This window comes from Cavia porcellus, unplaced genomic scaffold (genome assembly GCF_034190915.1).
Source record: "Cavia porcellus strain 051 isolate PalLab524CR breed Dunkin Hartley unplaced genomic scaffold, mCavPor4.1 scaffold_1, whole genome shotgun sequence".
Taxonomy (NCBI): Eukaryota; Metazoa; Chordata; class Mammalia; order Rodentia; family Caviidae; genus Cavia; species Cavia porcellus.
The window spans coordinates 105,275,420-105,347,508 of NW_026947484.1; the positions used below are offsets into that span (position 1 = coordinate 105,275,420).

Genomic DNA, 72,089 nt, shown 5'->3' on the forward strand with positions numbered 1-72,089 from the left:
AGTTATTTGTTTGAAAATCAGAGAAATAATAGGGTTTTGTTATTAAAGAGAATAGATTTTGCAAATCTGCCAAGCTAAAGTAAAGTATGCTGAACATTTCAAATAATTTCCTATGCTGGATGGGTTATTGATAAATAGCCTTAAAGAAAACAAGAAAAATAATGTGTTTTGTAAATTACCTACGCTATTTATTAGCACCACTGAAAGGAAAAGGAACCATGAAAATGTTCTAAGTTGGGCAAGGAACTATCCTTTTTGACTCAATATAAACATGTTTTCTTTGATTCCCTAATTCTCTTAGAGAAATGTCAGGTGGTAAAGTAGTCCAGTGTAGATGGAATATGGCATTTCTAACTGCAGTTAGAGGTTGCAAATGATGATTTTATTTAACCATCATCAATTGCTGTTTTAGCCCCTTCTTGATCCTTGATCAGTTAGGACAATTGGATTTTAATTTTTTTTTAAATTTTTACAATCTACATATTTTAGGACACAAAAAAATGCTATATTTTGCTATGGATATCTTTTATAATGTTATGCTAATAATATTTTCAAATAATTAATTAATTCCTATTTCCTCTTTATACATATCTGTATTAACAGATTTTTCTTAAATTTTGCTTTCTATAATATTAGTTAGATGACAATAAAATTTTATATTGTTACAAGAAAATAAAACACTACAATTCATATGTAATCATAATAATACTTCTTTAAACATATTTACTTCCAGTGGAAAATAATGTGATTTTCATAGAACTACTTTCTTGATTATGTAAAAGTAATTATGAGGTTCTATAAATAAAATATTTTTTAGATTTTTTCTCAAGTATTTATCACAAAACATACTGTTTCTTTTTTTAATTTTAAAGAGGTTAAGACAAAAGAGGACATAACAAATCAGATCAAAATAGACCAATGTCAGCAACAAAGTATTTCACCACAAGAAAACACGTAATTAACAGTAACTACCATAATATCTCTTTTTTGAAATAATTGAGCATAACTTGATACACAACAGTATCAAACATAACAAAATAGTATACAACCATTCAAGAGAATGAAAGTATTACAGGGCGTGCAAAATCAAATAACAGAGAATAAAAATGGATACTATATCATCTCATTTTCCATAGAAAATTTGTTTATACTATGACAGATAATAAAATCAATTAAGATACAATATGAAAGAACCAATGGAAACAGAAGAACAAAAGCGTGGAAGGACTTCAGAGTAAGATGATATTAAATCAGCACTGGCTATTATAATGTCTTGTTTTCTTCAAAATAGCTGTTCATATTATCAAGATAATAAAGTCAAACAAACCAGGATAAAATCATTCCAACTAATGAATGCAAACATTATAAGGCTTCAAAGCAATGTAATGGGGAATCATGATTATCATAAACTCTTATGTACTCTTACCATTTCTTACAATAAAGAGACTATAATGTATTTATACATGTGAGTTTTATTTATTTCACTTATGAGCATGGTCTCAAGTTGTGCCCATTTATTTATAAATATCTCAATGTGATCATTATTTACAATGGAGAAGTATTCCATGTATCAAAATACCACATCTTTTCATCCGTTCCTCAGTGGATGGACACTTAGGTTGTTTCCAAGATCTGGCTATTACCAATTGTGCTGCTATAAACATGGGTACACATATAGCAGTATGGTATAATGTTTTCAGTTCTTCTGGGAATATGCCAAGAAGTGGATATCTGAATCAAATGGAACTTCCAATCTCAGCTTTTTGAGAAATCACAAAAATGATCTCCACAGTGCTTGCATGAGTCTACACTCCCGCCAAAAGTGCAGGAGAGTTCCTTTTTCCCCACAGCCTCTCCAGCATTTGTTTTTGGTAGTTTCCTTGATCCTGGACATTCTTTCTGGAGTGAGATGGAATCGCAGTGTTGTGATAATTTGCATTTCCCTAATGAGCAATGATGATGAAATTTTTTTCATGTATTTATTTGCCATTTGTATTTCTTCATCTGAGAACTGTGTATTCATCTCAGATGCCCATGTTTGGATTGGGTCTCTGAACTTTGGGTGTCTGATTTTTAAAAATTCTTTATATTATAAATACTTCATATTTAAATTCTTTAGTCCTTAGTCTGAGCAACAGTTCAATAAGATTTTTCCCAGGTTTTGGGTTTTCTTCTCATTATGCTGGATATTTCCTTTGTCATGTAGAAACTTTTTAATAAGATGTGATGCCAGTTATTGACTCTGGGAAGTATTTCCCATGCAGCTTGATTCCTGTTCATGAATTCTCCACCTACCCCTATGTCTTCCAGATTTTTACCTAATTTGTCTTCCAACTCAGGATATGTAGAGCCATCATTTATTAAAGAGACTGTCATTCTTCCAGTGAAAATGTTTGGTCCCTCTATCAAATATAAGCTAGTTGAGTGTATTGGTAGTTGTGGTTGTATCTTCTAATCTATTCCATTAATTTTCAGATCTGTTTTTATGCCAGTACCCTGTTGATTTTATTATAGTAGCTTTGAGTAAAACTTCCAGGCAGGGATTGTGATGCTTCTTGCCTCGCTTGTCTTTGCTGCTTAGAATTGCCTTTGCTATTTTAGGCCTCTTCTGGTTCCAGATGAATTTCAGGAGTGATTTCATTAGATTTATGAGGTATGTTGATGGTATTTTCATTGGGATTGCACTGAATCTGTATAACAGTTTTGGGAGAATGGCCATTTTCACAATATTTATTCTTCCTATCCATGAACAAGGGATTTCTTGCATTTTCTGAGGTCTTCTTCAATTCTTTTTCAGGGTATTAAAATATTCCCTATATAGATCTTTTAGATTTTCTGGGAGATTATCTCTGAAATATTTTATTTCTTGAATGCTAGTATGAAGGGTGTGGCTTATCTTAATTTTCTCTCAGTGATTTTGTTGTTAGTGTTCAGAAATGCTATTAATTTTTGAGTATTGATTTTGTATACAGCTACATTGCTTAATTTATTTATTATATCTAGGAGTCTTTCAAAGGAGTTTTGGGGGTCTTCTATGCAAAGTATTTTGTCATCTGCAAATAATGATAATTTAGCTTCCTCTTTTCCTATCTTTACCAGTTTTATTTATCTCTCTTGAGAAATTATCTAATTGCTCTGGCTGGTATTTCCAGTACTATGTTGAATAGGAGTGGTGATAAGGGACATCCTTAATTGTGCCTGATTTTAAAGTAAAGACATTCAGTTTTTGGCCATTTAAAATGATGCTGGCTGTTGGTTTGTCATAAATAGCCCTTATCATATTGAGGTAAAGACCATATAATCCAATTTCTGTAGGTTATATCATGAATGAATGTTGTACCTTACCAAAAGCTTTTTCTGCATCTATAGTAATAAACATGTGATTCTTACTTTTGACTTTATTGATATGGTAGATTAAATTTTTTGATTTATGAATGTTGAAACATCCCTGCATTCCTGGGATGAATTCCACTTGGTCGTGGTGTATAATCTTTTTATTGATTCACTGCATCCCATTTGCCAATATTTTGTTGATGATTTTTGCATCTGTGTTCATTAGAGAGATTGGTCTGTAGTTCTCTTTTTTAGTTGGGTGTTTTTCAGGTTTTGGTACTAGAGTAATATTTGCTTCCAGGAATGACTTAGGAAGAATTGCTTCCCTTTAGATTTCATTAAAGAGTTTGAGGAGTGTGGGCATTAAGTCTTCTTTGTATTTCTTGTAGAATTCTGCAGTGAATTCTTCTGGGCCTTGGTTCTTCTTTGTAGGTAAGGACTTTTAATTACATTTTCTATTTTTATTAATAGAAATTGGGTTATTCAGCAATTTTACATCTTCTGGACCTAGCCTTAGTACTTCATATGTTTCTAGGATTCTGTCCATATCTTCTATGTTATTGAACCTAAGAGAATAGAGGTTTTTGAAATAGGTGTTGATGATCTTCTGTATTTCCACAGAGTCTCTAGTGATTTCACCTTTTTCATTCCTTATTCCCTGAATTTTAGCTTTTTTTTTTTTTTTTTTACATTTTTAAAATTAGGCTGCCTACGGGCTTATCAATTTTATTTATTTTTTCAAAGAACCAACTCTTTGATTCATTGATTCTTTGAATTGTTTTCTTAGTCTCTATTGCTTTAGTTTCTGCTCGATTTTTATAATTTCCTCCCTTCTTTTGGCTTTGGGCTTGACTTGCTCTTCTTTTTCTAGATGTTCGAAGTGTAGCATCAGGTTGTTTATTTTCATTTGTTCTGTTTTCCTGATGTGGGAACTCAGTTCAATAAATTTTTCTCTGAGGATGCTTTCATTGTATCCCACAGATTTGGTAAGTTGTATTTGTATTTTGTTTACTTTTTAAAAATTTCTTGTTTAATTTTCCCCATGACCCACTGATTGCTCAAGAGTGTAGTATTTAATTTCCATATGTTTGTGGGGTTTTTGCAGTTTCTTTTACCATTAACTTCTAGTTTCATGGCACTACATTCTGATAACATGCATGGGATAATTTCAATTCTTTTGTATTTGTTTTGATATGTTCTTGGGCTAGTATATAATCTATTTTAGAGAATGTCTCATGTACTGCTGAGAACAATGTATATTGAATGGAACACTCTGTATATGTATATCCATTCCATTCGTTCACAGGTGTAATTGAGTTCTGTTATTTCTTTGCTGATTTTCTGTCTGGTTGATCTGCTCCTTGGTGTCACTGGTGTGTTAAAGTCTTCTGTTATAATTGTGTTATTGATAATTTGATTTTTAATTTCTATTAATACTTGCTTTGTATAACTGGGTGCTCTGGAATTTGCTGCATATATATTTAAGATAGTTATTTCTTCCTCTTGAAGTTTTCCCCTAACCAGTATTGTGATCTTCTTTATCTCTTAGGATCATTCTTGACTTGAAGTTCACATTGTCTGTAAGCAGAATAGCTACCCCCCCCCTTTTTGTTAAGTTCCAGTTGCATGATGTATTGTTTTCCATCCTTTGACTTTCAGTCTGTGAGTTTCTTTTGGGTTAAATGGGTTTCTTGCAGACAGCATATGGTTGGAATTTGTTTCTTGTTCCATTATGCCAGTCTGTTCATTTAACCGTTGAATTGAGACCATTTACATGAATAGTTAATATTGTTATATGTTAGTTTATTGTTGACATGTTATCTTTCTGCTGTTGCATCTTTATCTTTCCATTCTGTTTAATTGTCTGCTTTGCTTACTGGTTTTTTCCTGTGTGTATCTAGACTGTCTTTTAGTATTCTTTGAAGTGTTGGCTTGGTGATCATGAAGTTCTTCAGCTGTTCTTTCTCATGGAAGTATCTTATTTCTCCATTCATTTTGAAGGACAATTTTGCAAGGTACATCAGTCTAGTTTGACAATCATTTTCCTTTAGGGATCAGAAATACATCACTCTGTGCTCTTCTTGACTTCATTGTTTGTGTTGAGAAGGCACAACACAAACTGTTCTGTGATTCTGATAGGTTTTCCTTCATAGGTGATCTGTCTTTAGTCTCCAGCAGCTTTTTTTTTTTTTTTTTTTGATGGTACCAGGGATTGAACTTGCTATCATGCACTTGCCAGGTAGGTGCTTATGCCTCTGAGCTAAATTCCCAGCCTCTCTAACAGCTTTTAATACTCTATACTTATTTTGGATTTCTGATATAGTGATCATTATATATCTGAGTGTAGTTTTATTTTCTTTATGGCTATTTGGAGCTCTATATGCTTCACTAATCCTAATGTCATTTTCCTTTCTCATGTTTTGGTAATTTCCAACTATCACTTCTTTAAATAGCCTCTTTATATTACTTGTGTTGTCTCCTTCCTTTTCATTTATCCCTGTCAATCTTACATTGTTTTTCTTTGCATCATCTTGCAGCTATTGCTTTGTTATTTCCTGATTTGTTGTGATTTTTAAAAGATTCATTTCCTATTCATTAGCTGCAATCTTGTCTTCAATGTCTGAAATTCTATCTTCACTTTTGTTGAGGCAGTTTTAGCAACTTTTAATGGAGTTTTTGATTTCCTGTATATCTCTTTGAATCTGCTTCATGTATTCTATTTTTTTCTTATATTGTTCATCCAGGGATTCTATCTTTTTTGTTTTTTTCCTCTAATTTTTTAACCAAGTCTTCTTTAGATGAGTTCAGTATCTCTTTCATTACTTTTATCATTTCTTCTTTTACCAGGGAGATTATTTCTAGGAATTCTATTTGAATTGCTTTAAAGCTTCCCAGAGTTGCTTCTTTATTTTAGTTGCTATTGTTTCAGATATTTCTGGAATATGGCATATATTTTCTTCTATGTATATGGCTCCTAAGTTTTCTTAGGATGGGCTGGATGTTTGAGATTGTATTTTGGTCTTTCATTTTGCATTTTCCTATATTTCCATATTTCAAGTGTTGTTCCAAGGCTTCCTGTGGGCATGTTGCAAATCATCTCCTATTCCCTGGGCTCCTGGGACTGAATGGAGGTTGCTGAGCATGGGCCAGTGGGGCCCTCCCATGCCACTTCCAGAGTTCTAAGAAGCTGGGCAGATACCTAACTACTGGGGATGATGGTTCAAATGTTTCCCCTGGCAAGGACCAATGCACTATAACTCATTTCAAGTGCCGTCAACTCCCCTGATTGAAGACGGTTGTTGGGTATAATCTAGTTGGGCTGCAAAACTTCACAAGCCTAGTATATTGTGACTGTAAGCTTCGCGGGTCCTTAACCACTGGGAGTGATGATCTTGAACTCTCCTGGGGCTTGGAAAGTTGACCAGGAACCCACCACAGCCTGTAGCTGAGTTCCCTGGATTGAAAGAAGGTCACTGGAAGTGGCCCAGGCAGTCCTGAAACCTGTCAAGCCATGTCTAGTGTGGCTGGAAGCTGAGCAGGTCCTTGACCACTGCGAGGGATGAGCTTAAACTCTCCCAGGGCTCAGGATGGTATGCAGGATCTCCAAAACATACTGTTTCTTAATAAGCTGTGCCAAGTAGCATAGTTAATTTTTCACATTATTATTGAAATAACAGAATATTTTCTATAAAATTCTCATATACATGTTGTTTCTGTCAATTATTTAATTAGTTTTGTTGAAATTCTTGAGGTAGTCTTTCTCTGTTTATGCTGATTTTTTTGTCTTTTATTTTATTAGTTCCTACTTTGTAACCTTAATATTTGTTAGAAATTATGTCTCACTGTCCTCAGGATGTGTTGTGATTTCTAGATTATTGTTTTATCATCTTTTTTTTTTTTTTTTAGAAATTAATGCTTTATTTTCCATCACTCTTATTGCTGCTTTGTTGAAGAGTCTGCAGAACACCTCAAGACCTCTCGGCAGTGGTTCCTCTCCACTCAGTTACCTGTAGTGCAGCCTGCAAGCCAGTCTTCTGTGGCCACCTGAGCACTTCGATCTCAGTAGAGACCCACTGGATGGGCACAGAGGGCACTGCATGCCCTCAGACCAGTCTGCAGCCTCAGACAGAGCAGCAGCAAACTCGGGATTGGTGCTGTCCATTCTCCCTGAAATTCCTCCTTGGTCACCATCTTTTCAGCAGCAGCTCATTCTTTTTCAATCTCTTCAGGATACCTGTGGAGGCAGAGATCAGGCGTGACTTCCCACAGGTGTTTGCGTGAGATGTTGCCACTCATGCACAGCACTCCCATGAGGGCATCCAGCACACCAAACTCACTGGTGAGCTCCTTTATTGTTGCACGGGATGGCGGTGTCCACTTCACCAACATGAAGGATAATCTGTGTTAACCTGAGCAGTGGTCGGCAGGTTGACGTAAGATATGAGGGACTGTGGGTCTCCCTGGGATCAGTAATGACCAAATGACAGCAGAGGGCTGCCTGGATCTGGTTAGCGAATGTTCAGCTATAGGAGTAGATCCAGTGAACTTTGGCACAGGCCCCTGCTGGGGCTCCTAGGGGAAATGACTCCTAGGTCAGCAGGATTTTCTGTGGCCACTGTGGCTCAGGCTGCCAGCAGAAGCTGCTCTCACTGCTACTTCTCATTTATGGTGTAGATCGAATTACTTGGCCTTTTGGCTCCATCTGGAAATCCAGATTGGTGCGGCCTAAATGGGTTCCTGCAGCAAGGAGTTTGCAGGCTACCAAGAGCTCCAAGCACTGAGGAAATTTCTTTTAAGTTATGATAGTAGCCAAAAACAGTGCCATGTGGACCCCTCCTTGAGCAGCACCAAAACGCTGTGTTCGTCTCTTTGATATCACAGTCAATCCTTGTCATTTATTTGATTATGTCACTCAAGAAGGATATATTGGAGTTTCAAACCTTTTAGTTGTAAATGTGCATATATTAAGTCATAAAGTGTTTAGAGTCTCTTAATCAGTTTGACTGATATGCACCCAAATCCCCTGAATCAGGTTACATTTACACAGAAACATTCATTTCTTACAGTTTTGGAGGCCAGGAACCCTAAGATGAAAGCTGTGGTGTTGTCTAATAGGGGCTTGCTTCATCAGAGACAGTGCCTTCTTTATCTTCATGTGGTGGAAGGTGCTAGCTATGTGGGAGGTCAACTTTATAAAGATGCTAAGTCCAGTAATGAACTCTGTCTCACGTCATCATCACCTTCAAAAGTTCACCTTCTGATAGCACCCCTTTGGTGAGTAGAGCTCAACACAGAAATGAGGCTCAGTATAAAATCACTTTGCCTTAGTACATAGGTAGTCTGGTTAAAATAAGCTCTTTAAGTGGGCTCTAATACAGTAAGACTGATGTTATGAAAAGGGAAAGTTTTTACATAGAAACAAACATAATCAGAGGGAAGGTGATTTAAACGTCAGCATGTAATGATGATATTAAAGATTGGACTGATTCAACTACAACACAGTGATCTCCAGTGACTGAAATTTACCACTGGGAGGTACAGGCAAAGAACCTACCATGACTCTCAGAGGGACCATGACCTTGCTTGACAAGTTGTTTTTGTATTTCTACACTACAAAATGGTGAGATAATGAATTTTTGTTGTTTTATGTTAAGAATTTTGCCGCCCATTGCTATTTAAGGGGATTTCTTATCAGCTATTTTAATCTTATAATGCAAATTCTGTAGTTTTCTTAATTTATGAATTATTGGCTTCAGAAAGGACAAATTTCAGAGAAGCAGAATATAATGAATTCCTATTTAATTGTTTTAAAGTCATTAATAAGGGATATAAATATGAAAACAGAAAAACTTATCTAGATATCAATCTTATGCTTTTCAAAATAATGTTGCTTATCCATTATATAAAACAACAAACATAAAATTAAATAAAGATTTAACAATTAAGATTGATATTTAAAATATATTCCTTGACCAATATTGTCAAACACAGAAAATACAAAAGTTTTATGTCACATTTTAAAAGAAAAAGCAAGTACTACTACTGGTAATATGTTAGAATTCTAAGGCTTAAAAAATGCAAATTATTATATCACCCAAAATTAAAAGAAAATTGAAATTATCGGCTACATTTCTGGAACAAAACAAAAAGTTATTGTATAAAATGTCAATACTTTAAAAATTAGGGAGTTTTTTACTTTTTACTTTGATATAAAAGTAAGCATTGACTAAGTCATTGAAAAACATTCTAGCTATAGGATTTACTCTAGCAGTTCCACATATGTAATATAAAATTATATTACATATATAATTATAATTATATTACATATATATATACACACACACACAGTGGATATGCATTCAGTTTTTTAAAAAATTCATATATTTATTAATTTTTCTATTATGTTAAATGTCCTGGAAAATTCAAACTATACTTTTGAAAACAGATTAAAAGAAGTTGTATATTATTTTTTTGTCTTTTTTTTTTTTTTTTTTTTTTTTTTTTTTTTGAGATGGGGTCTCACTATGCAGTTCAGCTGGCCTTGAGCTCACTTTGTAGCCCAAGCTGGTCTTGAACTCCAATGATGCTCACAGCTCAGCCTCCCAAATGCTGGGATTACAGGCCTGAGCCACAAGAAGTTGTATATTAAAGTGACATGAGAAGAATGCAAAATTTCTTCAATCAAAAAAAACTAGAAAATATAGTTTTCACCAGCAATTGGAAATTGTTTTGTATTTTAACATTATATTGTAACATTAAAAGTATATTTTTATACTATAAAATCAGAGACTGTATTTTTCAAGGTCTTTGGACCTGGAATTCCTAAACTCAACTTAGAGAAGATTCATGTTAAATATTCCCCCCTTCTTTAACCACTATGATCTGTGAATTTCTGAAGCACTCACTGTTGTAAAGCATGAATGATTGCTAACCCCACTTTAAAGGGATGCCATTTAAACAACAATGACTTGGATATTGGATACTCATAAATTGTCCTCTCCATTGAAATAATCTCAATTTCATTTAAGCACACTGGTTATTAAAATTCAAATAATAATGAAAACAAATCCAATAAAACAAAAATTGTCATTGCAATTGAAAACACAGATACATTTTAAAACAGTAGTTGATAAATTTATGATACATTTTTAGGTGAAAATTTGGGGAAAATCTTTCATAAAAAGCCAAATTTCTGAAATATAGCATACTATATCAAGGTCTTATTGTCACAAACATAGTATATTTCAATAAAAGGAGTGCCATTTTGATAAGGATAGGTCCAAGAAGTAGCCTAGGGTTTTCCTCTGTTATGGACACCTGGTAAGTTGCACTAATCATCATCTATTTTGTATTAGGATAACAGATTGTGACCTTTCAATGGAAAAGAGCTCCGCTGCATCACAGCATGCCTAGTTTGTTGTCACATATTTGACACTGGAAATATTAGCTTCTAGTCTGACTGTTGTCTAGTCTGATTCTTGGTCACAGTAATTGCTTAAAAACATATACCAGCATGCTTAAAGCCAAAATCAGAGAAAGATTTTGTGAGTTTATTATGACAACTCATTTCTGAAAATTATTCATGGTAAAGGTGGTAGAATTGTGACCATACCGTGGGTATTGTGTTGTGTGAAGTAATGCCGATCAAAGGAAAACAACTGCTAGCGATGAAACTGAATCCTGTGTAAGAGTGCACGGCCTGGGGGTTTTTTAATTCATCTTGTTTACAGTAATAAATATTTACTATAAATTGGCTGTGTGCATTGCTCTCATCATGCTTTTAAGAACAGAAATCAATCAGGCTTGAAAGTTGACTGTGTGGCTTGTTTGCATATATATATATGAAACACCAGAAATTGCTGGTTTTGTTTCTTATTATTTGTCCTTGAATATTTTGAGGATTCTTTACTGGGAAGAATCCAGGCTCCATTTTTGAGGCATACTGTAATTCCTGCCAGCCTACTTTAATGTTTAACTATAAACTATTCTGAAAAGTATTGTGATATCCAATACACACGATAAAAGTGAAGCAGGATTTCCAGAATAGATGGCAGAAGTCTATGGGAACTAAATTGTAAGGAGAGGTTTTCAAAGTGATTCTTCAAACCATCAAAATGTATCATTATTGGGGTATTCTTTTTTATGAAGTTCCAGGGCAGTTTCCTGGCTTTTATATAGATGATAATTCATACATAGTAATCATATTATTTTATAATATAATTTATCAGCATTCTGGCCATATTGTTTCCAGCTCCCTGGAGAGAATCACGAGTTGCTAAAACCAGATTTTTTTTACAAGAAAATTTCAATAGGTAAAATCTAAACAAGTATAATTTCATTAATATTGTTTTAAAATTCTAAGACATATTTCACTTTTTATATTGTCTTCTGTGCATATTACATATTTAAACAGGCTCCAAGAGGTCTGCAAGCAATTTTTTTTAAAGTTTAAATGTTTTCAAAGATTAAATAAATTGGAAAACACTTTGTTTTCAAAATATCTTTAAGAGGGACTTTGTTGTAACTATTAACTATCCATAACTCTTCCAGTCATTCAACAATTATAATGATCCATTCTATATGTGATTTGCTAACTCTCCCTTTCAGAATTGTAGAAAAAATCATGTCATTTTAAGTTTAACTGCACTATGTAGTGCCATTTATATTTATCCTGACAGGCCAACTGCGGTGACACACGCCTGTAATCTCAGCATTCGGGAGGCTGAGGCAGAAAGATAGCTATCATTTTGAGACCGGCTTAGCATATGTAGTGAGTTCAAGACAGCAAGAATTAAATACTGAGAACCTGTCTGAAAAACTAAAAAAAAAAAAAAAAAAAAAAAAAAAAAAAATTACATCGACATATTAAATCATTTAACATTTTTAAAATCATGTTTGCTGGGGATATAGCACAATGGCACAAGTACCCACCTGGCAAGGGCTAGGCCCTGAGTTTGGTTCCTGGTATTCAAAAACCCACATTTAACCCCTGAAAACGCAGTGATATTCTGAAGCCCAGGAGACACTCAAAAATATATATGAGAAGAAAAATTTAAAACTTGTATTATTTATTTTAGTCCCTTTTTTATGTTTACTAGTATTACTAAGATATTAATACATTAGTATATGCACAATAAAATGTTAAATTTACGGTAAGATTTTGTGGGCTTATTTATTTATTACTAATTGCATTGATGATATAAAGTTTGTATAGCACACCCAAAGGAAAGAAAGTATTTTCCCTTTAACCAGACTGATGTTTCCTTTTTCATTTGATTGCTCAAACATTTGATAAATATTTGTTTAATACTTACTAGGTACCAAGAAGAGGTCATGTAGAATAATTACTTAAGATTAGACAAAAGCAACAAAAAATTCAAACATTGCAAATCTAAATTCACGAAGATTATTGTCTCAGCCTTTACTTGGCAAAAAGTTTTTTTTTTTTTTTTTCTTTTTCTTTATTTGGCAAACTCTTAAAAAGAGATGATGCCAATATGTCTTTCTTTCTCACTTTAATAGTGGCTTCCGAAGGGTAGGTATTGTAAATGTCTTATGACTATCTCATACGTCATGTTTCCTGTAGCATTTGTCATTTGACAATTTAGTAAGTTTCTGAGTTCTAGCAAATCAAGCTTTCTGTTCTACCATGGAAAATTTTGAAACTTTTCCATTCTGTTGCCCTTGCTGAATACTTAGGTAGTCATCTGATACAAGGGAGGTAATTCACTGTTCAAATTACCATGCTCACTGCTATTCTTTTTTGATAGTCACCCCAGTTCAATCATTTCTTAAATATTATCCAGTCATACCAGAAACTTTTTTCTCACTAACTACCACTTCTTAACTTTCCTATTTATGGCAATGTATACTTTTATATTAATGATAATTGCTATCTGGACTATTGTTAACCTGTTTAGAGACTGGGTTTAGTTTTCATAGCAAAATCCATAGACTCCATTTCTGTCTCCACTATGCAAAATTACTTTGCACAATGAAAATTCTGTCACATAATTCCTTGTAATTACTTATGGTGGATTTAACATTTGTAGTTATACAGTTCTGAATTAAACAGGAGAAAGGCAGCAAATTACTGTAGAGTCCTTAACAATAATTTGTTCTCAATTTCCAGGGAGGAAACTTGAACTAAAAAAGGGAAGAGAAGAAAACTGCCTTCATTTAGCACAAGTGTCAGATCTTGTAGGCAGTTTTGTCTTTTTAAGCTAACTAAAAACAAGACTTACAATCCCTTCATCTTCACCAAAGAAGCTCATCTCAATTCTTTCAGTTCTGTAATGACTCTGAAGACCTCATCACCTCGTCTATTACTCTGTCCTGCAACATCATACCAATCAAATTTGCAGTTAATAGATTGAATTTGACACAAGTGGCCATGCTTTTCAGCTGCTGTATTTCACTATAAAACATTCTCTCTTTATTCATCTTGAACTGCCTCACACAACAGATTTCCTTCCATCTCCTTAATTGAAACGTTAAGTCTGAACAATTGCTTATTTTCCATGTCCTTTGGGAACAAAGTGCTCACTGGTGATTGCAAGACTGCCTTCTCATTAAATCTATGCCTTAAGAATTTAACAACATTTGGTTATTTCTGTAATCTCACTAGTAATGGCAGGGACTGGTCAGATGGCTGCCTAATTTTAGGAGACTGAATCAATTTTAGGTGACTCCTTCTAAATTTCCCTTTACATCAATTGTGCCTCCTTTACATTTGGGTTAGAGTAGCCACAGTGCTTGCTCTTTGTAAGTGGAGCTCGGAGCTGGGCACTGCTGTTCCTGAATATGTCTGACTAAATGCACAAGCAAAATAATGGAAGCACTTCACTGCTGTAAAGTAAATATGTAGTTCCTTGATTTATTCATACAACTGCTCTGCATTAAAACACTAATTTGTTTGTGTGTTTTAAGACAAAAAAAAACCCTCAATAATGTAATGGACACAATTTAAACTGCGATGGAAGCAAAAGTATGAAATTTAATGGTTATTTATTATACTGCTATGCAAATGCATAAAAATATTTTAAAGGTGGAGACCAAGTAAACTGTATGTTCATTTAACGAAATTGTATTTCTTTGATTGAATCATAAAATAAATTTCACTATATATGTATGTTATATAAATCACATAGTAGTTGCAAATCAGAAATTAATGTAAAATGAGATTATATTTGGATTAAGAGATATCAGCATAATCATCCAACTATGTTAGCAGTATGCTTTGAAAGATTGGCAATTCGCCAAATACAATTATAAATTAAATATTATTTATTTGAAAAAAGTGCACTACCAAAAGATCATGTTATGTGTATTATATGATGTAGTATATGCTTTAATTAATGTTCCCTTATTAACATACATGCTAAACATAATGATAAATTTATTTCAGTTTTGAACATTAACTTGCATAGTATCACCTCCAGGAAACCACCCTTAATACCTAAAAATAATATAATTAGTATTGTTTTCTTTAAGTAATTGTATCATTACCTGAATTAATGAATGTTGAGCTCATGCTTTTTGTTCAAGGGTATCCTTTCTCCCGCTGGAACAAGAAATTTTTAAGTGCAAAGACTGGGTGTCATGCAGGAAAGACATAATCCTGCAGTCAATAAAAAATTCAAATATTTTTACTGTGTGCACAAAGAGATAGATATATACACACATGAAACTAGCACATTCTTGATAATACAAATTTTAGGGGGTCTTGATAACTTTCATAATATGTGACCTATCATACTGACATTTCTAATAAGTGTTTTCAACTTCTCAGAATATTCTTATGTGTATTCAGTTCCTTTTTCCAATTCTTAGTCCTCTTTTACACATTTCATCAATAATCAAAAAGCACAAAAGTGTATTAATTGTTTCTTAATCCCATATCCAAAAACACCAATGAACCAAGACAGCAGTATGAGAGCCTCCTCAGAGGTTCAGTTCAGTTTCATCACTTAGACATACACATTACTCCACTGAAATCAGTTTTACTACATTTTCACCACTCAAGAATCTTATTACATTTCTACCGGTGAAAGTAAAAATGTGAGTTTTCTTTGAAAAAGCAAAGAATCTACATAAAGTCATGAGTTATGTATTTTGTTCTCTGTGTTCCCAATTGTTAATAGCTGAGGTTTCCTGTTCCAACATGCATCATGATGTGTATTACATCGGGGAGTTCTTGCTTTTTCTTTAACATAAATGGTTTCTGCAATATTGGTATACGACCCAAGTTTTTATTATAACCTGCATGATACTATTTCACTAAATCTGTAATGAACTGTGTCAGATTCATTTTCCTCTATCGCACACAATGAGACCTTAATGCTATTCAAATTAACTGGTCCAGGAATGTTTTCTCTTTTCATCCTCTTTCTGTTTCCTTGGAGTCATTTCTCAAAAGAATAAAAATAAATAGGTCTTGCACTCAAGTTGTTTGCTCTTCACAAAGCATTAGTGTCAAGATTTTGAATATATAATGTAGCTAGCTCATGCATTTATGACTTCAGACAATTCAGGCTTATATTTAAAGGATTATTAGTTGGTTGTTTAATTTGGCTCAGTTTCTATATTGTCTTCATACCTTCTAGACACCTGTTATGTAGGGTAGCTTGCATTTTACTTGAAGTGAAATTAAAGACTAATGTAAAATTTAAAGAAGTAGATGTGTTGGAGAGTGTTGAACATGTGCTGGGCTGTGGGGTGGCCCAGAAATGAATGAACTGAGACATCTCAGGGCACAAGATAGGCCATAGGTGAGGCTACATGGAGACTTTCTGCACAGTTTTCCTTAATTAGCATCATCTGTTGCTCTGAGGTGTCCTTGAACTCCTCCCCAGATCATGCTCAGATTTCCTCCATCGTCCACTCAACTCCTTGCTTGTTCTGATTAAATACTAGCTGCTTAGCATGAATTGGTTTGCCAGCTAGCAGGGTTAGGAGCACTGCCAAGGATTTCACTCCTCCTGAAGCCCTAAAGACTGTGTCCCATTCCTTTGAGCCTTCACTGTGCACCCATTTGAAGGATTAGGTATCTAGGCCCAAACCCGAGCAGAGACTGACATTGATCTCTTCTAAACTGAGCACTGTAGATTCTAGCAAAAAATGGGTTTGAGGACAGGATTAATGGGGGGAAAAAAGCCTCTGAAGATACCCACGCAGATGAGTGCAATGTGAACCAGGGTCAAAGGGAGAGGAGTGATGGCTTAAAGACATATTTTGAAGAAAGAAAAAAATATTTCAGATAGGCAAAGACCTTTGAGGATAAACTGTCCTTCCATCATTTTTTCTTATGAAATAATTCTCTTTTTTCCCCCCTAGACATCCATTCTCAGCAACACCTCTCTTCCTTGTTCTTTCTATGTGATAGTTTTTTTGATAATTCCTTAAAACCAGGCCTTCATCTTAGAGAAATAGATATTTCTGATCATTTCTTTACCGGTTTCTCATTGCCGTGAGACTCTATAAAGTGCTGAGAATAAAACCTAACACTTTTCATGTTTATACCCTGACAAACAAAAATTTTTGATATACACTGTGCTGATTGCTCAAGAATATGTTTGACTACATAAAACAGAATAAAACAGAGTATGAACTTCCAGTGGCTTAAATAAGTGCTCTTTCTTTCTTTTTTTTTTTACTTTCTTTCTTTCTTTCTTTCTTTCTTTCTTTCTTTCTTTTTTTCTTTCTTTCTTTCTTTCTTTCTTTCTTTCTTTCTTTCTTTCTTTCTCTGTGTGTTTGTGCATGTGTGTGTTTATGTGTATCAAGGGTGCATCAGAGTTCATTCAGTTGCTAAAGGTGGTAGTTCTTTCATATCAGTCATTTACATTCGTTCTTCTCTGTTGTGTCAAGAAAGCCACAAGCATCAACCATTGTATTTGCATTAAAAAGAAAATGAATTGGAAGATCTGGGAAAATGTCACTCCCTGTTATCAGGAAAAGGTAAAGACTTTCCAGAAGCTCCCCAAAGACTGAAGGAGTCATAAATTAACCAAAGTGTTTCACAGAGACTCAGAGGAGTCTAGGAAAGCATGTATATAGTTTTCTGTCTTGGAGCAGATGAGGGTGGGGGACATTTGAAATGCTTACTAGGTATAGGAACAAGCATAGTTGTTATATCAGATGCTAAAGACCTCTCAATGAATTGCATAAATTTTAATATGTAAGTTTCAAGTACTGCATGCTAAATACAAAAAATCAAATGATTACTTTCTAAAATTTTATATAAAGTCTATTATTGAATGAAATAAATTTTAAACTGTTTTTTGTGCTTGTGAATATCAAGTAAGATTTTACAATCACCCTAAAATTTGTAAGTCCACTTTATAAATGTACACACATATGCACACATACTGTCATAGTCTGATTGTGCCATCGTAACAAAATGCCAGCCTTGATTGTTTAAATAGCAAATGTTTATTTTCTCATAGATTTGGAGGCTGGAATTCCTGAATCAGTACACCAATAACATCAGATGCCAGAGAGGGCTTTGCTCCTGGACTCAGAGCCCAGCCTCCCCACAGTATCCTCAACCTAGGGGTGCAGAGCACAAAGTCTCTTCCTGTTGCAAGGACACTGTTTGATGTTATTAACATTGAATCCTGTGGCTTCACAGTTCAGTTTCCTTCTAAGGCCTCCATTTATGCATACAGTGACACAGAGGGTTAAAATTCTCATCATGTTGATATAGGGGAATGAAACTCTTCAGCCCGCTAGATGTCCAAAATGTCAAATTTGTGATCTCTAAAACTGAGGAATTGATTATAGGAACAATGAAGATCATGAATAGTAAGAATTTACTGAGAGGAAGAAAGCTTCTGTCTGTGAGGGACAGAGGGGATCCTGGATAGTGGGTTGTTTACCAATGCTGCTTCTCAAGGGTGTTTTATTGAGCAAATCCAATAGTTAAGGCAGGTTGAAGGTAGGACAGAGCTATAACCAATCAGCAAAATTACAAGTTACAGTTACTTAGGTAATGTTGGTCCAATGGCAAATCATAGGATGAGTGTGAGTTAAGACAAACTATGATCAATTAATAAATTTACAAGTATAATCTCTTGCATAATATTGATTCACTAGGTATCAAGTGTCACTAAATGTGATATTTGCAAGTAATTAATCCACTGATAACTCGTTTCACGTGGCAGTAATTATTGTTAGACATTATTTTTAAAACGCAGTTATTGATACAAATTTTTCAGCTGTTCAGGCAATTTTAATTCTATGGCCCTGAACATCAACTTATTTGGCAATTCTGGACAACTCAGCTGTGAGTGAATGGATCTAGTCTTACTATTTCCTAAACTATACAACAAGAATAAAGTTTTACTGCTAAATGAATTATAAAATTATGTGTGCAATTAATGCTACTAAAACCAGTAAAATACAAGTTTTTCTTATGCCCTGTTTTAATGTGTAAAATTTTATCTTTCTACTATGAAATGTGGGATTGAGGCAACTTTGTTCTATTAAGAGTTGAAAAATGACAGGAAATTGGACAAAACAGTAGAGAACAAGACCAATAAAACTTAGGCATTGTAAACATTACAGGACTTCCAAAGGAGACACTAGTCAAACAAGAATGGGCATCTTAATGAATCTTATTGCCTTCAAAGTAGTTGCCTATACCCTCAAACTTGATACTATCATACAGAATGGAACAGAGTCTAATCAGTCAAAACAAGATCGTGGGAGTATTACAGGACTTCAAAACAAGTTAATAGGAAATCAAAAAGAGTCTACTGTTTTGTCCAACTTTATAATATCTAATGAGATAGACAATTCTTTTTAAGGAAACAAGAGACAATGTTGATAACCATTGTTGATAACCTTGTACTCTGTTCTACATCATGTGCTATGTCTATCCTTGGTTTTGACTGACAGCTTTGCTTTGCCATATTTGACTTTATTCTCTCCCCCCCCCAAAAAAAATTAATAAGAACTAAGGAGTAATAAAATCCAAAATGTGTAAATTTTGTTGTAAAAAAGAGAGGGGAAAAAAAAGAGCTCTAACTGATATAACAGCAAGTGTGTTTAGGGGTGTTAAATAGCTGATTATATTAATGTTTTTGGATCATTGAACACAGCTGTTTGCAGTCTCTCTGTTTGAATGTCCACTTTGTATTCTTTGATACTGTGATTTGAGCAACTTTTTCTAAGATGATAATATGTAATCTATTAACAGGTGATTTCTTACTTTTTTTTTTTTTTTGTATTTCTGTATTACGTGTACCCTTATACCGCTTTGTTTTGTTTTGTGTTTTTCTCTTTTTCCTCTTAAATAAAACTAAAAAAAAAAAAAAAAAAAAAAAAAAAAAAAAAAGAAAAATGACAGGAAAACTCTGCCTCCTTTCCCTAAGGGATGATGTCTCCAACAAGGAGATAAGAGGGCTGATGACAGCAACTCACTGCACCACCACTTGTTTAATTCACTCTTCAATCCCCCCGGTATTCTTCCTTTCTAAATGTTTTCATTCCACCCCAAAGATAATGAAGCAGGTATATCAGAAAGGGTAAGTCAATTGTGATGTGATTGATTCATACACAGATTTAAACTTAAGTCTGTATAACATTCAAACTAGTATCTAGATAGCACAGTAGGTGATAAACATGTTTTTCTGTAAAATATAACCTTGTAGAAAAATTAATGATTTGTAGGCACCGAGGAGGAAGAAAAACTGAATTGTCCAGTTATCACTGTTTGTATAATAGTGGTGTCAGTGAACATTTTACAAGAATCATCCCAGGAGATTTGCTAGAAACCAGCTCAAGAAGATAAATATGAAATCTGTAAAGCTCAGTTTTTCTCTGTCACAAAATTTCTTTCATTTCAAATATTTCAAGAGTGCATTTGGTTAGAATGTCTTTTATAATCCAAGTAACAAAATTGAGATATCTTCTTCATTAAACCTCAATTCCCTTCAAGTGTTTCCAGGTTTTTTTTTTTTTTTTTTTTGATTATCAAACCATTCCACTTTTTTTCCTGAAATACTCATCTTCACGTATATGTTTTCAGGTGTCCACTCTTTTTAAAAATGTCCAACAATAGATGAATCGATAACTAAAATTATATGCCATTGAATTATGAGGGAAACATATAAACATATTCACAATCAGTTACAATGCCAAAAGAGGTATCAGAAACATCCAATTATGTTACGCAGATATAGACACCCCCCCACACACACACACACATACAGACTTACACTACAGAGTTCAGTTTTCATATTAGAAGTAGCCATGGTCTTATTGCCAACACACACCACTGTAACACGTAGGTACTAAACCTGAACACATTTCACTTCCTGGACTTCAACTTGCATTCTAATGTGCTGAGTTCTCTCTTAGGAAATTCCAACATTTTCTTTACTTGGACTTCAATAGTCTTTACCCACAGTGCTCAAATATCTTTGTCCAGGAAAAAAAATTTTATTATTTTTAACATTTTCAAATCTTAGATAGCTATGGGTTTAAGGCTAGCTATATATTTAAGATTAAATTAGAATTGAATGTATACAGAGGGAAAAGTTGAAAAGTGTAAATATTAGCCTTAAGAAAATCCTTGATTTAAACTGATTAATTGTGAGAATGATAATACCAAGACTCAACACCTCAACAAAATAAAAATACAGTATCATTTTTATAAAATAATTTTTACATAATAATTCTTTCTGAAATGAAAAGAAACAGAACAATAAAATTGTTTAAATGATAAATTGAGGGCCAAATTCTGATAAAATGATGCTCAGGAGAGTGATCAAATACCAACTGGAGTGAAATTAATATATTAAAATATCAAAATTTTATTTTAATTCAGTGAATTTTTACTATAGATCATGGTAAGTATGTTGAAAAAGGTTCATATAGTACTGAACGGAGTGAAAAAGTGGTGAGTTTCTGCAGTACAGCTACACTGAAGGCGATATCAATCTGAATTTAAAAGGTCACCAAGCAGGAATTCTTATCATAAGTATTTGGTAGTTTACTTTTTAGTAATTTTTTATGGTTTTACTGAGAACAAAAACTATACCATTCATGTACTTTCATCTTTGGTAAACATAGACACCTCCAAAATCTTAGTAAGCACAAAATTTTATAAAAAGTCATCTTTTATCAAAAATAACTAGCATAGCAAAGCACATTGTATAGTATAATTAATGACATACCTGCCTTTTTTTCATATTGCTGATCCTGATATTCTCAGTGTTGTGACAAGAAAAATTTTAAAAAGGATGTTTGTCTGGTTAGAAGCACAAGCTTTCTCTCCCCTGTATAAGAAAAATGGAAAATATGAAGAAATACTAAAATAATAGCTATTACTGGATAGAAGTGAATGAAGGGATTTAGTCTGTAAAATCTTGCATGACCTCACTAGTTCAATCTTTGTTTCAGTATCTGTTGAGTAGCCCTGTGGAAAGTGATTTTTTTTTTTTTTTTTTTTTTTTTTTTTGTATTTTTACCAGTACCAGGGATTGAACTCAGGACTGAGTGCTTGCAAGGCAGGCACTTATGCCGCTGAGCTAAATTCCCAGCCCCAGAAAGTGAATATTTAACTAGGGGACAAAAATTAGAGAACCTCTGATGAAGTTTTCAGATATTTAAGTGCTTATTCTGTCAATCAAAACTTCTGCATGGTAAGGCTGGGCTATGTAATTGTTCTGGTTGATACACTGTGTCAATTTGAGAAATTCAGAAGTTTAACTGACTCAGCAGGAATCCAGGATTCTTACTTTTGTCCATATCCTCCACCTGTATAAGAGGAGGGCACAAAGATTTTGTGAGTGCTACCCCTGCCCTGGGTGGGGAGAGGGGATGGTCTGTGTACAATACAAGAGAGGAAAACAAGCTTGTTTTCTCCTCCCTCCCCCTCTGGCTACTGCCTTTAAATGTTGCTCCAGTGCCATGCCACCCTGCCTTGCAGCCAGCTGATTATGGACTGAAACTTCTACAAATGGTGAGCTAAATAAACCTTTTCTTTCTTCATTTTGAGTGTTGGGTATTTTGTCCCAGAAATGGGAGAAAAGTAACCAAAACAGTAATGCATGAATTTATCACATTATCTAGATTACAGATCATAAAAACTAACTTTTAAAATGACATTTTATTATAATGTATTCTAACATCTTCATAACTTAGTAATAAAAACTATGTAGCCTGTTTTGTGAACCGTGGAATTTGCATGAACTTTTTATCCATATTTTCTTGAATTCACAGATATTTGGGTTTGGACATTTAAAAGAACTACTCTAAGTACTTAAGCTATCCATGATTATGTTCCTTCCTTCTTCTGTAAAAGTGTGTTTCAGGGGATTTTATTACAGTTAATGAGATAACAATAGCAAAGACCTAGCACTTGCGATATATTAAACACAGTGTATATGCTATGTCATTAAATCCTTAAATAGCACTATAATGTAGGTTTTACTATATCTGCAGGTACAGATGATGAATTTATGGCACAAAAAACAAACAAAAAAAAAAACGTTCTTTAACTCCTATAGTACATTATATCATTTGAATATGAATGATAATTTACTTCTGGACTATGCATCTTTAACCTCTATGTATGATGTTTCTGTCACATAGGGAATAAAGTGCTTAGCAAAATACATCTTAAAAGCAAGCTTTCAAATGATATGCATGATAGATATTAAAGTGTAAGACACTGTAACTTATGAGTTAGTATAAAATTTTGGAAAGGAAAAGAGAAATAAGATTTCTGGCTTCAACTCTGATATGTAAGGATTGTAAGATGACCATGTGTCCTCACTAGAAGAGGACAGAGTGAATATCAATAAGTTTCTTCTGTTTAACAGACAACTTGAGGCCTCAGGGAAAAAAAAAACTGCCCTAAAATGTGGGTAGATAAGCAAATCTAGAGAAGTTTGTCTGGATACCAAGACATATGAACCTGGAGCCACAAATCTGTAAACATAATTAAATGTCAACTTTAATGAACTGCTAGAAAATTATTATGAACTGACTTGAGAGTGGTTATGAGCACATTTTCTTTTACAATCACAAAACATTAGGACAGGGAACTAATGAGAATGCAAGGTTTATTTTGAGTTATGATTCTGGAAGCCCAATTGCATAGCAGGAGCATCTGCTCAACTTCTGATGAGGATCTCATATGAAGTTAAGCCATGGCAGAGAGCTGAAGGGCAAGTGGACAAATGCAGAGATCGTAGGTTGTGAGTGAGAGCACAGGGGCAGTACCAAGTTTATTTAGTAATGATGTGCTCCTGAGAAAACTAATCCTTCCAGTGAGAATTTAACCCAGTCTTTCAAGAAAAGCCTGAATCCATTCACAGGAGCAATATTTCCATGAAACAGTTAGTTTTAGTAGTCCCAGTGTTGTTAACAGTTGACAGAGATTGTGATCATAAATCTTCATGGGAATAAATTATACCCAAACCAAATCAGGGATTCCTGTACTTTGCAAGCATTTATCCCCAATATACCTGCCAGATTCTCAGTCTAAAGCCAAAAAAAAAACATACTGACAGGGAGCAGGGAAAAGTAACAATTATAGTATATCCATAATGTTACATACAACAAAGGTCTACTTTCCATGTGAAAAGACTTACCTTACCAGGAGGAAAGAAATTTATCCAATTCAGGCCCTTCTAGTCTCCCTGTTTCATCCCAGAGTAGAGAAGCTAAGAAAATCTGAAGAAAATAAAGAAGATTCACTAGCCAACCCACTGAAGAGCCGATATTGGATCATTCATTGAAGGACTTTTCCCAAGCTAAACAGCTTACCACCGTAATAATGGACTTTAATTGATAATAGTACATTGCAACTGAAATGCTACAGGTGCAGACTCTATCTAAATACCAATGATAGGGAAGGTACAAAAAAACTACAGAAAAAATGCAAACATTAGGAGTATTTGAAGTCTGTGGAATATAAATATATTGCTAGCTATAATGTATATAGCACATATTAAACACAATCCAACTCCCAACCAACCAGTATTATGAAATCTTAAACTAAAGACCTGTTACCTGTTTCTATTATCCAATATTCAAGGATCTGATTATCTGTGATATTAGTTCTTGTTACGAGGTAAATTTTCACATACACACACACACACACACACACACACACACACACACACACACACATTTTCAAAACCATAAGACAAAGCCCTAACTAACACTGTAACTACACTTCAAGATTCTTGATTCAAGAACATTGTCTTGGTCACATTCTTCCTTACTAAGGCATATGACCCAACACCTATAATTTAGAAAAGGAGAGGTGTACTTTAACGCATTTTCAGAAGTATCAATCCAATTTTCTTTGGATCCAAAGGACAAATGTCATGTTAGAAGGGCCTTTGCAAGAGAAAACTGCTCTCATTATGGTGGCCAGGAAACAGAGAAAAGGAAGAGAGATTTACTCTTTCAATTCACACCACTGAGTGACCCACCTGTTCCAAGCATGAGCCACCTCCCAGAAGCACACTCAACAGCTCCACTCACAGTGAATAAATTCATCTGGCATAACAAATTTCCTATGCCCATATGAGAGCATAAGAATTTGATGAGACATTCTAGACCTAAATCTTGAAATGGATTCAGGTTAAATAATGCGCTAAGGGTCAGACCATGTTCTATTAGGATTGATGTTCTCTGGAAAAAAGAAGATAACAAAGATACCTCTGTATTCAGAGGTAACCACCATACGAAGAAACAGAAGGTGGGTATCTACAAAGTAAGAAGAGTGAATTCAGTATAAACTAACTCCGCTGGCAATGAAATATATTACTCCTCTTTTATTTTAGACCTATACTTTTGAGAACGGTGAGTAAATTGTTACTGTTCTTTAAACCACTCAATGTATGGTATTTTCTCTGAAAGCCTGGGAAGACTATACTGCACAGTACTCTAAAAGTCACCAATCTATAATGCAATAACTGCAAGAATGTATATTCTTGTCTGTTTGACTAATCTCAAGTCTACACATATATTAAGTATTTCAACATATATGTGATAATTAAGAGATAAAAAGTAAGTTAATTTATCACTGAAATGTAAATGACAGGAAAAACAATCTAAGAAACTGATAAAAATTTTAGAGAACCTCTTCAACTACACTCAAAACCATTATCCAGTACAGCTAGTCCATAAAAAATGAAAATATAATACATTCTCAAGAGAACATTTTCATTATTAAAGGATTATTATAGAATAATAATAATTTAGTATTCCCCCAAAGTTTTATAAAATCACTTTCTTTATTTCATAACAAGTGGCAAAGGGGTTATTTTTTCCCGTGAGTTTCTAAAAAGAACATGCCAAGAAAAATAGGAAAGTAATTAATTTTATCAAGACGTTTGTGTACTGTAAAATTTTATGTATTTCAATTAATAGTCAAATTAGTATTTGTAATGAGTTATTTATAGAGGTTGATAATTCAATAGTGTTAATCTGTAACTTCAAAAATATTAACTAAAAATTTCGGTAGATTCCTGCTTGATAATCAGGAGTGAGAAGAGTAATACTATGATGATTTTATAATTTGGCGAATGTTTACAGTTAAGACATTTTCACTGCAGTTACTTAAGACCATACTTCTTTTTAAGAAATCTTCAACTTTCTCATAATTAAGTTTATGTCAAGAAGCATTGAAAGGGGCAAGGCAACTTTTATTTCTGTTTAGCAGAAATTAAGTTAGGGATGCACAGATTTTGAATTTGAATGATGTAATTAATTTCTTGCTATGGCTCTGTGAATGTGCTCTGCAGTGACAGATAGTCCAAAGGGTCACCAGGCTATGTGTTCCATCCTCAGTACCCAAAGCCAAAAATCACATTCATAAGTGTATCAAAGACACTCAACAAAAGCATGCAAATGCTACAGGCAATGAACCACAGACATATTGGAAACTTCATTGTTTTGAAAAACAGGTCCCATGTATAAAGCTCTTCAATTTGTTGTACACCAAGTCTAGATACAAATGAACTTTAACACATTTTCTTTTGTAAATGTATTTATAGAAGTTCCAACATTAAGTGCAAGTGAAAGTTCAACTTGTAATAGCTAAATCTCAGAAGCAGCCTATGCGCCCTCAACAGAGGAATGCACAAGGAAAATGTGCTAATTATAAACAATGAAGTACTACTGTGTCATAAAGAGAGACAAACTTGAATCATTCATTGGCAAAGGATGAAATTTGATACCATAATTCTAAGTGAAATGAATCAAACATGAAAATTTAGATGTTGCATGGTTTTTCTAATGTGAAAACCCCAAAATGTAAGTAAAACCTAGAGTAAAATGAACATCTATTTTTAAAAAGGAAGAGGACAAAGAGATGTAAGGAAAGGGTAGGATGGGGAAAGGAAGGAAACAAAAAAAGACCTAAGATATATTACAAGCACATGCCAACCTCTCACAATGAATATAATCATGATGTGTACTGATCATAGAGTAGCCAAGACATCACCCTCATCATGAGTTTGTATTGACCCCTCCTATTTAGAACTGCAGAATGTGATACTAGGAAGGCATTATGTTGGCTATCATGAAGTAACTCTGTGAGGCATTTAAACAATATAATTTTTAGTTTAACACCTTGCGCTACTGCAATGCAGTATCATTAGTACTGCAAACATGTATTAAGAAAAATAAGACAGCAAGTGAAACTGTAATTTAAAGAGTTATACTATCCTTTGCGTTTTTTATACAGAGAGTATTTTGAATGATTTATTGTGTCAGAGCCTGTGATATAGTCTGCTCACACCTCTTAAGGAAAAAATTATGCCGTGATCTGCCACAATCCTAATTGTTTTAATTAAGCAGTCAGCGATATACTAATGTTGCATACAGAAAGGTAGACATTTTCCACCTGTAAACTCATTAGTTGTCAAAGCAAATATAAAGGGTTTAATTTTCTGCCTAAAATTTCTAGGGACGTTCTTAAATAAAATTAATATTCAAATTGAAAATTTTGGCTAAATGGCTTGGTATAGATTTTAAAAGTCTATTGTGTCTTAAACACAGTCTGTAATGTTTCACATTTTTTATTGTTATTAGTTAATCAGTAGGATTCCTGCTGACTTTCTGACCGACAACATGTCTGTGGCAGAAGAAAAACACTAGGCACAAAACCAAAAAATCATATTTGTTTAAATGCTTCTTAGCATTTAATGATAGAGAACATATAACCTTCCTAAATGTCCCATTCATCAGTTTTGAACAGGAAGACTCAGTTCAAACCTGATGATGATAATGTCTTTACTATGCTAAAATTTTTATAATTTAATAAAATTTTTATAATATAATACAAGTGAAAACATAAGGTAAGGCCGTTTTTGAGACCTTCTTGGGTCATTTTCGTTCAGAAGAAAACAATATAATTTCTGTGTGCATGCCAAACATCAGGGTAAACACCAGAAAAATTATATTCCTGATGAATTTTTGAGAGCTATACATGAAAGAACAGACACACAGCTGTAATATCAGTTCCCTTAAGACTGAGATAGCAGAATCTCAAACTAGATCCCAGTCTGGGCAACATGTGACCTACCAAGATGACATTTCAAAAATAAAATAAATAAACAAGATCTGAGCAGGTAGATCAAGGAAAAAGCCTTTGTTTTAATATTTGAATGAGTGAAAGAAAGAAAGAAGCAAAGAAAGAAAAAAGACAAAGAAAGAGAGAGAGAGAAAGAGGAAGAAAGCTGACTAATGATCTTGCATCTTTCACTGAGGAATAAATCAGAAAAATTATGTTCATTTAAGTAAAAGAATTATGAGATATACATGCAGTCTGGAATATAATATTTTATAAAAATATTTGATATTTTAAAATCTTTATACTAATTTTCTTTTGCTAACTTGTACCATTTGATAATTATTTTAGATCTCAGTAAAATACAAAGTTAAGAGAAATTCTGTCTTATAAAAGAAGTATTCTTACAAAAAAGTATCCCAAATTTTTACTTTTAGATAAAAGTATGAATTCCATAATTACTTGTATTCTTCCAAGTCTCACATGTTATTTTTGCAAACATGGCAAATAACAGTGGTTACCTATACTATCACTTGTTACATGTCTGTTAATGTGTAAGTAGTAGAAACTGAGAGTGTGGTTATAACATGAAAACAAATAAAATAGCTGGTGTTCTCATGCTGCCTGACACTTAACAGAGGATGAATAAACGTTAACTTTTTCTTTGTTGGAATTCTTTCCCTTTTCTCTAATATATTGCAAGGTTTTTTAGGTATACATCTTGTCTCTCACTACTTGACCTACTGAAATAATTGTCAATCTAGGGTTACTGCCCCTCAAATGTGGTATTTATTAAAGGAATTTGATATTCAGCTTTTCTCTTTCTGAGATAAATGTCTGATACCCTCAATTAAAAATATGAAAGTTTTAATTAGCCTCACAGTGTCAGGTTTCAGTCTAGAGCTGACTGAATCCAGGGCAAAAGTTTATGATGGAGCAACAGAAGAAAGCTGCTAAATTCACAGCATCAAGAAAAGTAGAGGTAAATGGGAAAGAGTGCTGAAGAAGAAAGGGCTGGTCACTTGGTTAGGCTCCGAGGTCACATCTCCATAATCCAACTAGGCACACTCAGAAATGTCCTTCATTAATCTCAAATGAATCAGGGTGACAATTATGATTAACCCTCAAAGCTTGCAGTTAATTATATATGGCTCCTGTCAAAAATTATGCCAATAGTGTGACAAAAATAAGTAAAAGGTTTGGCAGTTTCTTCGCAGAGAGAGATATCTGTGTACTAGATGTGGAGACAACATCCTCTATGCTTAATTTGAATGAACTGATCTGTCTTGTAAATCTGGATGGAGGGAACAGCAGCAAAATAGAAGAATAAGTCTCTAGAAACTCTGCAGAAACACTGGGAAATTTTTAAGCATGGAAACTGTATTATACTTTATTGACCATCTATGAATTATATTTTATATCAAAAAAGTTGTCCTGGAACACATCTTTTAGTGTTTTAAATATAATTTGGAAGTGTATTTTACATTTGCGTAAAGATAGGGCATACAGAATACTGTAGGCATTATTGGAAATGTAATCACTATTGCAATGGAAACAAGAAATTGAAAAGAGAGAATCTTAGACATGTAAATATAAGCCCTGAGTAGGCATTTTACATCATGAGTTATATTTCTCTCAGGATATGGATAGGAGTTCAATTTTATTTAAATTGAATATGTAAAAGTGACACTATGACACTAATAGCATATTAATTTATGAAATGTTACACTCTCTAGAGTTATTACATTTTATGTCCTCACCTTTGCTATTAATTTATTATTTTTTATAACTCTTCCTGTTGATAGATACTATTGTTGTAATAAATATTTTGTGTACATGTCTAGGAATGCATAAGAATATTGCACTGATGCTTGTTTATATTTCCCCTCCTGGGATATGCATTTGACATCTTCTTGGTAACATTTATATTTACATAGCTTGAAAGATTTTGTTCTCATATGCAATATAATTTGGAAAGTAGAATAAGTGGATGATGTCATATACACCGCTTCTATGTAAATCTTTCATAAGTTCAGTTGTAGTTTTCTATTAATGACCATCTAGGAGCAAACAGCTTGCACCCGCCCTTCAGTTACATGTATGGAACAGACCCTGTAAGAAATTCAGCTGACTCACAGAGAGGTGAGCTACCATGTGTTGGTATTTAGTAAAAATGGCCAATACGAGCAGTTAGGACTTAGTCATAAGCAGTGAAGTGGAGGAAAGAGGCTCAACCTAGAGAACGCACCTGTTCCCAATTGTTCCACTTTCTCCACAGAACAGTGCCGAAAGAAAGTCAGGTGAATCAGCACAGATGTGGGTACCTTCTTATTGCAGAGGGGGCTTTAAGTAAAAGGCTTCTGGTATTTTATGGACCCAGAGACTGGGAATAGAGTAACAAAAACAGGTAGGACTGAAAAAAATAAAAATACGCAGTAATCTGTCAGAGTAGAGAAAAATGTCTTTAACTTTTCCCATAATTAAGCCTTCCAGTGAAGACACTTACTTTAGAAGTACAAGGGTTCACAGATGCATAACCTGCCAGGTTCTTGACACAAAATCCTTTCAGAGTCTACATTACCTTAAGAATGCAGCAAGCATGGTTTGGGTCCACTTTTCTTTCCATGAGCAACCACCAGGTAAAAGCTTTGTGCTTACCTATGCTGAGACGTAAGCAGTTACACGTAAACTAGGAGTGAGATTCCTTAATATATAACAGCCTGAGCCTGTTATTTACACTTAGCTGTACCCTGGATATTGATCAATAGTTGATGGGTTCATAGAAAGATACTCGATTTCAGGAGAAGATAGATTCTATTGAGTCTCAAGGTTCACAGTAAGACATCTGATCTCATGAGAAAATACATTTTATTTAGTATCAAACGGTAAGCAAAATGCTTAGACATGAAGCTTTAAAAAATTATACCAATTCTCCAAATCTATGAACTAAATATGAAATATTTGGTCCATGAGATAAAGCTGCATGGAGTTGAAAAAGATATTTCCATTCTCACATGAAAGGCTGTGTCTAGTTAATTCTTAACATCCAGACAAATTTCTTCAAATTCAGGAATATTTTTGTTTTGGTAACATAGAATGGTGCACTTTGCTTAAAACAGTGAAAGAGCTTTGGTTACTGTAAAATAAAGTTCTTAAGAAACAAAAATGGATACATGAAGAGAGATTCAAAATGGCTACAAAAAGAAAGATTATACTCTTTCAATATTTTTTCAAAACATACATAAACACTAGTCAAATATATTCTCTAAAAGAGAATTCTTTACTTAGAACATAAATTTACTTACATACAAACTGAATATATTTTTTTGGAAAAACTTAATTTTGCCTCTTGAAATTTGTGTCTAATATGTTTTTATTCAGTTCTCCATATTTAGGTGAAATCAGTTCATAAGCTTTCTCTGTCATTACTATCAAATAATCTCAAAGGAACTAGATACTGTATAAGAAATGTACCAATTCATTCAGGACCCTGATATAGAAACACACCAAATTAGTAACAGACATTTTGTTTTTGATATTCTCTTTACCCTTTCAAGTCCCTGAAATATCTGATAAATTGTCATTAGAATTTGGTGAGCATCTCCTCAAAAGTATAATCAAAATAATATTCATTGTAATTTTTCTTTGAAATTAGGTGCCCTTCTTGTAAATGAAGCTGTAGATTGCTTCCAGCCAGTGGAAAATTTCTTTATATGAAGAGTTAAAAAACAATCAAAGAGGTGTAGTAGTAAGACATTCTGTGTAGAATTTATTTGAAGACTAAGAAGAGAGATCTTGAATTTGTTTTGGTAAGTTAATAACTCTGGGTCCATGAAAGGGAAAATGCTAAATTTCTCAGCCTTTGGTAATTGTATATTGCCAGACACTTTCAGAATTATATAAGTAAATTAACTCAACATAATTTGGCTGTCAAGAAGGGATGACTTAGCTAAGTCTATTAGTATTGATGGGTTATTTCAAACAATTGAGGGGGCCAGGGATACAGCTCAGCAGGATAAACACTGCCTGGCAATGACATGGCCCTGAGATTGATTCCCAGTACTTAAAATAAAATAAAATATCCTACTATCAAAGAAAAAAAAAGAAATGTTCTTTGAATCTATGTAAGAATAATATTGAATAAGATATACATAGTTCAAAGCATCATTATACACTGAAGTAAGAAACAAAGAAATATTTAATTTTAGAAGTAAATTATTTCACCATTCTCTCATTAGGCAGAAAAGGCTGCCAAGTCCATTAGAATGTACTGTCATCTTCAAAGAAACAATTGTCAGAAATCCTACATATTACTTGATGTGCTCTTAATAAAAAATCACATATCAGAGAAAAGTACAGGTAACTTCTGTCTGAAAGGATATAAATGTAGTATAAATTCAAATTTTAAATGCATAGACTCTATCATGAAAAAGTGGAGAAAACATTTGTTTTTCATAAACCACAATATCAGAAGAACAAGAAAGCTTCCTGACTAATGAAAATTTTTGACCAATGAGAATATAGGAGATTTCTAAATGCTTTCTTTAGTCTATATGTGATCTTAGTTTGTTTTAATAAAAAATGGCCTGTAATGTGTTAATGCTGTCCTATGTTGCATGATAGGGTATCCTGTCTCAAATATTAATCTCATTAGTAGATATTTGAAAATGGGAAGAAAATGTTCTAGTGAGAAAGAGAACAAGAAAGAGACAGGAATAAAGGAAAGAAGGGATAAGGAAAACTTAAAAAAAAAAAAAAAAAAAAAAAAAAAAAACAACGGAACATAACTTGTAAATGAGAAGTGGAGGTGAGTAGAAGGAAGATGCGGGGAATAGAGAAAAGAGAAGCAGCCAGATACAGCACACTCAGTTACAGACTCCCTGTGATGAATGCTATCTTTATGTATATCTAAAATGTACCAAAAAGTAAAAATTAATCAAATGTTAACTTTATTTAAAGTTCTAAATAGCCACACTTAAATGTGGTACTACATGATGTGGTAAAAGAACATCACTAACAATCCTTAATCCCTGTAAAAGTAATCACCAAATAATTCAGAAAATAATGTTTCCATAAATTATATTTTATTTTCTTCTCCTTTATTTGACAACTGGAACATAATGAAGGTTTTAATAAATATCTTGTATAAAAAAGATAAAAGTTAATCTTCAAATTGATATGCTATGGTGATAACAAATGACAGACAGCAGTATACCAACTATTTACACCTAACTTACTTTTTCTGTATTGTGGGTGGAATTTATATAGATGCTCATTTTGAAATGTGGAGGTCCAAGTATCCTGGTCAAATCAGAGCATGATCAAACTCCATGAAGTAAATAGTGAATTTCTTTGTGTTGTTTTTCTTTATGTTTAAAAATATTTTGACATGGAAATATATATATATGCATATAATTCATAGAAAGCCCTAAATATATTCAGAATATCTTACTTAGCATTCTTTTCTTTTTTCTACTGTGAATTGAACTCAGGAACTTGTGCTTTGAGTCTTACTTTGTTTTCTTATTTTTTAAATTGTTTACCATTTTACAGGGCTTTTTGTGTGTGTGATTGTATATATAGCATTTCTTGCAATTCTGTTACTCATTTTTCTCCTTGTCCAGCTACTATAATATAACAAACTACAAAATAATAAATTTTTTTCATTGCTACAAAAGACTCCCTTGCACTGTCTTTTATATTCTGGTCACAAGCCCAAGCCTGTCCTACCTGCTGACAGTCACTCATTGTTCTCTTTCACCATAGTGTTGAGACTACAATACAGGTAAAAGCATATAAATAAAACTGTATAATATGGAAATTTAGAAGTAGACCTTTTATTCAACCAACAATAATTCCATATGAGTCTATCCAGGTTGGTGACTTCTTGCTGTTGGGTAAAAATCATGGCATGGGTGCTCCAGTGTATTTAAACATTTATCCACTGAAGGACATTTGCTTATTTCTAGTCTAGGGTGATTACATTTTTAAAAATCCTTATGTGGTCATTTACTTACAAGTTTAATGGAATGTTGTTTTCATTTCTGAGTGAAGTTGCAGTTTATGTGTTTGACAAATGTAAAGCATTTAGTTTTTTGCTAGTTATCATAAATTGTTAACTTATCCGGGTTATAAGACTGCTAGAGAGATGATTGGATCATCCTGAGAACCATTTGTAGGAGGGACCCTGGTGCATAGCTTTAAGGAGTTTATCTCTCCCTGATGATCTCTACAACTTACTTTGCTTCTGGGTGCCCTGGAGTGAACAGCATTCCATTGCCATCCTCTTTCACAGTGGTGATTGTGTATTTGAGCCAATTCACTACAGACTGAAACTCCTTAGTCTATAAGGTAATTCAAATTTTTCATCTTTAAATTGTGGGTTTTGGGCATCATTCCTAGCAGCTGAAAACTGCTAGGAATATATAAAACTGTGTGTATATATATCTTATTCCAATGCCTATAGGAATATCTAACTGTAACTAAATTATATATCTTTAGTAGTAAATGGTGTTTGGTATATTAATTGGTTTTCTTTAGCCATTCATTGTAGTTCATATTGGTAGCATCCCCTGAAATCTTGATGTGCTCAGAGGCAGGGTATTTGAAAGGTGACTGGATCTTGAGGACACTACAGCTGAATGGCACGTTAGATGATGTGGCCAGTTTAGAAGAGACAAGTCTCTAAGGTTGTAACCAGTAATAGTGTATCCCCCAGCCCCAGCTTCCTTCCCTTGTTCTCTGCTTTTTTGTAAACCACGTGATGAGCAGTTTTCCACAGCAAAGCCTTTATATCATGCAGTTTCTCCATGGAGGCAGTAGATCAGGAACTAAAACTTCTGAAAGTATGAGCTAACTAACTCTCTCATGCTAAAACATCCTTGTTCTTTTCTTTGTAGAGAATTGCATTTGGGCATTATTTGCTAAATTTTAACCTGGAGATTTGGACATTTACTTTATAATTTTTCCTTTCTTTGGGGAAGATGGTTTAACACAGGATTTTTTTTTCATGTTAAAAGTTACTGAGTAAGAATGTAGATGATATTTTGATTTACATTTATCTAATAGCCAGCAATGTTGAACTCTATACAATGAACCAATCATAAGTGCATAATGCAAATGCATGAGGCCTGGGTGCCACACACATAAACCATGATGGAAGGTATAAGTTTTCAGTTATTTACACAATAGATATTAGTCCTCTACCCAAGGAGCAGTGGAAAAATATTTTTCCATATAAGTTACAGGCAATTAATGGTAACTAAGGAGTTTTACACCATCTTTCAAAATTGGCAAAAATGATGAGATACCTGTTTTCAAGTGCAGAATATTTTGAGTGGGATCGCTGGCAATATGTCTTTTGCTGTAGTTTTGAAATTTTTAAACATTCATTGTGTATTTTAAAAACATTTGTATATCCTCACCAGCAACTGTGCTCTTTTGGATCAAATCTATATGTCAAGACAAATACTTAGAAGCAAGTGTACTTAATAAGCAAAAAGTCATTGCATGTTTCAAGTTCAAACAATACAAGGACTTCAGTGTGAATGAGGGATGTGATCGTGGGCTTTATACTTGTACTTGCCAACATGCAAAATCCACTGTTCTGAAAAGAAGATATTGACACTTACAATCCACTATCTGTCTTAGTTGAAAGAATAAAATTTTGACCTGATTTGTGGCATTCTATACACCACAGAGAAAGCCTTTCACTGTGCCATCCTGGACAAATCAAACATCTTTGTGCTAAACTAGCCAAACATTTAAATGAGAAGTAGAAAGGCATGGAATGTTCTAAGAATTCTTTGAAATCCTATACCTCCCATGTGCAGACCATAATTGAAAATAAATAGTAACAATGCTATTGATTATAAGGAAAACCAAAATGTTTTGACATGATGAAACTATTAACTAATTTAATGAAAATCACATTTTATATAAGGATATATTTGGACATAGACTAAAAGAGCCATAGAAACTCTGAAACACCTTCATGTCTGTGCTGTACCAGTGTAGGGAGCCATATCTGGAAAATACCAGCCTGTTCCACTGGAACAGAGTTGCATCATCCAGAGATACTTCTTCTGTAACCACTAATAAGAGATTGATTAAACTGACAAGAATAGATATTATAGCACTATTTTATAGGACTCTTAGCCAGATGGTAGGGGAAAGGAAAAAGCAGCAGCCATATATATACTAAAGTTGGCAATACTTAAAATTTTGAATGGTTACATATTAAATTTTTGGCACTTTGAATGTATGAATACCAGCACTAAAGGAATTACTAGTGTTTTTATCAACAATGAAGTGTAAATTTGTGGTAATATAAATAAAATGGTTGGATCAAATTATATTTTAAAATAAAAATAATTCTTTAAAAAGGGAAAGAAAAACAAAAAACTTCAGATTTAATACATCATATTTCATCTAATAAATGTTCCACTTTCTAAATCATAGGGACTTAGTTAACTAGGCTGTTTATGTTGTCTCTTTACAGGTTCTACAAGTGAAAATATGAGAAAATAGAAGATGAAAAATTAAAAAAGAAAAGGTAAAAGAATCATTTGAGTCATGGTCATAATTTTTTTTTCCTAGTGCTAACTTCTGTTAAAAATTTAACAAGTGGAAAACAAAAAATGAAATTAAGCATTTTTTATCTTCTTAGTGTGGCATTTATTTCATGAAATCATCTTATTTCTTAATTCTAGTATTTTTGACAAATGTATTAAACACAAGATAGCATTAATTTTAAAAGCAAAGACTGTGTTAATACATATGTACCTCCTTTATGTGTATCTTTCTGGACATGTCAGGGAATTAAGAGCCGAGAAAATATGAGAATAGGATAGTTGACATAGGATATAAAGTCTTTTAGAAGAGATATTTTTATTTAATTTATTTCCCTTTATATAGCAAAGTATTGCTTTGCTGCCCTTGTCAGCAGAATCAGTGAAAAGCAGTTTAAGTAGATGAAGGCCATAAATAAGAGAAGAGTTTCTAGCACCTTGTGATTGAGTTACAGCCAGAACATTTCTGTTACATTTTAGGAACATCTGCTAGCTTCATTGACTCTAATAATGCAGATAGATGATGCACAATTTTATTCATATGTAACTCAAGCATATGCTAGGGAGTATAGCTTAATTTGATAGAATTTAATTGATACCATGTACCTATAAGCATGAATTTAACATAAACATAAAAAGATAAAAAATCTCAAAGAATATTTCCACATATTAATTTAGATATTGTTTTTTAATCTTTAAGTTATATTTAGACAAATAATCATTGTTTAGGGAGACTATAGAATGGAAAGATAGTACCTGATAATACAGGTTCATGTTATAACACAGACACATTCATCAGAGTATTATTGCTTTTCTTAGGTTGAATAAACATATTTCATAATACACAAACTTAATCAACTCTTTACTTCCGGTCAGAGTTAAATTTTGGGAAGCTTTTCATGTGTTTATCAATGCATCCTTTTGCTAGCCCACACGGTCATCACCACCCACGTTTGCTCATTTGTCTTGGACATTTTTTTCTTTCTTTCTTTCTTTCTTTCTTTCTTTCTTTCTTTCTTTCTTTCTTTCTTTCTTTCTTTCTTTTGTACAGTGGATCAAACTCATGACTTTGTACTTAAGGCGCTGAGCTAAATCCCCAGCTGTGTTGGACATTTCTAAGAGGCCGAGAAATAATCTTCACTGCTCCATGCTTCCATGGATCATGATCTTTTCCTTTAAACAAGGAACACCCACATCTCTCTCCAACGTAATTTTTTCTATCACATCAAATACTTTGCCACCTTTGATTTCTTTGTAGTAGATACTCATGGCCTGTGCTCAATTGAGGGATGTTAGTAATCAGCACAGTTGGGAACAAAGAGCGATTAGGTGCCCATTTGAAACAAACAAACAAACAAACAAACAAACAACAGCAACAACAACAGAAAAACCACTGCCCAAAAAACAGAAAAAAATAAAACAAGTAAAAAAGTGTTATCAGACAAGGTAAACTTTTAAATAATTATCCCTTGCAATCTAGTTTAGTTTGACACAAGATCCACAGTTGTTAACAGAAAACATCTTGATATGTACTTCATTTTGCTTTGTTTTTATGATTTTATTTTTATTAAATAATTTTATTGGTATACATATGTCATTAATACACATCTTAGGCATACATATGATCATATTCATTATTGAGAATTTGTTCTGTACCTGATATAATTGGATTCATTTTCTTTCCCATTTTCCTACCCTTCTTTCCACTATCCTTTAATAACAGGCTTCCAGCAGTCTTGCTCCATTTCTGGTTTCACTACATGCTATTTTTTTGACCTTGCAAAAGTTGCTGTAAAACTAATGATTATTAGTATTTTTGTATTGATTTTCTTGCAAAACTAATGATTACTAATACTTTTCTCTATGTATTGCAATGATCAAATGATGTAGACAAAACAGAACAACCAAGGAAGCAACATGGCTGAATAGAGGAGTAACATCTGAGAGACTCATAGCTCAACTAAAAACACAGATAATTCCAAGAAGGGAAGGAACACAAACCTTGTAAAGTGTTCCAAGCAATGTGTCAGAGTCCAGCCCCACAGGAGAGACCTGGATATACACATATATAGTCTCTTCATCTCCTTTCTAAATATAGAGGAGGCTACAGCCTGGCAGCATTTTCACCAGCACACCCCAGGAGCAATTGATCAAGGATTGAATAGGCTCCCTACCAACCTGCCTTATTTCAGACTCAGAGAGAACAAACAGGTGATCACTGCCTGATCTCAAAGGCCGTCAAAAGTGGTTCTGGGCACACGAGAGTCACTGCTAGTAGCCTGTGATTCATCTGATGGCAACTGGGAAATTCATCCAGCACATAGATCTAACATTTCTCAGGCTTTCGTCTTGCTTGAGCTTACCCTGCTCCAGTTCTAGACCTGCCAGAGATTCCATCTGACACCAATATCTGGGGAGCCTAGCTTTAAATGAAGTATTCCAATCTCATATAAATACCTGCCTGGTACACATGGGTTTTAACAGCACCCAATGAGCACTAGGTACACTGCTTGAGTCACCACCCTGCATCCTACAGAGTCTTGGGTACAGTCCCTGCATGACACAATAGACCAGGATTCTGCCTGGGTAGCAGCAAGGTGTAAGGTTCTGCCTGTTTTGACATGTATGGCAGATTCCCATGAGACATTAACTAAACACTCTGCACTCTCACTGGGCCTTCTGGAATCTTTACACATTAGAGTTTGGCACAGCTATATCTCTTCTGGGCCTCTCAGTTTGTGAAGATCCTCCTGCTGGGGTCTGGAGCTGATCTCATGAAAAACAAAATATACATTGGGGAACAAGCTGTGGGCCCAACCAGCAAGATCCCACAATGGGAGCTCAGAAGCCAGGCTCCACACCTCCGTAGTCTAATGTCTCATCCTGAAGACCTGTCACAAATGGGAATACAGAGTCTCCCTTAAACTGTGTACCTTTCATACAAATCCCCCAGGTATAATAAGGCAAGGAGGAATGTGATTTGCAAAATTAAAGCCTGCTGCTCCTGGAAGAAACACTTATCTGGAAATGTGCAAGAACAAATTTGTTTTTCTTTCTTTTTCTTCTTCATCATTCACTAAACCCAACTGTTTTCCTCTATTGATCTATTTTTGACTATTTTACTACTAATTTCTCTTTTGGTATAGGTTGAAATTTTCGTACCCATTTTTCCCCACTTCCCACTTAGAAATTACTTGGTTTTGTTCAAATAGACTCTCCTTTTAATCTCTCTCTCCATCCTATCCTCTTGTTTTCTTTCAACTTTTTCTGTTTTTTTTTTAATTTTCCCTCTATTTTAATCTCAACTCCTTGTTCATTATCTTTTTCCTAGTTGGTTTCTGTTAATATTATCCAATATCAGTAATTTCCCTTCACTCCTTCATAGGATTATTTGCATCAATCTTACCACATTCTTCATATCTTTCATTGCTTTATTTTTCCTAATCTACTACACTTTTTCTACATGCACCCATATTGATACAAATTACCCTTATGAATCTGTATGTAGTTAACTATATTTTATTATGGCTCACCACAGCCTGATGATGAAAGTGGGTAAAATTGCTCTATTGAGTTGATGCTTACTATGTGTCCTGATGCTTACTATGTGTCCTGATGTCTTTAAATAATTACAGATCTTGTACCTATGGATAAAGATGGAAAAATATTAGTGATTTTAGTTTTTTTACCCAATCTTTACTTGATATTTTTTTTTCCTGAATGTACTACTTTAGCTAAAGTGACATTGTTGTGATAAATTGAACTTACTTGTGTGCCAACACCTAGGTGACCTGGGACTAATAAATAATACCGAAGACGAGGACCAAATAATTGTGTGCTAAGACAAATATACGGAACTTTTTTAACCCTAAAAGACAGAGGAAATACAATAATGAGATAAAAGACCAAAAGCCAGCTATACATATGACATCTATGAAAAATATCATTACCTAAAGTTGTCTCAATACTAATAATAAAATTATCCACCATAAGCAATTTACAAACCTCAACATTACAAAACATAGAAACAAAATCTTCATAAAGCCTCCGATTTTCCCACTGGAAGTCCAGTAGACATTAAAGTGGAAAAAATCACAAGCCACCCAGCTAAATAGTACCAACAGAAGTAATACAGCAAATGAGTAAGATTCTTGACAAATTCAAAGAAAAAATACTTGCACAGACAATTAGAAATGATAGCCACATTGAAGGAAATGGTGAGTGAATCTAGAGTAGATACTGATAAAAATACAAGAGATTAGAAAAGTCATGGAAATCATTAGTGCTCAACATAAAAAAAAAAAGAACTGAATTCAGAGGAAGGTGGGAGAGGAAGGTGGGAGATTAAAAATTCTATTCTGTTCTGTTCTGTTCTGTTCTGTTCTGTTCTGTTCTGTTCTATCCTATCCTATCCTATCCTATCCTATCCTATCCTATCCTATTCTATGCAGCAGTGCCAACCAGTGTGAAAATGATATATCAACTCTAGAAGATAGGGTTTTGACTGATGTTCATCAATTTATAAAATTCTAAAATACAGCAAAGGGCCACAAAATACAAGACCAAAAAAAAAAAAAAAAAAAAAAAAAAAACAAAAACAAAAACAAAAAACCCAACAGCTGCTAGATAGTGCAAAGAAGACTAAAAATAAGATTAACTGAAATCAATGGAAAAATCAGATTATACCACAACCAGCACAAAATACTTGCTCAGAGAAGTAATAGTGGAAAACATTCCAAGCATGAAAAGAATTTGACACATAGATAAGCAAGAAATATAAAACCCCAAATAACCATAATCAGAAAATAATGCTGCATCAAGGCATTTGATAGTCATGATTCCAGAAACTCAAGAAAACAATCTAAAAAGCTCTTAGACAAATGAAATAAATTGCGTATAAATAAAAACTCATCCTAATTGTAACAGACTTTTCAACAAAAATTCTGCAGTCAAAAGGAGCTTTGAGTTAAGTATTTAAAACCCAAAATGAAAACAACTTCCAATCCATAATGACATATCACGAAAAATTATCTTTCAAAATTATTTCAGAAATATAATTATTTCATAATAAAGAATACTTGAAAAATTCATGATCACCAAACTATCACTTTTAAAAATTATGAAGAATATTCTAGAAAAAGACAATTCCAACAAACTCAGTAGAATTAATCAATCAGGCAAAGCAAACAATTAAGTAGAACAACAAAAAGGCACCAAAACAAGGAAATAATACAACAAAGTGAATAGTTATCAGTTATAACCACCAATGTGAATGAATGGTCTCAATTCACCAATCAAAAGAAATAAATTGGTAGAATGCATCAAGAAACAAGATTCAAAAATATCCTGCAAAAGAGAATCACATTTGACTCAAAGATTCACAGACTAAAAGTAAATGTTGGGAAACAATGCTTCATGAAACAGGAACTTTGGGGGAAAAAAAGGGATTAGCTAATATTATTGCACACAAAGTGAACTTCAAGCCACAACTGATTAGAAGATAAAAATACCACCACCATATATTTGTTAAGGGAACAACTCAACAGGAAGAGATAACAAAAATGAATGTAGACACAGCAAATACCATGAGTCCCAGTCTTAGAAACATTCAAGTTGCAAACATTAATACATGCAAAGAAACTGCAGAAGTAGCTCACATATCTGCTGGATGTTGTAACTGTTTTACTTATTTGCTTACTGTACAGTGTGATGTTATACTGAGAAATTTAAACAACACAAGACAAACACTAACATATGAACTATCAGATAAGCACTGATACAGTTGTAGTGGGGGATATCAACACACTTCTGTTACAAACAGGCAGGGCAACTAGACCAAAAAAACATCAACAAACAAATATCAGTGCTGAGATAAATTATTTAAAAATGGACATAACAGATCTACATAGAGTGTTTCACCCAATGATAACAGAACGTATATCCCTACCTATAAATCTAAATATTAAAACAGAAACACAATATTATGGGACACAGAGTAAGTAAAAATCTTTAAAACGTGTAGGCAAAGACTTTATGAACAAAACTATGATCTCACAGGTAAAAATTACAATGAATCAACAGCTGATTTCATATCAAAATAAAAAGAAAAACTTTTCTGCAACTAAAGAAATCACCAGCAGTATGAAGACACAATCCACAGAGTAGATAAAATGTTACCAGCTACTCATCAGATAAAGGAATAACAATTAAAATTTATAAATATCTAAAAAAAATGCAGACACCCCAGACATAAAGATCAGATCCAAAAATGGGCATTTGAAATGAATAGATGCTTCTCAGATGAAATACAAACAGCACATAGCTATATTTAAAAATGTTCAACAGCACTGGTCATTCAAGAATGGCAGATTTGTTGAGCTTGAAGATACACACACCTGTGATCCCAGTATGCAGGAAGCTGGACAGTATACAGATGCCCTCTCTATGCTTTGAGACATTGAAGTTAGAACAGTTGGCACCATTAAAAGGTCTTTAATTCTTTCAGTGTAAGGAATAATGGGAAATTTCTCCTGTTAAATGGAAAGCTCAAAATGCCTAAGAGTAGTAAGAGCAGTAAGAAAGATATGGCAAAACCTGGGATAGCCTCAAATGTGAACCTTTTGTACCAAGAAGACAAGCTGCACATGTACATGGAAGATTCTTAATACAAGCTACCCCAGTTAACATAGAAATGCTGGAAAAATGAAAGTTTTACTCTTTATATGAAAAAAAAAAAAATAGTAGTTTAGATGAAAGCTCAAGTCAGCTTCGGTATTCCCTGAAACCAAGAGCTAAGGCAAAGCATGAACCAAACGCTTCAAATCTATGTAGGCTGAGGAGTAAAGATGCCTCAGAGGATAAATCTGAAGCAAAACCAATGTTGGTTCATGAGGTTAATAGTGGGGAAAATGCCGTCTCCATACCAATAGACATGCAAAATGAAACAACAAGCACTGATTTAGAAGTTGTTACAAATTATCCAGAAAGCTAAAATAATCAGTAAAGGTTTACAAGCAAATGCAGATGGACATTTACTGAAAGGTGCCACCTTATTCTTTTTTTGTGTGGTGGAGGAAGTTTGGGGACTGAGCACCGGGCTTTTGCACTGTGTTGAATTCACATTTTTTTTTTTTTTTTTTTGAGACAAGGTCTGAAAAAGTTGCTAAACTGGCCAGTATGGCTCATATTTGAAATTCACCTGTCTTAGTTCCCAGAACACTGGAACTTCAAGCATATGTCTCTGTCACCAGTCAACCGTAGTGATATTTCATATACACAGAAGTCAGTGCCAGCTTGAAAGGTCACAAGGACAGGCTAGTACTGTTATTAGGGGGCTAATGAACTTGGTGACATTATGTTGAAGCCAGAGCTTACTCTTATGGTGATCCCAGTCTCTAATGCTCATGCTAATCTACTTTGCCTGTGCTCTATAATGGGAAAAACCAGAACATATCTGATTACATGTTTTGCTGAAAATTTTAAGCTCTCTGTTAGAGACATGCTGATCTGAAAAAGAAATTTATTTCAAAATACTTGTGTTCAATGTTAATACACCTGGTCCCACAAGAAATCTTGTACCAACATAGAAAACATTGCTTATGTTAATATAGCTCTAATGACAGCTAAACTAATTCTGATTTTCAAGTTTTATTAAATAAGTGCCATAGAGTGGTACCTTGGTTTATGAACTTAATTTGTTTTAACTTTGGGGAACATAGCTGCTTTTGTATCTTTAGAGGAGATGATCACATTTGTCATACAATATGAAGTTTATGAACAGAACCAAATTTTTTGGTAAAATTTTGCTTGTGAACCATATCATTGCAAACAGAAACATTTGTTAATCAAGGTACTACATTTCAGGCTACTGTTACTACAGATAATGATTCCTCTGATAGATATGGAAAGGACAAACCATTGTATATACTGTTTTAAAATTTTCTGGGCATCATGGTTGGAGATCAAAATGTAAACATTAACTGAAATTTGGAAAAAGCTGAATGCAATACTCATGGATGATATTGAAGTTTTGTGACATTAGTGTAAGAAGTAATTGCAAATTCAGTGGAAGCTTTAAACTGGAGAAACCTGCAGAACATCAATATGCAATGAAATTATCTTTGATCAAAAAACATCTAGAATAGATAAGAAGTTATTTTTTACAGATGAGCAAAAAGAAAGTTTTCTCGAGATTGAATGTAGTCCGGGTGACCATTCTGCCAACATTTTTGGCAGTATAACAACAAATTATAATATTAGATAAACTTAATTGATAGCAAAATGGCATAGTTGACTCAAATTTTGAAGAAATTCGACTATGAGTCAAATGCCTAAGGGTAGTATTAAATAGTATTTCATACTACAGAGAAATAATTTTATAAAAGCAAAAGTCAACTAATGCATCAAATTTATTGTTGTCTAATTTTAAGGAACTTCCACAGGAACCCTAGGCTTCAATAAGGACAACTCTGTTATCAGTGTCAATATTGAGGTTGAGACCTCTGACAGCAAAACAGGTTGAGTCACTAAAGACTCAAATGACTCTATTTTTTCACAATCAAGTATTTCTCAGTTAAGATATGTATGTTACTCCCTTAAACAGAATTTTAGTTCACATTCAGTAGAATACGGTAATGTAAATATCATTTTTATTTGTACTGAAAAATAAAGATTAGTATGATTCTGTTGCAACATTTATATTGTTTATGTAGTCTAGAATAGAGTTCATAATAACTTAAAGCTATATATATATATATATATATATATATATGCTAATACTAATAAATACTTTATTCAAAAACAGCCACAACTTGGTAAGTACTGAATATGCATTTCAGATATTGTTGAGCAGTTTTAGGATTTCATTAGATATTCAGCATTTATATATAGAAAGAGATGACCATGCCTTCCGCATGTAGATGTTAATGTCCTCAGTTAATTTCAATCTGTTTGAAAAATCCTCTGAGTTTATTAGTGATGGTTCATCAAAAATATGAAATAGTATATATTTTATATAAATAAATCCATTATAATGAGAGTGAAAATCTTCTAAGCATTGCAGTATTGTATTATTTAAAATATTAGTTTTAAATATTTTATTATTCATTTAATTAAAGATTATGAGCACTGCATCTATGCTTTTATAGACACAATAATGAAGAAATCCTAGCACATTTTTCCACTATTATGAGGGTTGCAATTTTTAAGCTACATACACTATGAAATTAACGAGATAGAAAGTGATTCAAATGTGGTATTGCTAATGCTTTGTTGAGGAAACTATATAGTTTATTTGAATTGCCATCTCCAAAAGACCCGAATTGACCGTGATTGTAAATATATTCAAGATAAATGATAATTTTTAAGATGTTGCTTACAAAACAATTAGAAAAATAAATAAAATTACCCTTTGCAAAGAAATTAAGTGATTTACTGTATTAGTAAGTATTGCAAATTTGTGAACCAGCAGCTTGGTATTTATTAACATTATATTTCTGAATAAATCACTTATAAGATATACATATCAAAAATTTGAATTGATTTGATTTGACCTCATTTCTCCTAAGTTTGTGGTGAGAATGAATAGGTAAGGTAATGATTTGTTTTGAGTTTCTTGAAATAAACATCCTCTATCATTTCTAGGAACTATTTTGAAAGATGGATTTCAGAACCCAGAATCTTAAATTACAAGTATGTGACATTCTACAGCATAATATTTTGGATATTGCCTTTTGCCCTGAAGGAGCATGCTCAATATTTTCTTTTTCAGTTTGTGACAATGTTCTGAACTTCTGAGAGCATACTGTAAAAACAAATAGAAATTTTTAGTAATAGCTGCCTCAACATTAAGGTAAAATGTGCTTGTAAACCTTCTACCATGCTGGAGCCACAATGTAATAATTTTACATATTTAGTACTTTTAATAATTCTATTCAGTGAGTATTATTTTAGAAAAAACTAAGCGATATCCTATTGTAATTTCAAATTTATTTTCAGCTTACTGGTTGGATACCATTAAAATATTACTTTTATAATCATCTGTGAGGTTGAGAATATTTTACTAGATGTGACATTGATGTCTAGGTGCTTTTTCCCTCATACCTCAGTGACTCACATACATTCTGCAAAGGGGATTAGTCTACCCAGACTGAGAATGGTTCTGTAATAAAAACAGATAAATATAAAGAATTAGCTTAATTCATAATCTCAATCTCAAGATATACTTCTAGAAAACCTGTTATATTTTAATTTCCACACTTCCAAAATTCTGATTATCATGTAGCTCTTCTTGGCTTCCGATTAAGTTATGCGTAGGTAAATTTATATGACAAAAGTTAAAATGTAATGCAGTACCATGACTAGTCAGTCATCAGTCTGTCTAGTTTTCCTGCGTGCAAAATCATGAGAATATATCTGAATGACAATCTTGCTGTTACATAAAAGAATTCTATGATAGATCAGTGAAGAAAGTAATATTCAAGCTGGAAAAGTCAGTTTTACATAGCTTGGTTAACATGGTGAGCTCAGTTTCCATTACCAAATTGCTAATAACTTGGGGCACTGAAAAACTTTCATGTTGCATATGACTTGACCTGTGTATTGAAAGCTGATTAGCTGATTATTTGATTCCCAGTACATACAGTAAAAAAGCTGACTAGGTCTACTGCTCCTTGCTTAACAAATACAGCTATGATGTATGAGAAACATTAACAAAGTTATTGATTTGCTTGATTGCCAATTGGTGTCTAAAAACACTATCTATTAAGCAGTCACATGATGCCATGATGTTTTCTAAGTGGTTATTTTCTACTATGTGCTATTTTAGCAAGGTAGAAATCATATGGGTTGAATAATATTTATTTAACCTAGGTGTTTGTGAGTTGATAGTATGCTTAATGTTTAGGCATTAATAAGTATATTATCACAACACATTAATGAGCCACTTATTACTATCTCCATGCTTCTAAAAAAGGAGACTAGAGTATTCATGTTTCCTAATACTTGGGCATTTGCATTTTATGATTATGCTTAAGAACCACATATATTCATGCAACATTTGTGATATTACAACCAAGATCAAATTAACAAACATATCCGCACCCCTATGTATGTCTTTGTGCGTTTGTTCAGTCTTGTTTTTTCCTAAAGGATTTTAATAAGAGTTTTTCCCCTCTTAAAAAATTTTGAAGTGCACAATAATATTAAAATAGATTTTGTATAATATTCCTGGAATTCCTTCATGTAGAATAATAAGTGAAAGTTTTTAAAATTTTTATTTTATTGTAACATGTTCAAAGTTTGTGCAGCTTATAATCATCATAGGAAGAGGTTACATGTACATATGATAGCTTCTTTCTTTTTAAATCCTCTTTCTCTTCCTTTAAACTCTCTACCTCTTCATCCAATTCTACTATCCCATTTTTGCTTTTATATATTATCAATTTTAGCTCATGATATGGCATACAATGTTTACATTAATTGAAGTTGCTAGCTTCCTGTACATGGTATATTTTTGTTGTACTTACCTTCCCCTTCTTCTCCATCTCATCTCTCAGATTTTCCTGTGGATGAATGATTTTCATATTGCAAGAGACCCATCTCCTTGTCACGTTCTATGCATTTTTATTGTTTAGTGTTAAAATATAGATACACATAATGATTACATACTTGAGGTGAGTTGCATGAAATATCTTAGTTTTTTTTCCATTCCCCTCCCTTTAACCCCTCTTCCTCTCCTTTTTATAAACCTTTGCTTCCATTTTAGCATTCATTTCTCATTTTGTTCTTTTCTCTTCTCCACTCTGTTATCCTTTACTTTTGAAAAACCTATTCCTTTTTCACTCTGACTATTATACAATTTTGTTCTTATTTACACCTTCAGTTTCTGACACCAGAGAGACAATGTGGTATTTACATTTGCATGTCCAAATTATTTCGTTTAAGACTATGGTTTCTTGATCTATACATTAACTAGAAACATCTTAAGTTTGTCCTTCTTTTAGCTGAATATTGGTCTGTACAATAGTTTTGAGCTATATTGATCTGTCTGTGTAAGAATTAGGGAATTCTTTTTTAACCATTTCTAAGTTGGTGGGCATTTGGGAAGTTTCCAAGATTTAGCTATTATAAATTTTGGTCCAAAAAATATGTTGTACATATATCAATGTGATATGAGGCATTTAATTCTTTTATAAAGATATGAAGAAGTGCAATAGCTGGGTTAAATGGAATGCCTAGTCCTAGTTTTTTGAGGATCATCCAACACTGATTTCAGTAGTGGTAGCACAAGTCTATACTCACACCAAGAGTCCCTTTATCCCCACAGCCTAACCAGTGCTTCTTTTTGGCTGATTTCTTGACAGTATCCATTCCTTATAGAACGAGATGGAATTTCAATGTTGGTTTAATTTGCATCTCTCAAAAGATCTTGATGTTGAACATTTTTTCACTTATTTATGTGCTGTTTGTACTTCTTATGAAAAGTATCTACTCATGTCAAATTGCCATTTATGGACTGGATCTTTAAATTTGAGAGGTCTGACTTTTTACAATTGTATGTATATTCTAGATATAAGTCTGTTTGAAGAACAACTGCTACGATTACTTTTCCCACTCTGTGGCTTGTCATTTCACTCTGTTGGTGATTATTTTGCTACACAAAAGCTTTTCAATAAGATGGGATCCTAGTTGTTCATTTTTAATATTTCCTGTGCCATCAGTCTTTGCCTGATGTTCAAGAAGTTTTGTTCAAGAAGTCTTTGCCTATACGGACACCTGCAAAAGTTCTACCAATTTTATCGTTTAGAATACTTAATGTTTCTGTTTTAATTTTCAGATATTTAATCCATTTTGGTTTTAGTTTACTGTGTGGTGATACACATAGTTTTAGTCTTTGGCATGTGGAAATCCCATTTATCCAGCAAGATTTATCAAAGTGGCTAATATTCTTACAGTGAATGCATTTGAACCTTTTGTCCAAGACAAGGTTGCTGGGTGTGTTTGATGTTGATTCTGCATCTTTTAATCTGCTCCCATGATCCTTGTGTCTGCTATTATTGCCAGTACCATTTTGTGTTGTTTTGTTATATTGTTGTTTGTTGTTATTGTTGTTTTGTTTTGTATTTTCACAGTAACTCCATATTGTCAAATAAGGAATTGTGATACCCCCTACCTTCCCTCTGTTGCCAAGAATTTCCTTTGCTATTCTATGTCTCTATGTCTCTTCAGGCTCCAAATGAATTTTTGGTATGTTTTTGCTAGATCTCTGTGTATCATAATACTAGTTTGTATTGGTGTTGAATTAAATATGTATAGTATTTTTGAGAGTTTGGCCATTTTAACTATGTTGGTTCATTCCTCGCTAAGAGCAAAATTTCTTTCCATTTTCTGATATCCTCTTCAATCTCCTTGTTCAAAGTCCTGAGTTTTTAATGTAGAGGTCTTTTACTTTCTTTGTGAGATATTTTCCAAAGCCTTTTAGTCTGACTTTTGTTTCTTTGTTTGTTTTTGGTGCTATTATGAAATAGCAATTTCCCTAATTTATGTCTGAATGAGTTTGCTATTTTTGTACAAGAATGCTATTGACTTTTGAGTGTTGAATTTGTATTACAATTGAATTTGGTTATTTAATCTAGAAGTCTTTTGCTGGGGGTTTTGGGATATTTATATAGAGTATCTTGTCATCTGCAAACAATGATAATTTGGCTTCTCCTTTTCTTACTTCTATTTCTTTCTCTTGTCTGATTGCCCTAGCTAATGTTTTCATAACTATAATGAATAGGATTGGAAACAACAGACACCCTTTATCTTATTCCTGAAATTACAGAGAAAGCTTTCAGTTTTTTGACACTTTGATATAATATTAACTGTTTATTTGTCATTGATGGCTTTAATCAGATTGAGATAAAGGCCATCTGTTATAATTTTCTATAGGACTTTTTTCATGAATTATTGTTGGGCTTTGTCAAATGTGTGTTCTGTATCTTTGGAGATAATCATGTAGTTCTGACTTGAATCTGTTAATGTGGTGTTAATACACCACATTTATTGATAATTTATTGATTTGTGTACATTGAACCATTGCTGCATCACTGATACGAGAGCTACTTGATTATGGTCAAAATAATCTAGATCATTTACTATACTCTGTTTGCCAGTATCTTAATGAATATTTTTGCACCGATATTCATGAGGATGGTCATTTATATTACTCTTTTTTGATTGAGTCCTTTTCTGGTTTTGATATCAGGGAAATGAAATTCTTACTTCCACGAATGACTTTAGGAGGAATGAAAAGGATAGAATTCTACAGACACTGTTGGAAATCTAGACAATCATCATTACATCCTTTTAAAATCTTTCATAGCATGGAAAACAGAAGAAAATGCATATATATGTAAATTATATGTAAATTAAAACCAAATCTGAACCGTGAACCTGTAAACATGCTAAATAAAACAATATCAGCTAGTCAGATTTAAAATATAATTAAAAACATACCAACAAAAAAGGCTTAAGTCCTGATGGATTCACTGCAGAATTCTACAACAAATTCAAGGAAGACTTTATTCTAACAGTCTTCAAATTCTTCAATGAAATTGAAAGCAAATAATTTATCACTAACTGATTCCTGGAATCAAGTGTTACCCTATTACTAAAATCAGAGAAAGACTCAATCAAAAAGGAAAACTACAGACTGATTCTTCTAATGAACACAGATGCAAAATTTTTCAATAAAATGACGGTAAAAAGAATGCAGATAATCATCCAGAAGATTATACACTACAACCAAGTGGGATCCATCCCAGGAATGCAGGGACAGTTCAATATGCAAACCAATAAGTGTAACATATCATATCAATAGATCCAAAGATAAGAATCATATGACCATTTCAATAGTTGCAGGGAAAGTTTTCAGTAAGATCCAACATTCACTCAGGATAAGAACCATACAAAAATTGGAACAGATGGTCTTTACCTCAATCTGATAAAAACCATCTATGACAAACCAACAGCCAAAATTATATTAAATTGTCAAAACTGAAAGTTTTTACTCTAAAATCAGAAACAAGACAAGGATGCCATTATCACTATTTCTATTCAGTACGGCACTGGAAACATTAGGCAGAGCAATTAGACAAGAGAGAAATAAAATGAATAAGGATAGGAGAGGAAGAAGTTAAATTATCACTATTTTGCAGATGGCATGATACTCTACATTGAAGACCCTCAAAACTCCATTGAAAGACTTCTAGGTATAATAACTAAATTCAGTTATGTAGGTGGGTACAAAGTCAGCAATCAAAATTCATAGCATTTCTGTACACAAACAACAAAATCACTGAGAGAGAAATAAGAGAAACCACACTCTTTGCAATAGCATTCAAAAAGCAAAATATTTAGGAATTAATCTACCAAAGGAATTAAAATATCTATTCTGTGAAAATTACAATCCTCTAAAAAAGAAATTAAAGAGGATCTCAGAAAATGGAAAGATAGTCCTTGTTCATGGATAGGAAGAACAAGCTCTATGAAAATGGATATTCTCCCAAAATTGTTATACATATTTAACACAATTTCAATCAAAATAAAATTAGTATACCTCACCAATCTAGAGAAATAATTCCTGAAATTCTTCTGGAACCAGAAAAGACCTAGAAGACCAAAGGCAATTCTAGGCAATAAAAGCAAGGGAGGAGGCATCACAATCCCTACAAGAAGTTATACTACAAAGCTACTGTAATATAATCAGCATGGTATTGGAATAAAAACAGAAGAGCAATTGAATAGATTAGAAGATACAACTACAACTACAAACACATTCAGCCACCTCATCTTTGATAAAGGAACCAAACACATTTACTGGAAGAATGATAGTCTCTTTAATAATTAATGCTGGAAATACTAGCTCTGTATGCTGAAAACTAAATCTAGACCCATGTCTATCAACATCACTAAACAAAAGTAAAAATGAATCAAAGATCTAAATATTAATACAGAAACAATGAATCTGCTGGGAGAAAAAGTAGGTAAAAATCTTGGAGACATTGGAGTTGACAGAGAATTCATGAACAAATATCAAACTGTTTGAGAAATATCTCCCAGAAGCAGTAACTGGAATCTGATCTTATTAAAAAGTTTTGTGTGTCAAAGCTCCAAAACAGTGAAAGAAACCCATGAATTGGGAAAAAAATCTTAGCCAACTTTCCCTCATACAAAGGACTTCTGTCTAGAGCATATAAAAAAATTTAAAAATCAGACCCCTGAAATTCAAAGACCCAATCCAAAAAGGGGAATCTAAGGTGAAAATACACTTCTCAGCTGAGGAAATGCAAAAAGCAAATAAATACATGAAAAAATGTTCAGCATTATTGGTCACTAGAGAAATGCAAATTAAATTCCCAGTGAGTTTTCATCTCACTGCAGAAAGCAAAATGAACACTTCTGCACTGTTTTTGGGAGTGTAGACTGGTGCAACCACTGTGGAAATCTGTCTGGAGGTTCCTCAAAAATCTGGGATTGGAAATCCCTGTTGACCCAGCTATTCACCTTTATAAGCATATTCCCAGAGTATCTGAAAACATTATACCACAATGACATAGGTGTGCCATGTTTGTAGCAGCACAATTCGTTATAGCCAAATCTTGGAAATAACCTAAATGCATATCAACTGAGGAATGGATAAAAAAAAAGTAGTGAACACACAACTTCGTGTTTGCCAAGGTGACATTTATCCACTGAGCTAAACACCCAGCACAGACGTGATATTTTTATACAATGAAGTACTATTCAGCTATAAAGAAGAATCGTGTTAATTCTTTTATAGGTAAATGGGTTCAACTTGAAACCATAATCATAAGTGCAATAAATCAAACTCACATGTAAAAACACTGTATTGTCCTCTTAGTGTAAGTTATGAAAGAGCAAATAAGATACAAAATCTTCATTAATATTCTGAAAGGGTAAGAAACTGCTTATAGTGGAAAAAAATAATTCAAGGAAAAGGAGAAAAGGAAAAATATATATAAATATGTGTATACATACTTAAAATAGCTAAAGAGATTGAGCTACTAATTCTATTATTTCTTGGAACAAAATTTGTTTCTTGTTTTCATGTAATTCGTTTTGTTTTGGTTTGGTTTTCCCTCTAATACAGAAAGGATAGCTGTGAATGTATAGACTTACACATGTCTAGAACTTCTCCTAAAGAGTTGGAACAATTAATTTTATTATGTATGATGATATGAACAGCTACTTTAAAGAAAACGAGACATGTTATCCATTGCTGATTTCCTATCATCTTGTTGTGAAGTCCAGTAATTACTTTATTCTTTGTTTTGATAAATTTTGACCTGCTTTGTGTTACTTAAGTTCAGTATATGTGAAGGTATGGACAGCTATTTTGAAGAGAACAAGAGATTATGATAACTATTGTTGACTTTCTTATTGTCTGGTTTTGAAGTTTTGTAATGCTTTCATTCTTTTATTTTTGTCAGTTTCATACTATTTTGCTTTGTTTGAATTCATTTTATGAAGATATGGACAACTATTTTGAAGAAAACAAGAGATATTATGGTACCTACTGTTGATTTCCTGTTGTCTTGTTTTAAATTCTGGTATTGCTTGCATTGTTTTATTCTAATCTTTGTTTTATGATTTTTGAAATAAAAAAATTAAAAATAATAAAATAAAAATTTGCTCTGTATCAGATTTTGGAATCACATTGACATTTACTTGTATAAATTAGTTTGAAAGCACTCCCCATTTATCAGATTCTTTAGAGTTTGGGGTTCAATGGTAACATAACATCCTTAAAACTTTTGTGGAATTTAGCAATAAATCCATCACATTCGGGGATTTTCTTTAGTTGGTCAGTGCTTTACTACTGTGGCAATTTCTTTTCATGTTATTGGGTTGTTAAACACATTTATGTTTTTTTGAGTTAGTTTTAGTAGTTTATATCTAGGAGTCTGTCGGTCAACATTTGCTAATTTGTTGAAGTATAATTTGGCATATAATTATTGTGAATTTCAAAAATGTCTGCCATGATTTCAACTTTTTCATTTCAGTTTTCACTGAGTTGTTGTTTCTCACTTTCTTTTCATATGTCTGACGAGGGGCTTATCTGTGTTATATATTGTTTTGAAGAACCAGCTTTTCAATACATTGGATGTTTTGGATTCAATTTCATTGATTTTCATTTTACTTTACAATTTCACTTCTTAATTTTGGTTTGTGGCCTGTTTGTTGTTTCTCAAGTACATTAAAATTTCTCAAAATGTCTATTTGAGCTTACACTATTTTCCTAATATAAGCATTGATTGCAATAAATTTGTCTTTTGGAACTGCTTTCATAGTCTCCAGTGTCCCAAATAATTGTATGAGTGGCACCATCATTTTCATTAACTTTCAGATTTTTCTATATCTTATTTGATTTCTGCTGTGACGTTTTGGCTCTTTAGGATTGTGTTTTCTAATTTTCCAGGAGGTTTAGCCATTTGTAAAATGTATTGTGTCATCGGTTTGTATTGTCATTACACAATGGTCTAATAGTATGTGTGAGGTAATGTATATTCTTTCATATTTACTTAAGCAGAACTTAAGCATATTTACTTAAGCAGAATTTTGGACAAATGTGTGATCTATTTGGGAAAAGTACCATGTGAAGCTGAAAAAAATTATATCCTATTTTATAACGTGATGGAACACTGTATGTATATGATCCCTAACCCTAAATCTATATGTTCAAAGGTGTGGTTTGACTCTGAAAGCACTTGTTTTTCTTTAGTTGACTTACCTCTTTGCAAAAGTGGGGTGTTAAAATCTCCTATTAGGATTGTATTACTATTTATTTTATCTTTTAATTTCAACAATGTTTGTTAGTATTAAAATATTTAGTGTATATATGTCTATCAATGTTATCTCTTGTTGTTGGCTTTTTCCCTTAACTAGTATGTAGTGAGAGTCTTTGTGTTTTCCAATCTGTTGTAGCTTGAAGTTAATCATGTCTGATATTACAATTGCTGCCTCTGCTTGCTTTAGGTGGAGTCCTGGAACATGAAACATCCTTGTTTTCCATTATCGGGTTCTGTCCCAGATCCATGATCACCCCAAAGAGTGTACAGTGAGGTTAAATAAAAAGAGATAAATTGTGTGATTTTTAGGGCTCCAGGAGGTTCAAAACCCTTTAATTAAGCTCGAGGCTTTGGGGGTAAAGTCAAAAGCTTCTCTGGATCAGTCCACTTATATTACGATCAAGGACAAAGGGTGGGGGGAGACTGAGGAAAATGCAGGGAATGAGCAGGACCTTGGGAGTCATTTCAAGGATGTCTTCAAGTCATGAATCAAGTTAATTTAGTAGCACTGTCTTATCATGAAGACATTATAGAAGTGAGACTGTAGGAGTATCTTTGCAGCTACAGTCTCTACCTTGTTAATTGGGGTTGGAACCAAAGTACCCACAGCTGTGGCCTTGTCTTGCCCTTTGAGGTATCTCTGGCCTCACAGGCCACTACAGGGCTCAGCCAGAACCAGTGATTCATAGAGGTTCACTTACTGTTAATCAGCTCTTGTTGCCAGGCAAGGGGCCTAGGCCTAGAACAGACTCACAGATAAACATAGAAAGCCAAATAGTAAAATTTAAATCCTGCTCAGAGCTGCTTCATAGTGGTCTCCAACATTCCATCCTTTAAATTTTAGTCTATTAATATCATTTTAAATAATATGGGTTTATTAAATGGAACAGATCGGTGCATTCTGATTTTTGATCAAGTCTGATAGTCTTGAGGTTGAGGCCATTAACACTGAAAACTATCACTGAGATGTGTTGCTTATTTACTATCATTTCCTTCTTTATCTGTTGGTGAATACTTTATTTTTCTTTTCGTGATGTTTTTGGTTACTGTTTATGACCTCAGAAGTGTTTTCTGTATTTTTATTTTTGTCTGATTCATTTGTTTCAATTGAAAATATCCTTAAATATTTTCACTACATCTTGCTAGGTATTCATGTTCCTTACTTAAGCTCTTTCATGTGAGCATGAAATTTCTTCATCTTAAAAGTTGCCATTGCTGGGTAAGTTATTCTGGGATGAAAGTTATTTGCTCTTAGAGCTTATAGGACTTTGCATCAAGCCTTCTGTCCTTGACTTTTGATCTTTTCTCATTATAATTGTTACATGCTTTATAAATGTTTCTTACTTTTCTTTCTAAACCTTTTGTTATATTTGGAAAATTGTTTTCCATATTTTTTCTTTAAGTTTATTAGTGAATTTAGTGATACTATCTTCCAGTTTTTCTCTAACTCAAATTATCTTAGATTGGCCTACTTGATGTCATCTGGTAGCAGCTAAAGAGTCTTTCCTTATTGTCTTACTGTCTTATTGATATAGTTGAGCTGTTTATTTCAATTCACTATTCAATATGTGGCAGTATGTTTTCACATTTCTCAAAATTGCAATATATGAATTCCATGCAGTATTTTATTACAGGTATTTCTTTTATAAAAAGAAATAGTTTTATTTGCACATCAAAGATTAAGACATAAAGACATCATCAGACCAACAGAGCTATTTCAGGCATTTCTATGTGAAATCTTTTTGGAGATTCCATATCCTTATTGAATTTGTTATTCAAATTTTAGACTGTTTTTGCTATCTTGTCCAGTTTTTTACCTATTTTTCTATAATTCACCATGAGCATACTGAGTTAAGTTGCTGTGAAATTTGGTTCATTCCCTCCTTTAACTCATCTATTATTTTCATACTTTCTATGAATTTTTCATAGAATTTTGCTACCTAGTATTTATTTTCTTCTTTTCTTGTGATTCCTTGCTCACAAAATGAGAGACCTAAAAGTGGTTCAGAAATTTCCTTTCTGTCTCAGTGTATATGTATACTCAATGTATACATGCATATTATAATCCACTTGTATAATAGTGTATATATTATGGCTCTCTCTCTTTGTTTCTATTTTTGGGGGTGTTACTGTAGGTGAGTACTACAGAAGTGCGAGTTTGTGGTTTATATGGAGATTTCAGTAGGATGTTGTCTATCTGCAAATAAATTTTAGTAGTTTATTTCTAGTACAATTATGTACTCCACCTGTTATTTTCTTTAAGTGATTTTGACTCTGTATCTAGTAGATGTTTTCCTGAATTACTTCTGCTTGTGGCAACATCCACAAATTCAATCTTACAACACTTCTATATGACAACATTTGCAGTTACACTTCCCCTCTATGACAGTTTACTATTTGTGAATATTCTTAAATGTGGTAGGTGAGGCAGGGGGCAGAGAGAATGGAAGATTTTTGGATAAGAAGGGTTAAATGGATTTTTTGGAGGAGAAATAGCAGTAGATGAGAAGAAAAGGTTTTTGTGGTGCCTTATATTATTGGAGTACTTTATATGATTTGAAAGGTTAGTATTGAGAGTTGTCAGAGAATATTCTGTGAGTGCAAGGACAAGATATGGGACAGAAGGGCTCACTTTGTGATTGAGGGAAACTACGTTATTGTCAGAACTTGCTAATAGGACAATAATCTACATTAGACAAGAAAGAATCAAAGGCTTAAAATTGAAGCATCAAGAACTAACACTAGAAAAGATAAGAGTGTTTGTGAGGGCTCTAAATTTGCAGAATTAAAAAACCTTGGGAGGAAGCAATTACATGTTCACAAAAAGTTAAAAAAAAAAATCATCAAGCTTTTGTGGAGAAGAAATTAGATAGGGAATTGAGAAAAGAGAGAGACCTAGACACTCATTAAATCAAAATCAGTGAAAGAACAAACACACAGAGGTAACAACTTAATAAATTCAAGAAACTATAAAAGAACATGTATAACCCCACACTACTAAACAAATCAAGAACTATACAAAATCTTAAACCTGTAAGTTGTCTGATTGTAGTACAAATTAAGAATTACAGCGAGACATTTTATATATGATTCCTAAGAATCTTCTTTTCCAGAGATTTAGAGTGCTTCCACCCCACTAACTCTTCTGAGCCCACCATAGCAATACCAAAGACAACTCAGATTCAGTACTTCTTTTGGGCAGGTTCCAGACATTTTTGCATACTGTGATCCAATCTGAGTCCTTGGTCTGTGAACTCTTTCTGTTCCTTTCCCTGGGTATGTTTGTATGTTTGGCAGACAATTTCACTGGCACAAAATTGCCCACCTAGTCAAGGTTATTCTTATGCAATCAAAACAGATACAGTGATAACAGTCTAATCTATTACAATGGCATCTATAAGGGCTAGTTTAAAAATAACATACTGTAAAACTCTGTTTTGGGCCTCACTTCAGCCTACTAAAGAAATCCAGATATATTTCAACAACCTAAGTCTTGATCCACAGTTAATGTGCACTGAATGCAATGGTTGTATCTCCTCTAATGGTGAAAAACAGCATTGGTAGTGATTTTACACAATTAGTAAAGTAATGATTAGAGTTTTGGGGACCAGGTATTCACAGAATAAGGAAGAGAAGAGAAAAAGGAAAATCAGTAGTTTTCTGCTCTTTTGTATGGGAAACAATGAGAAAGAGACAAAGGACGCTAAGCTAGTATAAGTATGTTATATATTTAGAAGGGCATAACAGGAAGATCTTTGTGCCAAATTAGTAGTGAGAGAGAAATGAGGATGAGAAAAGATACTATCACAGACTGAATATCTGAGAAAAAAGTTAATAGAGATAAAGTGAAAGGGAGAAAAAAGAAAAAATAAGACTATGATACAGAGAAAAGAAGTCAAGCAATAGGTATGGATGAAAGTAAGAGGGATACAGAAGGACAAGGGAGAATTATCTCTATAAATTACATTGGGAGAAAAAAAGAGAGAAGCACACATACACAGATATGCTGATAAAAAGAAAAAAAAAGGATACATGGTGGAATAAAAGTGTGAGGAAAATGTACAGAAGGGGAAAATGTCAAAGAATAAAAAGGTAAAGTAAAAATAAAAATTGAAAGAAAAGTGCAGTCAAATAAATAGCAAAATAAAAGTCTTCTATTGTTTTGGATGTGTGGCTCTTTTACTCAGCTCAAAGTCAGAGAGGAGAGCTCAAAACAGAAATGTTCACAGTAGAAATCTAAGCAGTGTTCCCCTAGAAGCGAGCTGTGTGGAGAGACCTGCTTAAATGAGAACATGCAGCAATATGAGCTTCCAATTCTGTGTATCTCAGGCTGAACCTGGTCTCTGACCACAGGACCAGGTCTCTGTCTACCAGCCCCTGCCTCTCGGTGGAACTCCCTTCGATCTGCTCTCCAAATCCAAGCAGTCTCCTGTGACTGCGTTTCCCTCACCCACTCTGGCACCTTGGCAGTGTCAAGCAGCTGATAGACTGTCATTGAATCACATTCAAGCTTACCCCTACCCTACAGTGGCACTCCTGCCAGCTCCTGCTTGCAGCTGTAGCTGTGGGCACTTGTAGAGAGGTCATCAAATGTTGACTGTGGAAGGCTGCTCTGCAAGCAGTATCCTGCTTTTCCTGGTGGTTCCAATTGGTGATTCTTTTAGTCCTAATGCAGTTCTCTGTGATTTAAAAAGTTGTTAGTTTCACTTTGTCTGTCAGCTGGAGGCTACTCAGCTACTGTTGGCAGTCCACTGTGGTGTGTTCTACTTTTTCTGTATCACTTAATACTACTTTCTCCTCCTTTCACATTCCCTTCTGGTTCCTGAGTACACTTCACTCACTTTGGTTCCTCTCCAAGCTGTTTTGTTTTGTTTGTTTGTTTCCTTTTCCCAGACTCAACACACTGTGCTGGAAAATCCGAATTGCTGTAACTCACTGATTTAACATTTTCGGACTCTAATCAGTGAAAAGTTTATGTTCATTTACAACAACTTTCTGATCCTCCCCACTGTAACACCTAGTGTATGCTCTGCTTCTATACTCTTACAACTCAGAGTGCCTCACATAAAGTTATAAATGAATGTTTATCCCAAGATTGACAAAAATATAAATACACCATTTTTTAAATAATTTAAGTAGTGGGAACTCTAATTTCATTCATATTTTCTTACATTAAATTTTTAATTTTAAGAAAAGTATAGATTTATTTCAGTTATATATAAAACCAGCAATTTCATGTATCTTTTAACAAACACTCTTCAATGATAATACTTTCAAAACTATATCATGATAATATAACATATATTGATATTAATTCCATCATTAAAGACATTTACATTTATCCCAGTCCATGCCCATCCTTGGACACCTTGGGATATTACTAATCGAGTTTCAATTTTCATAAATTTGTCACTTCAACAATGTTAAATAAATGGAGTAATACAGCATGTAATATTCCAAAACTTGCTTTTGTCAATCAATATAATACTCTGAAAGCATACACATCATTAAGTTGTTGTTATATATATTGTATTAGTTTTTATTGCTGAGTAATATTCTTCAGTTTAACTATTTACACAATGAAGAACATTTGGGTTGTTTTCACTTTAGGGTTATAGTAAAAATTTGTTAAAATATTTTTTCCAGGTTTTTGTATGAATAAGAATTTTCACTTATTTAAAATAATTGCCCAGAACCATCATTGCTGGGTCATGTGATAGTTACAATTAGATTTTATTTGCTTTATTAAGAAACCACCAGATACTATTCTAAAATAGCTGTTATCTTTAAGTATTCAAACAAGAATGTTCGTGTGATCTAGTTTATCTTCATCTTTACCAGTTTACCATGTTATTATGATTTATTTATATTTGTCATTCTGTTCCACACACATATTATATGTAAACTAAATTTGTTTAACATTACATGAACACAATAGTTGTCAGTAGTAAAACTTTATGTCCCTAAAATCAGTTTACAGAAAAGAAAATATAATATAAAAATGCACACTTTTCTCTTCATTTTTCTTGGTATGTGAAAGCTCTTATTGACCAAATCAGAGAGAGACAATAGTGCAAGGACAAGAAGCAATAGCGAAGCTTCAGATAAATACGGTGAAACCAGAAATCATCTCCTATAAGCTCTGAATATTCCACAGTTTGATTAGTATACTCCAGCATGGCCAACAGTTCCTGTGTTTATTTAGTGTTACAGTCAACGTGCTTATTATCAAGGAATCAAAAAAACAGCAATGGGGAAACTGTAATAAAGAATCTAAGGAAGGTAATTACAGTGAAGTTAAAATGAATGCATGGCTTTAGTTTTTGTTATCTTTAAATAGGATGAAGTTAAAATGAATGCATGGCTTTAGTTAGTGTTATCTTTAAATAGGATGAATAGGATGTTATCTTTAAGTAGGATGAAGAAAGGAAATGATAAATATGATCCTGTGGTATCAAAAACATATTTAAATAGCAAAACTGTCTGAAACTATTTAATCTAAAATCTGAATGGCCAATGAGAAACATTTGGTACAGTGGTATAACTGAAATTGATTTCTTATTGAGGGATTCAGGGCAAATGGGCCTCCAAACAGCTTTGCTAAAATATCCAGTAGCTTGCTAGTATGACAGAATGTTCAGTAATTCTACTTGTAACAATGTGCATGAACTTATTCTTGGTAATAGAGACTATTAGTAAGAAATTTCTAAGAAAATAGTCCTTTAGTGTTATCTGAGTCAGTAAAAAAAAGATTTCCTCTTGGATATTCTGCTTTAGCATTTTATAAGTAGAATACTCAGGAATTACTTTATTAATAACTAGTTGTTCTCAAGTATATATGGTTATGGGAGCAGATGAGGGAATTCCTTAGAATTCACAATTGATTTTAATAATATTTCGTTTAAGAATTTCAGAATTTTCAAGTATGGTTTGAAGATATAGCTTAATGGCACAGCATCTTCTTGGCAAGAGCAAGATCCTGAGTTTCCCTCCAGGTACAAAAATATTAAAAATAAATTTAAAAAGATAAATAAAAATAAAAGAATCATCAAATAATGTGAAAAAATATAATTTGGTTATGTTTTACTGTTCATATAGAACATCATTTCCACATAATAAAGCACGGTTCCTTCCTCCTGAAAACACAATCTTAGACACTCTTGCCATCACCAGACCTGAAGAAATAGATGTTTTTAGAATGATGCTTTAAAAGGCTACATTTTCTGATGAAAGAAAAGAAATAAGGGAATATTTAGAAGTAATAGAAGAGCTGTAAGAACGATTGTTGGAAAAAGTAAGGAAAGTGACAGGGAAAGAGATCACCAATGTGTTTGGTGGTCAAGAGAAGAGAAGACGGAACATATCACTGCCATAGCATTTCTCCTGGAAGATACGATAGAATAAAAATACAGAAACACATATCCCTAAGGATGTATATGTTCATGGAGTTTGAAAATTATAAAACACTGTACAGAATAGATGAAATAAACTCCTTTGAAATTTTTTGGAGAATGAGATAGTTAACCAAAAATACTACTTTTTATTGAAAACTCGATTAATATTAAACTTACAAATTTTTAATGTCACATAAATATATTATTTCAACTTTTGCCTCACACAATTTTAAACTCTCAAAGGAAAATCCAAAATTGTTTATTTTCTAATGATAGGTTTGTTGAAAAGATTGTTACAGAGAAATCATTTATTCTCACTGTCTTTTATATGTTTTGCAAGAAGGTTTCTGTTTTGTTTATAAGCAAGTTCTTGACTTTTCACTGTTATCCTCTATTCATAACCTCCTTTCAAGAATGGTGGAGTGAATTATCTATTTGATTACCATGAAACAATGACTTCCAATATTTTTATTACCTCTTTTATTACTTACCTTTCTTTCTGGTATATTTGGCCCGTAGTTGTCCTCAAGACACCTTGCTAAAGATGGTCGATTTCACTCACCATTAGTTGACTAAGTGGGTAAGTGGGTAAGTTTATTGTACAGATTAATTTTAGCAAGGATATTTTGCAAATGACTGAAAGCCATGCTTACCTTCTTGAATAATATTGGTGATTATTTTGGCCAAAAGTTCCATACTTTTCTTTTATCTTTAAAATGTTATGGCTTTTTATGGGCTGATGGACAAAAGAAATTCTGTTCATTACAGACTCCCTGAGAAGCCACAAAAGAGAATAAACACAAAAGTATAGGGAAACATAATTCAGGCTAACAAGGGCACAGAGGACACTTCAGTTACTAAAACTGTTATGAAATCACAGCATTATTTTAGAGGAAGAAGAAGAAGAAAAAAAAAAAAAAAGACATGGTTCTAGGAATACAAGCATGAGCAAAACCAGGTATCTTTCCTAACTAAAGAGAATGATATTTAAGTGGGGAAACTGATAGCAATTGTATGCCAAAACATGTGGAATACATATGTTAAGTGCTGTTAATGGAGTATACACAGTGAAATAAGACTATTAAGGAAGGACCTGCAATAATCTAAAGGGATTGAGGATTATTTCTTTTTGTTGAAGTAAACTAATTGAAGAAATTAAATTTGAAGAATATGTAGTTCTGATTAGGGAAACATGAGAAGGAAATCTTTAATATGAAAGCAAAATGCTGCCTTTTTCCCATAGTAAAATGAGTAATGTTACAGTTATGAAAAACAAAATATTAATAGCCCTGAGGAAAAATTGACACATCCTCTGAAATAATACTGAAAAGATTTACACAGAGTAATATCATGGTTTACTTTCATGTTATAGATTTTGGTGGTTTTTCTAGAGCATTTATAAGTTGCTAGATGATTTTGAACAGAAAAAAAAGTGGGTAATTTGTTTTTTGAAGACAAATGATCCTACAGCTGAATTAAGTGGAATTCATTGAACATGGGCAAGATGTAGATGAATTTAATCAGGAATTATATAAGCAATATAGATGAAATGAGATAGGAACTCACAAAAAGAGATTAGAAGTAGATGTGTAGAAAAGATAACATCAGGCATTGGCAGATTATTCAAATAAATTGAAGATAAATCAGAATTGAAATTTTGACTTCTTCAACTAAATGAATGATATTTCCATTAATTTAGCAAAAAGATTTCAGAGTAAGATCCAGGTGCAGAGGTAATAACCCTGAGTTTTTTTATTTTGAATATGCTGATTGTAAAGCTTCCAATAATAGATTTCAAGTATGTATAAATGTCTACACTTCAGAGGAGTTATAAGCTAAAGATGCAAAACAATGAGTTGTGTGGAATTTAAGTATGGATGAAATAAGCGTAAGCATGAAGAATGAGAAAGTAACCCGAGAAGAGAACCTGAGACTGAATCTTCATTGTTGAATAAATGACAATAAGTCTGTAAAAGGAAAAAGAAATAATAACTATAGGATATGAAGATGTCATGCTTCTGTAATGTCACTGAAGTTAACTGAATAAATCATTCTGAGAGGAATACATCAGTGAGTGCTGCCTAGAAGTTAAAGAAAATAAATTTACAATAATTACCTTAGTAAAATTTTTATATGTCAGAAATTATATTGAAGTGAATTAATCACTGAATACAAAGTGAAGAAATATAGAGGAATGAGATTCAATTCATTCTAGAAATTCTCACAAGGAGGATAAGAAGAGATAATGATGAGTCACTGCCTTGTTACAAATGAATGGTGAGTGTGGATGTGTGTTTATATGTAGAGAAGCATACAGACACAGTAAATAGGCAAGAAGTCAATTGAAAAACAGTGGATAATAAATACATGAAAACAAAAAAAAATAGATAATGTGCTCTATCATGTTAAGGCAGTAGGAAAATGAACCTAAATATGATTTGCTGATTTGTTCTTTTTTACAAAATAAGAAAGCACCAATTCTGTCACAGAGAAAACACATTATAATTAGAAGTGTAATTTGAGGTCCAATTGCAAGTGCAATTAGAATTTTCTTTGATAGAGAGACAGTAACAGAAGTCTTGCCATTGGCCCATTGCCTTTTATGTTTTACCTGATTAGGATAGCATCACTTCACTAAGATGTGAGAAAAATTTTAGTAGATGTAAGTTTGGAGAAAATTTAAAACATTATAATTACTTCTAGTGAAGTGGTAAGTGAAGGTTGGAATGAAAATAGCAAGTTATAATGAGAGTTTGAGGTTTGGGGCCATGAATTTGTATTGGCATCAAATATATAAGTTACTCTAACAGGCATCATCTAACTTAGAGGCAACTATGGTTAAAATGATTCATTTTAAGGTGATACTTCTATTCATGTTCTGAGTTTATCTATAAAGTTGGACTAAAGATAAAATGAACTAAGGAATTTATGATTTTGTCAATGCTTATAATTCAGGACAAAGTTAGCAGTGTTATGAAATAAGCACAGTAACTGAGAACACCAAGGAACAGAAATCTAGATACCAAATTAACCTTCAAGGAATTTTCAGGCTGAAACACTCTTACTGACATAGCATGTTTCCTGAAACAGTGAAGAAATAGTTAGGATAATGACTCAGATGCAATTCAAATTGAATTGACTAATATATTTAGGATGGGTAAAGAGACATTAAACTGGGAGTATTAGTACAACCTTTAAAATCTAATTGGGGCAATGGGATAAGCAAATTGAGAAAAAATATAATGTTATTATATCATGATATAATGCATGGCAAAATAATTTCTAGAAATGAATGAGAAGTGCATAATTGCAGAGTAAAAGACATGATTTTGGAAGTTGGTAAGAGACAGGAACAGAGTTTACGGAATTCAAAAAATTTCAAGAATATTTTCTTCACTTAGACATTAAAATAAATATTAAATTCATTAGGATTTTGCCAACTTTATGGTAAAGAAATATTATAAGTGATGTACTAAAAATCTTTGTTGAGTCCAAGGGGATGAAAGAGAGGTTAACATGAGGAAGGATAAGTAAAGACAAAAGATGTTCAATAATCCGGGTATTAAACACTTTAATAGAAAATGATGACACTGGAAATGCAGTGTGTATACACATTATGGGAAACTTCTCAATTTTCTGATCCTCAGCTTTAAGGACATCAAATACATCATGCCTTCTTTATGAGTAGATACAAATATAAGTAATTCTACAGGAGGAAATTGTATTTTACTCAGGAAAGTGACTGTAGAAACATCCAAAGAATAAATTAAAGTAGAAGAGTTTTGAGATTGTTGTAAGAAATATGATTTTCTGGGTTCACACTAAAAGTAATTATTATATGTATTGAAAGATCTCCTGTGAGTAGAATTTTGAACCTATTTGTCAAATCGAAAGGAAGGAGTGTCAGGTTATGCTGTTTAAATGAAGACAAGTGTTTAGAGAGATCTGAAATGGCAGTGATCTATGCAGAGGACAGTCATATGCAGAAGCTGAAATTCTCTAGGGTGCAATCTTCTTTAATCTGAAGGGAGGCTATGATAATAGATGGTGCATACATAACAGACATTGATAACTCCAAAGATCTGAGGTAAACTGTACTCCTTAAACATTCTATCTCTCTAGCACTTGAGATGTGGTGATGGACTGACTTCCTTACTAGCCATTCTCAGTAAATTTTTTCCTGGAGGTAAACTCTCTATTTTACAGGTTACATCTTCTGTTAAGATGGAAGCAGGATGCTACAACCAAAATACTGAAGTTCTTAGTAAAGTAAGTCCCTGATTTAGAAATGAGTTTTTCTGAAAAAAATGTTTATGTCAGATGGTTCACAACCACAGAGTCTTATACAGCACATCTGCAAATCTTATAAAATAATCTTGTAAATCTTATACAATATACCTGTGAAAGTTCTCAACTTGAATGTTCATAAATCAGGACTTAGTGTAGTAACCTTTCTCATTTGCTTTATTTTTATTTCTTGATAATGAGGATCAAATTGTCTTACCCAGGCTAACCAGATTACTCTGCCACTGACCTATGTACCACTTGTGTTTACTGCTTTTTTTTTTATTGCATAATCCTCTACTTTCTAGAGTAAGCAGGTATTTGAAGAGATGATATTTGGTGTAAAGTTGAAGTAGCATGTGTTCAAATGCAATGCCACCTTGTATACCTTGGTCACAGCTCTTTTACAAGTCCCCCAGTTACTGCAGAGACTTATGGGTTCCACAGCACCATGTTTCACCACTCTCTCTCTTCTGTTTTTTTCCTCTTTGTTCCCATCTGTACACTACTTTCCACAGCCTTATCTCAAAGATAAATTGTAAAATTCAAGGCACCAGTTATGCTGGATTGTAGCTCAATGAAGTTCAAATTATTTATCACTGGATTCCTAGAAATTATACAAAATCAAGAAATTTGAACATTTTAAGCATACAACGAGATTGAAGGAAATTTTTTTTTCCCTGCACAGTACCTTGAGATAATCTCTTAAAGTAATAATATGGCATTTCCAATCTAGAATAATTTTTAAATAATTTTAATAACCTAGAAAGATTTTATTATATTTATAAAATATGGTATAATTGAAATATCTGTACAAATATGCACAATGCTTTCTGTAACTAATATGATTAAATTTTACATATTTTTATTTCATCAGCAGACCCTCCAAGGGCACTGAAAGACTGTGCAATTCTTGTGTTTTTTAATAAATGCCAGATTCATCATGTTTTCCCTCTTCTAAAATGACTCGTCACAATTTTACTTTCATGTTTGTGCTGCTACTTTGATTTACCGTCACCCCAAATACGTGGATAAACTGACATAGATAGAGGGCTAATACTCAACACCAGCAGACTGAAATAAAGACGCATACACATGTGCAGTATTTGTTATCAGCTTTATCTGGGCATAGCACAACAGAACATTAAATTAAACCTCCTTACCTCACTGAGCCTGGACAAAAACTTTCAAATGCAGCATAATTTTGTACTCCATTAGTCCATGCTCAGGCTGTGAGAAGATTCATTCTCATGCAAGGTCTGCAACTGGTTGCTAATAAAATCTTGCCCTAACAAATAAATGGACTGTAATATAACCAGCCTCAGATCAGTAAAATCCCAACCACTCAAATATGATGTGTAGCAAAACAATATGTAGCTCACTATGGTTCCCCCAGCAATTCTGCGAATGTGCCTTTATCTTTCACTTTCCCGAATTTCTCCAATAATGAATACAAAACCATAGATCATCTGCCATAAAATTGTTTAATTTTGTTGTGATTTATAAAATAAATTTGAACAAGATAGCTGTTAAGTTTAATACAAAGGCCCTATTAGAGCAATGTAAACAAATTTTAATATTTTCTTATTAAACAACATGAAAAAATCTCTAAAATGTGTCACTATAATTTGCCAAAATACAAAATACATAAGAGAAGATGAGACAACTACGAAAAATAATATGCAGAAAGACAGATGGAACAGAAATTAATAAGGGATATCTCATATTATTTTCTTGTTTACCTTTCTCTTGGGCATGCTTTAAGTATCAAATGAGATAATATTTGCAAAATTGTGTTACATATTATGAACCAAAAGAAGGATGAAAGATATTCTTTACCAAATAGATTATAGTCAGGCCTTAATAGATATAACCATTCACTACATTCAGCATTAGTCATTAATCCAACATCATAAAATGCAATCATACTACAAAAGAAAAAGAATATGAATACCTAACTTATCTAGGGGTATTTACATTTTCCCTTACAGTTATAAATGATAATATTTATCTTTCTGATAAACCTTTCTCAATAGTTCAATTGATACTCATTACTGGTAAGCTTTGCTCTAGTTCATATAATATTAAGCTGTTTCTAGGCATCATCCACTATAATTTCACCCTTGGCCAGAGTTCTGTAAATTGATTCATTTTAGAATTATATGATATTTTCTTCACTAATGAAATGACCACAACTTGTGCATTTATCTTGAAGAAACAAGCACACTGTGAAGAATGAAAACATATCAGGGAGAAAACAAAAGAGAAGCATCAACACGGGGAATGTGAACAATCAGAAGTTAATTTACAGCAGGATTTCTATGCAAAGGAAAAAGTAGAGAAGATAAGGAAAGAGGAGGCCTAGGTAGGTAACATGATTCTACTCAGTGTACATGCACAAGGGATATTATGTGATATCTGTGAAATATCATCAGTTCTTTCTTTATCCTAGCTGGACAACCAGACAGTCTTTAAGGGAAGTTACTAAGAAATAACATTATAGAAATTATTTAAGAGGCTAAAGATCATGGAACTTCTTGAAGTTCAAAATCAACAAAGCTTAATGATTTTAGTTTAATCTTGTTAGTTTAATTGAAAACACTGAGCATGATCTTGAATGGGTCATTAACTTCTCCAAGTCTCAGTGTTCTCAGCTTGATGTGAATATGATAATTGTACCTAGACTTAATGAGTTGCTCAGTTGATAGCAGCCATTGTAATGGTTAATTTTATGGGTCCAGTTGACTTGGCTGTAAGATATCTGAATATATCTGAATATCTTGTAAAACTTTATTTTTGTGTGTGTCTGAAAGGTTTTTTTTTTTTTTTTTTGGATAATGATATGGCCATATGCTGCAAATTGAACTACAATTCGGTGATTGGCTGTACATCTCACAAAGTTTGCCAAAACTTTATCCACCAATATCATCATAGCTGCCTCAGTTTATGTAAATGCACTCTGTTAGTTGTACAGAGATGATACTGACAGATGATGCTCTTCTCAGAAGGCAGTCCCACCATTAAACAATGTGTCACTATATTTGAATAGAGCTAAATGAATCGCAGACTCCCATGCCAATGTGACTGTGCATCATTCAATCTTTTGAGGATCTGAGTGGAACAAAGTACAGTGGAAAATGTAGTTCACTTTCTGCCTCATTGAGCTGATATGGATTTTGCTTTCTTTTAGCACTCCTCATTCTAAAGTCTTCAGGTAATACCACTGGTTTCTATAGGTCCACCTTACAAAGAGCAAATCTTTAAACAACTAAGCCTCCACCGTCATGTGAGCTAATTCCTTATAATAAACCTATCTATTCACTGTATTTGTTGTGTTTCTCCACATAACCTTGGCTAATACTGTCATGATTGAATAAAAAGTGAAACAATGACACAGTTTTCATGGAAGACAAAAATTATGAAAAAAGTAAACGCATCTCCAGGTATTAAGGTAGTTAATAATTATTAATATATAGATCATAAGAAATAATAGCTACTTTATGAGAAAGTTGTTCAAAAATAAATAAATTCTACAATGAAAGAAGATAAACTTAGTTATTCAGAAATACCTCTCAATACTTGGTTATTTTGTTACAAATAATTTAACTTTATAGGCCCTTATAAAATAAGTAAGAATGATTTTTTGGTGAAATCGTGAGGAAAAAGAACTAAGCAATGCAAGGAGATATATTCTTGGGTATGGTAATTATGTATATAATTTGCTTAACCCCTCTTTTGATTAAAGAATCCATTGGAGAAAAAGTCACCTCAGAAGCTTCATTTGTATTTGTACCAAAAAGAACAAAGGTAGATTTAATGAATATAAGACAAAAACACTGTCTGGCATACAATATCCCCATGCACATTTATTTATTCATTCTGTTTAAAGGATGACAAAAAATAAATAGTAGAATGGAAAATTCTATTAGAAGACAAATATATTACATTCTCCTTGGAGAAGCTGCCTCATCATATGCATATCAATATGGACCTTGATGACTTAAATTTTTTTATAAAAGATCCTAAATTAAATGGAATGAAAACAAAGGTAGCATCATATGAATGTCTAAATATTACCACCAAAATGTGCTGAAACATGATGCTTTAAAATGGTGCAGTGGCATTGGGGACTGCTATGTAGTGAGCTTCTGATGTTTGGATTGGTCCAATTTATAACTAAACTTTGGTAATCACAGATAGACCATATCCTTTTTCATTTTTCATTTTCATTTTTCATTTTATCAGTACCAGGGATCGAACTATACCATATCCTGTAATCATTTAGTTTAGAAGACTGTAAACTCCTGAAGAAACAAACTGTCTTTACTTACTTGATGGTTGACTCTCATTATTCAGTGAATGAGTGATATCAGATAACATATAAGACACAACTTCCATATGATTCTGGGATTAGGAAATTCACTTTCCCAATTCATAAGTACATTATGAATGGTCTGTGAAGAGTAGACATGTGATAAGAAATAAAGGAGTGATCAAATGCTAAACTAAATGCCATAAAAGTCCTTGTTTACAAAATATTAAACATTATCCTATTTGGATTAGTAGATTTTGTGTATGCGTGACACAATGAACTATATACTAGGCTATGGTCTGAAATTTAACACACATAGTGTCATTACATCCTCACACATATAATAGTTTTAAGTAATGTAGGCTCTTTCGTCAACTATGAAATGGATCACGCATTTACTAATTTACTTGTTTGACAGTATCCTAACAGATATTCAAGATCTCTAGGGTTAAATGAGTGTAAAATCTACCTGCCAGTCTTGACCAGGGGTGTGTCTGCAAAGTTGAGTAGGAAAGGAAAGGGATAATATGCGTCTTTGAGGAGAGGTTCTAATATAGAGACGACAGGTGTATGTTGTTGACACCTGACTGTGTCTGGGTCAGTCTACATAAACACAAAGGAATCCTGACAATCTGGGTGTAGGGGGATGGTAAAAAAAAAAGTATCTTTAAGGTCTACGACTATGAAATGAGTGGTGGAGGGAGGGATATGAGAGGACATAGTACAAGGGTTTGGCACCATTGGGTGAACTGGGGTAACAGCATCATTGAGGTCTTATATCAGATGATAGAACCCATTAGGCTT

At 33.1% G+C, this 72,089-nt stretch overlaps 1 pseudogene; it reads right to left on the reverse strand.

The window, feature by feature from the left end:
- Nucleotides 1-7,301: 7,301 nt before the first annotated feature.
- On the reverse strand, nt 7,302-48,023 carry LOC100716124 (small ribosomal subunit protein uS2-like; annotated as a pseudogene).
- Nucleotides 48,024-72,089: the final 24,066 nt, after the last annotated feature.